We start from the raw sequence: 72089 nt of genomic DNA, 5'->3' as shown, positions 1-72089 counted from the left end.
TTTTATAGGCTAAATGAAAAGGGGTGTCATGACGTGCATGTGAAAAGTTGGCTAGTTTGTCTGTTTGTGTATTTTATGTTTAAAGAAGCATTGGGAGAGATAGCAAGAATAGGCTGTGTTGAATAGAGGTAAAAAGATATTATCTATCTTGGGTCATTATCGGCGCCGACCGCAGGGTAGTTTGAAAGCATTGAGAAGTAAAGGTTTTGAGCGGCAAGTGTGGAGCACGCTCATATTTGATTATTTTTCTGAGACCTATTTTGTGTAAGCACTGATAAGTATAGACAGTCGATTGAGACTTGTCAAAATGGGAGAAGTCACACCATTGGTGCATATGTTTAAAACCTTGCCCCAAGATCAAACAGTACAGTGCAGAATGGGTAAAAGGCACTGCAGATAAGATGTTCATGCTGTGGCCACAAGGGGGATCACTGTCAAAAGCAGTATTACAGCACATGACCACATATTTGCACGCAGCATTCACAGGAAAGAAATTAGAGAAAAGGTTAGCTATTTTCGAGCTTTGGAAGATGTATCAGGAGGAGTGAAAGAATCCGCCCAGCGAGGAATGGATGCTTAACCAGAGCAAGGAGAAGGGTGTTGAGCCTTCTGCTCCCTCTACTCCATTGGAAATAAATGACAATAGTACGGAAGATGTAGAACTATCCGTTGAGAGAACTGAAAGCGGCAACAGGGTACAGTAATCCGAAATATGAGCCACCTGCGTATGGCAGTGGTGACAGTTCAGAAGAGAGTAAAAGAAAGGAAGATATCTTTAAGGCATTGCAGAACAAGGAGGAGAAAAGTGAACGACCAAACCTATCTTTAGATATAGAACGAGAGATTAAGAGATGGAAAGGAGAAAAGGATAAGGTTGATGAGATAACGCTTGTGCAGAACGAATGGATGGGTGGACAGATATTGCTTAAACTAGATGGGAAAAGCATTGATGAAGTTAGGCAAGGGGAAGACCAAGCCGAACAAGATAAAAAAGACATAGAACAAGAAAAAAGGCTGAGGGAAGATGAGAATAAAAGAAAGAATAGAGAGCAACAAGAACAAATGTATCAGGAGGAACAACAAAGAAAGGAAGAAAGGGCAGAGGAGCAAAGAAAGTATGACAACAGGCAGAGAGCGCTTGAAGAACAGGATACACTAGAAAGAAAGAGATAAAAGAATGCAAAGACGAAGAGATGAGGAAGTACATGGAGCAAATGAGAGAAGGTAAGAGAAAAGAAAGAAGGAGGAAAGGGTTAGATGAGAAGTGAAAAAACAAAGGGAATTAGAAGAAGAAATGGAAGGAAAAAGGAGACAAAGGTAATGAAACATTGATCGGGTGAAATTGAATAAACAAGGGGTACTGTCAAAGGAGATCCTGGTAAAGCGAAGCGTCAAACAAGGATGCCCCTTAGCTCCGGCCTTGTTTATTGCTTTTCTAGGGGATTACCAAACTGATGAGGAACAAATCAGAGCCTTTCCCCCAAAAATTGGAAAAGCACAAATATCGCGACTCCTGTATGCTGACGATGCAATTATCATCGATCAAACTCAAATCGGACTCCAACGCAAATTAACAAACTTGGCGAAATACACGTAAACGAATCATTTGGAAATTAATACAGCAAAAACAAAAATGCTAGTTTTCGAAAAAACAACAAAGAAATAGGCGCGACCACCAAAATGCTATTTGAACAAAACAAAAATTGAGGTTGTGAATGAGTTCAAATAGCTGGGGGTGATCATCGACGGATCGGCCAGAGACAAAGCAATGCAAGAGCACCTATGGAGCAAGGTGAGAACGTTAACAGCACAGACGAGAGCGGTGGACAGAAAATTTGGTAAATTCTCCATGCTACCGGCCATCAATTTCTATAAAGGGAAGGTGGTCCCATCAATCATTTATGGCATGGAAGTGTCATTAAACATCCCAAGAACTGTGTGGCAGAAGCTGGAAGGTCACGTCTGGAAGTCGGTACTGGACCTACCAAAGTCAACTTCCATGCCTGCGATTAGGCGAGAACTGGGCCTCGTTTCCCTAGCCTCATTGGTAGAACAAAGTAAAATGAGATTATGGAGAAAAATCTTGTTGACAGATACATTACCAATCTACAATATCATCGCAGAAGAACTCAAGAGTGGTTCATGTAAGGCTTTCAAGAACTGGGCGGCAAGCCTGCAACTTATTTTGCCCGAAATAGCCTGTACAGAAGAAGACCTGATATGCAACCCAGACCGGGTAAAACTGAAAATGGAATGGATGGACTGGATCAAAACAACTGAAAAAGCCAGTGCCAACAAACTATTGGCCCACCTTCCACCAACATTTAACAAAGTGAACAAAACGCAAAATTATTGCCTGAAATTTCCAAACAAAGGTATGCGAGGCACGATTTTGAAGGCTAGACTAAATTTACTGAGGACACATGAAATTCTAGCAATTCGCAACCGGGCAATGGACAACAGCTGTCGTCTATGTAAGAATACTGACCAAGTGGAAACCTTGAAACATTTGACGCTTCAGTGCCCGAAGACTAAACAAAGCAGAGACACATATCTTCAACCTTGTCTGCAAGGGGCAACAATGCTAGACGAAGAGGTGCTGTGGTACAGGCTAATCTCAGGAGAGACAACACGTTGGGCCTTTCGTATGATAAACCAGCTAGGCTCCACCGAGAGGGCTACTTAAAACCAGAGAAAAGCCTGATCTGAATCCGACTACCGAAGAGGGAGACGTCTGTAGCATGTAAAACCAAACAAGAAAATAGACTGGGATGAAAGGACTCCGGACTCAAAAGCACACGCCCTCACTTCGGGAATCCTTAAATCGTGAAAAACCCTTGTAAAAATTGAAAAATTTATTTTGTAATTAAAATTCAAGTAAATAAAAAAAAATTGATCACATTCAGAAAGAGTTAATGGAACCATGTCCAGTAATATCATGGAGCCATATAGCAAGTTTCTCTTGCCACAGGGAGCAATGGCAGAACCACTTGGAACAAACCAAGAGGAGTTTTCTCCATTAAAGGAGGTAACGCCAGGACCATCTAGGGTAAACCTGGATGAGAGTTTTGAGATAGGAAGCATCAGTGACAGAATCGATAAGGTTTATCAGGAGATGAGGACAAAAGGTGAATCTGAAAACAAAGGAAAGAAAGATCGATCCATAATTGTTCAGTCGTGAGGTAAAGAAGGAAGCCTTTTTAGTCTCGAGCATAGAGCCTTGTCGTTAGACAGGCTGACTTTGAACAGAGATGAGAGGGAAGAGACCCATACTAGTTGCGGACTAGATATGTCAGATGAAGACAGGGAAACCTTCCATGAGGAGGAGGGAGAAGACGCATGTGGTCCTGAGGGATGCACGCTGATAGACAAGGAAGTGAGATGTCAGATTTAGAACAACCGAAGGATTGGACACCTGATCCTGTAGCATATCGCAAGCCCCCTAAAGGACGAGTGCATAGTGAGAGAGGAGAATCGCCACCATATGTGAGCAGATTAAGGTCATTACCAGGAAGAAGGTGATGCAGAACCATTGTCCCTACTATGGATAAGCAGACAATGGGAGTTGAGGGTGGAATGGAGTTTACGCAGTTCCCCCTATCGGAGAAAGAAGGGGCTAGACCACAGTATATCCCTTGGCCCCAAATGGACAAGGATAATTTAAGATGTTAACTTCCCAGTTTAACGATGGGTGCAGGAAAATGGAATTATGAACTAGAAAAAAATGACAGGAGGAAATACTCTAGCCAAAGGGGACATTAAGGGTGTCAAGTATCGGCAGAAATCATCAGTGTTAGGACGCCGTAATTATCCGGCTTCCACGGCTTCCACGAGACCTAATACTTGTGGTTCTCGTATTTGCCGACGAACGGTGGTTACGGTCCCTTTAAGACCTCGTCTGCCGGGAGCTTGGAAGTTGGCATGGAGACGATGGCGTCCTCTCACGTCTTTCACTTTTCCCCGTACAAGTTGAAAGACGTATAGTGATCATGTGACTATTATTTAAGCCACGCCTGTGCGTTTTGCCGGCGCTTCTGAATCTTGTATTCTAGCGGCTTGCTTTCTCTCGTATCCAGGTTCTTGTCCCTTGTGCCTTGTTTTCCTGTTTCTCGACCTCGGACTGCCTCCGGACCCGACTTGCTTACTCCTTTGTACTTTTGCTGCCAGTCCTGCTCATCGACCTCGGATCGTCCACGGACCTGCATTGCTTACTCCTTTGTACTTTTGCTGCCAGTCCTGCTCATCGACCTCGGATCGTCCACGGACCTGCATTGCTTACTCCTTTGTACTTTTGCTGCCAGCCCTGCTCATCGACCTCGGATCGTCCACGGACCTGCATTGCTTACTCCTTTGTACTTTTGCTGCCAGCCCTGCTCTTCGACCTCGGACCCTCCACGGACCTGCCCTGCTACTCATTTGTACTGTCTCCTGCTTACCGTTTTTTCTCCTGCATTGGAACTCTGCACCATTGGTACACGGACTAGAGACTGCCTTTAATGTACCTTTAGGCGTCCTCGTGCCGTCGGGTTAGATTTTGCTCTTTGGACATTCAGCTTGGATCTTCACCCTGCTTCTTGCTTTGCCTTCTTTTCTGGATTGATTTCCTGGTCCTTTCGTTTTGGGTTTGCCACTACCTTACTTCTTATTCCTTCCTGGGGATATTCGGAGATTCGGAGATTCTGAAGACCCGCACAGGTTAGTGGTTGGTTTCTGATTTGATGTCTGCATTTTTGGCATAGAGTCGCATCAGTGTGATTATTGCTCTTATTGCAGCTGTCTGGGGGTCTTGCCTGTACACCTTGAGAAGACATCCCGTTCCAGTATCCTGTTCCATGCGGTTCTGGATTCTTCATTGGCATTCCATCTTTCCGCCAATCAATTGTTCTGGTTGTTCATTGTACTGACTAGTTCGGTAGATTGGCGAGAAGAATTCCTCGGCTACACTACGAGGGCAAGAGCGCTACTGACATATTCAGAAGCCTTCTATATAAATGGATGCCAATGAGTCTTTGACAGCCATCATGCAATTGGTGGCGGATCTACGCAGTGAAATGGCTAATGCCCATGCTGCCACCAAAAGACGCATTGATGAGCTGCAGACTGGTTTTCAGCCCACCGGTGCTGGGGCGCCTTCGCCCGCTGTGGCATCGGGTTCTGGGCTATCTCCTGCCCGTTCTGACACTGGGCCAGTGTACATGACTGCTCAGTTTCCCTTGGCTCCACCAGAGCGGTTTCTAGGTGACCCTAAGGCCTATCGAACCTTCCTTAACCAGTGTAAGTTACACTTTCTATGTAGGCCAGCCTCGTTTCCAGATTCAACCACTAAAGCGCCTTCTTATTGTCACACTTGGGTGGTACGGCGGTGGCATGGGCCAATCCACTATTGGAAGAGGGCAGTCACCTCTTGTACAATTGTGACGCGTTGATTGAGGCTATGAGTCGGGTTTTTGATACGCGGTATGCTACGCAAGCCACCGACTTACAGTTATTGGCCTTACAGCAGGGAACTTTTACCTTGTTGGCTTACTTAGCCAAGTTTAATCAATTGGTTGCCGAAACTAATTGACCAGAGGAGAAGAAGGCATCCTTATTTTACAAAGGTTTGTCTGATTCCCTTAAAGATACTCTATCCACGGTACCGGTAATCCCTACAGCATTCTCTGAATTGGTTGACTTGGTACTCCAAATTGACTCTAGACAAGCAGAGAGAAGGGGGGAACGGAGACCGCTTCCTCCTCTTACGACCGCCACGTCAAATCCTGCCACCGGGTCCTCAGAACCAATGCAAATCGGAGCATTGCGGGGACCGTTGTCAGCAGAAACAAGGGAACACAGGAAAAAGAACGGCCTTTGTTTCTATTCTGGGTCATCAGATCATTTACTACGATCATGTACTAAGAAACCTGTTAAGAAACAGGGAAACGCGAAAGCCCGGCAATAGAAGGGGTTCAGTTGCCGGGTGGTTCTTGCAGCAACCCCCTCATGTCTACACCTTACTGTTTATCCGTCACTCTTAATTCCACCTCCCTCGGTAGGCAGGTGATTCCAGTTGTTTTGGATTCAGGTGCCACGGGGAACTATATTGACGGTGATTATGCTCGAGAGCTGGGTATACAGATTGTTTCCAAAGACTGCCCCGAGGTCGTGAATGCGGTCGATGGCTCAACCCTGGTTTCTGGTCTAGTGACTGAGCGTACTGCTACTTTGGTCATGAGGACGGAATGTGGGCATACTGAAGAGATCTCCTTTGACCTGATTGCCGCCCCACAGCTTAAAGTTATCCTGGGGCTTCCTTGGTTGAAACTACACAACCCCGTGGTGGATTGGCAGTCGGGGGAAGTGAACTTCCTTTCAGAACATTGTGACCAGTTCTGTTTGACATCAGTTCAGAAAACCTCTAGCCCAAGCCATGCTCTCATGGATTCCGCCTCCACGATAGGGGCTGTTCTTAACACTCAATTACCCTCAGAGTATCGAGAATATCGAGATGTCTTTGACGCAAGTGGGGCAGAAATCCTTCCACCCCACAGGCCTTTTGATTTTCCTATAGAATTGGTTCCTGGGGCCAAGATACCATCTGGTAGGATTTATTCGTTAACACCCAAGGAGGATGTCATCCTTAAGGAATACATCGACAAATCTTTAAAATCCGGCTTCATTCGGCCTTCGCGTTCTCCGGCAGCTTCCCCTCTGTTTTTTGTTCCAAAGAAGGAAGGAGACCTTCGCCCTTGTATCGACTATCGGGCCTTGAATGCTGTTACGGTCAGGAACCAATACCCGATTCCTCTGATATCAGTCTTGCTTGATCAGCTCGGCTCGGCCAAGGTCTTTTCCAAGTTAGACTTACGTGGGGCGTACAAACTTGTACGCATACGTGAAGGGGACGAATGGAAGACCGCCTTTAAAACTAAATACGGTCTATACGAATACACTGTAGTGCCCTTTGGTCTAAGTAACGCCCCCGCCACTTTCCAGTTCTTCATAAATGAAGTCTTTCATGACATGTTGGATCAATATCTGATTATCTAGATGACATTCTGATTTACTCCCCCAACCATGAAACCCATGTTGTTCATGTCAGTAGAGTCTTACAACGTCTGCAGGACAATCATTTATATGCTAAACTGGAAAAGTGTCTCTTCAACGTACAAGAGGTCGAGTTCCTTGGCTTTAACATCACCAACAAAGGAGTCAAGATGAGCAGATCTAAGGTCTCTGCTATTCTGGATTGGCCGGTTCCCAACAATCTGAAGGCGTTGCAATCCTTTTTAGGTTTTGCGAACTTTTATCGACGTTTTGTTCAAGACTTTTCAGCCATTGTCTGTCCCCTTACTGCTCTGACTAGCTCTAAGAGATCTTTCCATTGGAATGGGGAGGCTCAACAGGCGTTTGATTCTCTGAAGTCCGCCTTCACCTCAGCACCGGTGCTCCAGCATCCGGACCCAACCCAACCGTTCATAGTCGAGGCTGATGCTTCGGATGTTGCTTTGGGTGCTATCCTGTCCCAACATTGCCCAGATGATGCAGGTTTACATCCAGTAGCCTTTCATTCCAGAAAGTTAACGCCTTCTGAAAGCAATTATACTATCACGGAGCGCGAATTGTTGGCTATCAGGGATGCCTTCTTGGTTTGGAGGCATCATTTGTTGGGTTCTCAAGTGCCTGTTCAGGTGTTCACGGATCATAGGAATCTCTTGGCTCTCACTCAGTGAAATGCACCACTGCAAGGCATGCTCGTTGGCATGAATTCTTTTCAATGTTTGATTTCACTATTTCCTATCGTCCTGGTTCTCAGAATTCTAAAGCGGATGCTCTCTCTCGTCTACATGGACCCGCCAAATCCTCTCACGCCACTGGTGTACCTTTGTTACCCACTCAGGTGGTGTGTGGTTGCTCTTTACGTCCGTCACTTAAGTCCTTTATACAGGAATGGCTTCGAAACGATCCGCCAGAAGTAGCCAAATACAGACTGGAGATCATAAATTCATTACCCTATAACCAGGGTAAAATATTCCTGCCTAGTCTAGGGACGCGACGTACTGCTATACAATGGTGTCACGATTCATCTCTGGCTGCTCGTCCAGGTATTAGGAAGACGGTTGATCTACTAAAAAGATGGTGTTGGTGGCCATCTTTATTGCAGGATGTTACTGATTACATAAATACATGTTCGGTTTGTGCTCAGTGTAAGACATCACATGGCAAACCCGTGGGTTTGCTACAACCTATGCCTCTTCCAGATCGCCCTTGGTCCTCCATTTCCATGGATTTCGTTGTGGAACTACCTGTGGTGGAAGGTTTTGATACTATATGGGTGGTCATCGACTATTTTACCAAAATGGCACTATTTGTACCTTGTCAAGGGATCCCTACTGCTCCTAAACTGGCGGATCTCTTTCTGCGGAACGTGTTTAGGTTGTTCGGTCTTCCTTCTATAATCATCTCCGACCGCGGTCCTCAGTTTACTTCACGCTTTTGGAGAGCCTTGTCGGCTGCTTTAGGTATTGAAGCTCGGTTTTCAAGTGCTTATCATCCTCAGACGGATGGGCAGACCCAACGTCTGAATGCTACTATGGAACAGTATATAAGATGTCTCATCTTTCAGCGTCAGGACGATTGGCTTTCGGTACTGTCTATGGCCGAATTTGCCTATAATAATTCGCTCCACACTGCTACACAGGTTTCTCCTTTCTTTGCCCTTTATGGACAACATCCACGTTCCTTGCCTCTTGCCCCTGAACTGCCGGCTCACAACCCTGCTGCCCTTGTATGTGTTAGGGACATTTCCGGCACCCATGTCCAGGTTAAAAGACAGTTGTTGGAGGCTCAGAACAGGGCCAAGTTTTATGCAGACCGGCATCGTACCCCCGCTCCGGTGTATCTCCCAGGCATGAACGTGTGGTTATCTACACGCAACTTACGCCTGCCTGGTCAGAGGAAGTTGCTTCCACGTTTTGTCGGGCCATATGCTATATCGCATGTCATTAACCCGGCAGTGGTGCGTTTGGTTCTCCCACGTTCGTGGAAACTTCACCCAGTATTCCACGTGTCTTTGATTAAACCATGCCGTCTTGATACCCGTCTTCCCTCCCATCCTCCGCCTGTCAGGGTTCGGGGTGCTGTGGAGTATGAGGTTTCAGCGATCTTGGACACCAAGGTTCGGAACGGTAAAAGACTCTACTATGTTGACTGGAAGGGTTATGGTCCGGAGGATCGCACCTGGGAACCATATGAGAACATACATGCCCCGCTTTTGTTGTCCCGTTTTTGGAAATCTCGGAATGCGGGGGCCTCTTTGGGGAAGGAAACTGTCAAGTATCGGCAGAAATCATCAGTGTTAGGACGCCGTAATTATCCGGCTTCCACGGCTTCCACGAGACCTAATACTTGTGGTTCTCGTATTTGCCGACAAATGGTGGTTACGGTCTCTTTAAGACCTCGTCTGCCGGGAGCTTGGAAGTTGGCATGGAGACGATGGCGTCCTCTCACGTCTTTCACTTTTCCCCGTACACGTTGAAAGACGTATAGTGATCATGTGACTATTATTTAAGCCACGCCTGTGCGTTTTGCCGGCGCTTCTGAATCTTGTATTCTAGCGGCTTGCTTTCTCTCGTATCCAGGTTCTTGTCCCTTGTGCCTTGTTTTCCTGTTTCTCGACCTCGGACTGCCTCCGGACCCGACTTGCTTACTCCTTTGTACTTTTGCTGCCAGTCCTGCTCATCGACCTCGGATCGTCCACGGACCTGCATTGCTTACTCCTTTGTACTTTTGCTGCCAGTCCTGCTCATCGACCTTGGATCGTCCACGGACCTGCATTGCTTACTCCTTTGTACTTTTGCTGCCAGCCCTGCTCATCGACCTCGGATCGTCCACGGACCTGCATTGCTTACTCCTTTGTACTTTTGCTGCCAGCCCTGCTCTTCGACCTCGGACCGTCCACGGACCTGCCCTGCTACTCATTTGTACTGTCTCCTGCTTACCGTTTTTTCTCCTGCATTGGAACTCTGCACCATTGGTACACGGACTAGAGACTTCCTTTAATGTACCTTTAGCCGTCCTCGTGCCGTCGGGTTAGATTTTGCTCTTTGGACATTCAGCTTGGATCTTCACCCTGCTTCTTGCTTTGCCTTCTTTTCTGGATTGATTTCCTGGTCCTTTCGTTTTGGGTTTGCCACTACCTTACTTCTTATTCCTTCCTGGGGATATTCGGAGATTCGGAGATTCTGAAGACCCGCACAGGTTAGTGGTTGGTTTCTGATTTGATGTTTGCATTTTTGGCATAGAGTCGCATCAGTGTGATTATTGCTCTTATTGCAGCTGTCTGGGGGTCTTGCCTGTACACCTTGAGAAGACATCCCGTTCCAGTATCCTGTTCCATGCGGTTCTGGATTCTTCATTGGCATTCCATCTTTCTGCCAATCAATTGTTCTGGTTGTTCATTGTACTGACTAGTTCGGTAGATTGGCGAGAAGAATTCCTCGGCTACACTACGAGGGCAAGAGCGCTACTGACAAAGGGTCTCCAAGCAGCCATCCTTGTGGAAAGGACTGATGACATTTGGTGAGCAGGCTATTCTAGTGTCATGGTACAGAATACAGCTCATGATGGAGTGCCATTTAATAATTGTAGGGCAGATGTATGGAGAGCACTGAGGGTACAGTATCCTGACACCTCATATATGGGTGCAATTATGGCACGTAAGATGCAAGACGGGGAAGATCTGCTTGCTTATTTTGAAAGTATTCAGGAACGGTGGACCTTGGAAACTTGCGATTCTTGGGGAAATCAATAGCAGTATTTTATCACATTTTATGTCAAGGACTGCCGGAGCAAGTGCAGAGGCAGCTCAAGAAATTAGTGGGTATGGAAGCAAAACCGTGGGCAGAAATACATCATTGTCGAACAACTGCAAGAGAAGAAAAAGAAACAAGAAGAAGTTAGGAAACTTGGAGAAGCCAAGCTAGTGCAGAAGAACTTGTCTAAATACTCTTTAGAAGGGTTGGTTTTGACTAGTGGAGAAGGGCTGGCAATTCAGCAACCTATGGGTGTATCCCAGGTAAATAATCAGCGACAGACAGATCCAGGAGGAAGTGTGTTCATGCAGAGAGGCAGAGGAATGGGTTTTAGATGAAGGGGTGGTTTTCAAAATAATCAAAATAGCTTTCAGAATGTGCAGAATGACAACCAGAATATGCAAGGAGGGCAAATTAGATGGGCGTCTCTTGTATGTTGGACGTGTGACATGACAGGCCACATTGCTTCGTATGTGTGGGAGTCTGGTATGAACAGAATGAGAAATTCTCAAGAGGCAGGCAGTTTACCCTCTGGCATATAGCCCACAAGTTAGAAATGGGTTTGCACAAGGTCAGACTGTGTATCAGCAGCAAGCGCCGCAAATGCAACTAGCTCAGCAAGCACCATTGAATCCACCGCAAGGACAGTCACAACACACAGCCATGCAAATACAGCAGAACATGAACACGGGACAGCTATTGACACCCAGAGTGGGAGGTGTCACTGTGATGAGAGGGAGTCCCTTCACGGGTACTGGGATGAGTTTATATCAGTAATAGGACAGCTCACAGGGCAACTTGATGTGTTCAGTACTATCAGTAACACCAGGCCCCCAAGAGGAACTGAGGGTTGATATAGCAATAGGAGGCAAATCTTTTTCTTTTTTGGTAGACACGGGTGTAACTCAGTCATGTATACAGGAGGGAAAATTTCTGTTATCGAGAAATGCCACGAATGCTCAAGGCTTCTCTGGAGCTACAAGTAGAGTTCCTTTTTACTGATAAATTGCCCATTTCTGTGGGAAAATGTAACATGTCTGCACCTTTATTGTATTCACAGCAGACACCAGTCAATATTCTGGTGCGAGATTTAATGACAAAGCTTAACATAACGATTTCGTTTACTGATGATGGCTTAGTGTGTTCCACTCCTGGGATACACTATTTAAACGTGAGCAAATTTATAATGGCATTTACAGGGCATATGGCTCTGCGAGGAGTGCCACTCGAACCTGAGGTTTTTCCGTATGGGATACACATTTTGTTAACATGGTTGCCTGGGTTAGTGGGAAAGTCTATGAGAATACCTAGTGAGTTTCTGTTTAGACCACAGATACCTATGGACGCAGAGCGGGGATGAGTCATTCCTCTACAATTAGTTGCAGCTTTTGTACGAGGGGAATTGGCCATGCTCGAAGGATGGGATGAGGGCAGGACGTGGAGAACAGTGATTGCTATTGGGGAAGGGTATAGATTGACTGAGATCACAGATGAGGAGTTGTTTAAAGATGATCGAGCAGACGATGAGTTGATATTTTAGATGATTATTACTTATTGGATTAGAGTAGAGAAAATAGATGACCCGCAGCGAATGATGATAGTACGACAGCGTCCAGAATATTTTGACAAGGACTTAGAAAAAGTGCCAACCTCGTTGTGGACCACAGGCCCCTATGACGTAGGCCTATTGAAGGGGGTTGGAAAAGTTCAGATTAAACTGAAGCCAGGAGCAATGTTACCTCAAGCAAGACAGTACCCCATGTCTCAAGAGGCAGTTGAAGGTATTTTTAAGACCATTTCCGCATTAATGGAACAGGGTATCTTAGTGATGTCAGAGCCACCATGCAATACCACTGTGTATCCTGACAAAAAACAGAAGGGAGGGTCGTGGCGTTTAATTCAGGACATGAGGCCGATTAACCAATTTGTCAAGGCAGAGTTTCCTCTAATTCCAAATCCTGCAATGATACTATCTAGTATCCTTGTCGAGGCACGATATTTCACGATGATTGACTTGAAAAATGAGTTTTTCTCAATCCTGTTGTGTAAGGACTCTCAAGATCTGACATATACGTTCTGTCAGACTAAGGTGAAAAGCACAAGATTACATCAAGGGTATTGTGAGTCTCCATCGATGTTCGATAGGGTCCTCCACATGGGCCTAGGCAATATTGAAATAAAAGGGAAAAGTGTTGTGCTACAGTATGTACAAGACATTTTAGTTTGCAGCACAATAAGAAGATGAGTGCAGGGAGGACATGATTCAGTTAATGGTCATCCTAGTAGACAAAGGATATAAAGTGGACAAAGAGAAATGACAGTATTGTCAAGAAGAGGTGTTGTACGTAGGCCAGTTGATCTCGCATGAGAGAAAAAAGGTTACACCTGAAAGAGCAGAGGCAATTATGAAAACAGCAAAACAGAGCATGATAAAGAAGATGCAACAGTTTTTGGGACTGTGTAACTATGTTAGAGCATGGGTATTTGATTATAGTTCGTACGCAAAACCACTTTTGAAGGCATTAAAAAAGGCACAAGCGAGTAATGAGAAAACAGAATGGACTGAGGAAATGGAGGAAGGGTTTAATGAATTAAAGAAAGCAATTTGTACAGCTCCAGTTTTAAGGATTCCTTGTTATTCTGAGGAGTTCTACCTATTTTTGCATACAAATGGTACAGTAATGACAGCAGTGCTTACACGGAGGACTACTCTGAGATATAAACCTCTGGGGTATTACAGTGGGATTCTAGATCCAGTTATGAGAGGACACTTTCTGTGTGAAAAATCACTGGCAACAGCCGCGTTCGCTATTGAGAAGGCTGCAAGCATAGTAATGGGGTGTTCTATGACATTATTTGTTAAGCATGATTTGTTTGCTATTTTGGAAAAACCCAAGGCTACGTTAACCTATCAGAGAGCATCTGCGTATGAAGTTGTTATGATATGATATGATAGGTTATTTATAATGCGCTTAATACCCAGAGGTTTCTAAGCACGGACCCGGGGTTCGAACCTGGGTTGGTCTGTGTCGTCTTTGTTCCAAGGCGAGCACGTTGTTGCTGAGCTATCCTCCCAAGAAGGGAGTTATATCAAATCCTGCAATTAAGATAATCTGGTGCAGGATAGTGAACCCTGCCTCATTTGTAGCTGAGCCTGTGGAAGAGGGTGAACATGTGCATGATTGCGCTAGCAATGAAGAGACGTATGATAACATACTGCATGTAAATGAAAACGCGTTGTCGGAAGGGGAGATTCTCTTTATTGATAGGTCATCGAAGATCGATCAAAATAATGGTCAAAGGCGAACTGGTTCAGTTGTAGTGAGATACAGAGCAAATGGGGAATTTGAAACGGTGGCAAGCATAAGGCTGCTATCTCATTTTTTGGCACAGGTACAGAATTGGTGGTGCTTATTATCCTGCTTGAGAAATACGAAGGGTAGGAAGTGACGGTGTACAGTGACTCTGCCTATGTGACGTCATGTTGGAAAAGGAGGGACTACCTCCGATTGGACAGCACTCCACTGCAGCACACAGTATTATTTGACAGGTTTATTAAGGCACTACAGCTCCCAGCAGCCATCACAATAGTTAAATGCGTAGCACATACTAAGAGAACTGATTTTATTTTGCACAGAAACAAAGCCACGGACGAAGAAGCCAAAAGAGTTACAGATTCTTCAGATATTTAAAGTTTTGATACTCCTAGTGTAAAGAGGGGGCTGACTATGGCTCTGATAATGGAAGAGGGTTTTAATCATTTACCGAAAGCACAATTGATGGAAATTCAAGGCAATGCTTCACAAGATGAGAAGGAGTTATGGTAAATGAGGGGATGTTCTTTATCCCCTACTGAAGCCTTATGGCTGCAAGACAGCACTGGAAAGCCAGTGATGCCAGTAGCATTACTGAAGGTAGCGCTTGAACAGCTGCACTACCCTGCGCATGTAACAAGGAAAAGCCTTGCAGCTGCTATAGCGGAGGACTGGTTTGTACCACACCTGTTAGAACACGTTGCATTTTATGTAGTATGTCAAAGATTTACTGCTGGGTACACACTGCGAACAATCAGGGGAGTGATCCCTAGACTGAATGGTCCTTTTCAGCATTTACATATTGACTATTTTGACATGCTGCAGGTATGTAGTGGATATAGGTATATGATAGTGGTTGTGTGTCCTTTCTCGAGATGGATTGAAGCCAGTCCATGTATACACCCAGATGTCACTTGCACAGCAAGGTTTTTAGTATGAGAAGTATTTCCTAGATGTGGAATATGTGAGGTGCTGAGGTCCGACAATGGTCCACATTTTGTAAATGAATTATTTGAGCAGATAAATTTGTTATTGAATATTAAGCATACACTTCCTTCGGCTTATAACCCGCAATTGAAAGGGATATGTGAGAGACTTGGCCGTCTTCTCAAGGAGAGAATTGCAGAATTGCAAAATTGAAATTGACACTGAAGAAGGGATGGCTCTATTGCCTACCCTTAGCATTATATGCTTTAAGGAATCAGCCTGGGTCGGACCACCACCTCACACCCCATGAACTAGTAACAGGGAGGCAGATGAGAACGCCTTTGACTCCTCCATCTAGGAATAGAAGTGATGTGCGAAGACTTGTGAGAGAGTGGTTCATGAATCAACCAGTGGGGGTAGTGTAGAGGAGGAGCCAAACAAGAGCCACTACTGGAAGTCCCGCCTCCCCAAACTACCTATGTGTTGGGAAAAGGAAATAGTGACAAGCAATACACTGATGGCAATAACACGAGCAGCCTTTGGAGCAAAGTATCCATTGAGAAAACCTTTCTTTATGTATCCACGAAGAGCTGACAGTCTCTTAGGAAAGATCCCTGAAGAACGAGAGAAGATGAACGAAAGAGCAGACTGGTGATGTCACACGACGTAAAGTGACACACCGAGTACAGATGACAGAAGAGAAAGTAAAGAAAACATATAGAATCATGTGACGAAGCAAAGGATGAATTACCTTTTACGTGTGAAGTGCACGGAAGAAAATGCAAACCATTTTATAATTGTACAGATGCTGGAAACATAAGTAGACTAAGTAATCATAAAGGGTGGCTATACGTAGTCAATAGTTTGCGACGATGCGCCAAGGTATATATATGCATAGGAAATCTGGATGTTCCATGTTGTGTTTTAGCAAACTGAGACCCCATGAACATGGAAGCCGAAATCGTGGCGCAGTTTAATAAAAGTAGCTGACGAGCAAAGAAGAATTCAAGAGGGCTTGTCTGGCCCAGTGTCAAAAGGCCAGTGCAGCCGAGAACTGGTTGTCTAGCTTCAAAAGAACCAATGAATGCAAGAGGCGGGACAAGCCCTGTCAAGGTACAGCAAAAGAACAATGAGTGCCAAGTTTGATTCGTTTTAAAACCATTAAAGACAACAAAGAAGCTCGAAACGTGGCCTCGAGTCACGTGACCTAGGGGAAATCTATTCTATTCCCTCTGGATCGGATAGGAGAGGAAGGTGTGCAGAGGTTGGCTTCTTTGGGGATGCAGATGAAGAAAGACCAGTTGTTGCATTTAGGGATGCTTTATGAAGGAAGCGTTCCACTGCTTTTGGCTTCATTGTTTGAGGACTTGGTGAAATGGGGATAATTGATGATATCTTGGGTGGGGGTGGCTGAATGCTATTAAGATGAACTTTCTCCCTAGAATTCTTTGCTTATTCCTTATGCTCCCGATCCAAATCCCAGACGCCATGCTTCAGGAGGTTAAGGAACGCCTCTTGAAGTTTCTGTGGCAGGGGAAGAAAGCCACCAGGGTGGCATATGAGGTCATGGTGCTTCCGAAGGAAAGAGGAGGGATGGGCTTATGTATTTATACCATAAGGAGGAACATTTGAGGGTACTGGTCTCACATCTGCGGGAACAGAGGGACTGTTAATGGGAGGTCCCGAATAACTTCCATCTTATGCCGGTGACGGTGGGGGAGTGGATATGGATGCTGAGAGACCGGATCCCGAGAAGGATTAGGTGGGGAGTGAAGAGGAATATACAAGCCTGGCACACTTATCGCATTTTCTGTTACTGGCGGGTAGAGCGTGCCTGGCAATGCAGTGGAGGAGAGTGTTACTCCCAGGGTAACAGGTATGGATCAACACAGGGACACATGTAGACATGATGGAGAGAATAATGGCAGCTATACACAACAGAGGTGTGAATATTGAGGCAGAATGGGAGGAATTGCGGCTCAGGTATATGTCAGTGGAAGCAGAGGAGGAGGGTTAATGACTCTCTAAGGGGATGAGAATAGAGATTAAAGATGTCAACAAGGGATTGCAACATGGAATGTGTAACAGGTAGGTGGATGAAGGGTCCATGGGAGCAAATATTTAACATGTGGAAATACAGGACAGACCTGGGAAGACCTTCATATTGATGGTATTATTTGGGTCATGTGGAAGTGTGAGCATTAGTTGGAGGGTGGCGGGAGAGGGTTTGAAGGACATATGTGGGTTCTGTCATGGCAGACCATTGATAAGCATATTTTTGTTTGACTATGTTGTATATAAGGCCGTGTCTTATGTTACAAGGTTTGTATGTTATCAAAAATACTAATAAAGTTTAAATTTAAAAAAATAATATACTTCAGCTTATCAGGGCCTGTGCTGACCATTTCAAAACCACAAGTTTGGTACTAAATTCAGCACAATATTTAGATGGTTTCATAATACTGTTTTACAAATATCTGTTCTTTGTGAATTAAAGTGATCCTGACATTAGCAACCCTTTCTTAAATCCACACATGCCAGCATGTCTCATGTCATATAGGAAATGCTCACCAGGCATGAATTTTACTTTTTATTGTTATGTTACGTAAAATGATATTTATACTGCACACTGTCACCACTGGAGTGGTCCCCTGGCACTGTGGTGGATCTGGAAAGTAAGAGGACAGGGTAAGTTAGAAGGGCTGAGCAAGAGAGCTTTGATGTGTTTTTCGGTTGGTAGCCTTAATGTGCTGTTGTGCGGGGCTATGTGTGGTTTGTTTTGTTGCGCTTTAGAGGTATAGTTGTGTTAGTTCAGAGTTTGAGAGGTAGGGTTGGTTAGTGGCATCTTTATCTAGATGGGACGCATGATTATATTCACAAATCCGTCGAAATGTGACACAGGCTAATCTTCAGAATTCTGTTTCGATGTGACGCAAGCTAATATTCACAATTCTATCTAGATGTGATCCAAACCAATATTCACAAATCTGTTTAGGTTTGACGCAGGCCAATCTTGACGATTCTGGCTAGATTTGACACAGGCTAATCTTCACAGTTCTGTCTAGATGTGACGCAAGCCAATATTCACAAATCTGTCTAGGTGTGACGCAGGCCAATCTTGACAATTCTGTCTGGATGTGACGCAAGCTAATATTCACAGTTATGTCCCGATGTTACACGGTCTAATCTTCACAATTCTGGCTAGATGTGACACAGGCTAATCTTCACAATTCTGTCTGGATGTGACGCAAGCTAATATTCACAGTTATGTCCCGATGTTACACGGTCTAATCTTCACAATTCTGGCTAGATGTGACACAGGCTAATCTTCACAATTCTGTCTGGATGTGACGCAAGCTAATATTCACAGTTCTGTCTTCATGTGACACAAGCTGATATGCACAATTATGTCCTGATGTGACGCAAGCCAATATTCACAACTCTGTCTGGATGCGACATAGGCCAACCTCCACAGTTCTGTCCAGATGTGACTCAGGCAAATCCTCACAGTTCTGTCTAGATGTGACACTGGCCAATCTTCACAGTTCTGTCCAGATGTGACACAGGCTAATCTTCACAATTCTAGCCCATCCATAACTGCCCAAAATGTAAACTGTGGCCAACTAACTCAATTGGCTTGATGCAACATATGATCACCTTACATATTGAGGCTCAAATCTGAAAGGCTACCTTATGCAGCTTATGGCTAACTAACACAATTCGCTTAAGCGTGCGATATGGCAGACTAACACAATTCGGGTAGGTGTGAGATTTGGCTAACACAATACGCCTAAGTGTGAGATATGGCTAGCTCACACAATTGCCTAAGTGTGAGATAAGGCTACCTAACACAATTTGCTTAAAAGTGAGATATGGCTAACTAACACAATTCGCCTAAGTGTGAGATAAGGCTAATTAGCACAATTTTCTTAAAAGTGAGATATGGCTAACACATTTGCATGAGTGTGAGATATGGCAGACTAACACAATTCGCCTAAGTGTGAGATATTGCTAACTAACACAATTAACTTAAAAGTGAGATATGGCTAACTAACACAATTTGCCTAAGTGTGAGATATGGCTAACTAAAATATTGTGGGACCTGTAGTACACTGTGTTTGTAACGTCAAAGCAAAACAATAAGTGACCAGAATGCCGATAAAACCCCAGGGCTGTACGTAAATCTGCACCACGTGCCACTGGCGGCACACCCACATAATTGCAGGGTGAACCTTTGGTGCTTTGTGGATTTAGCCAGCTGGGAGGCAGACATACAAACAAATAAGGAGGAACTAAGCATGACATTCGAATGAAAGATAGAAACATGATAATGGAGTCTGGGCCGGTCCATGGCAACGAATCAGTTTAAAATAGAAGATGAGAAAAGCAAACAGGATGGGGTGGCCTGTGAAATGCACTTCTGATCTCCCATTGGTTAATATCCTGAGTGATTGAAGTATAGACTTGACACATAGTACTGCCATGTGTGAGAAACCTGATGGTATTCTCCCACCTACTCCCTTGGGAAATTTCATTCCGGCCGTCCAAGGAAGGGCCATCACTTTTGGCTCCCGACCCAGGGGTGGACAAGTGAGGGAGGATCACCTGAGTGGAAGGTCACAAGGGATTCGGAGGAGAATACCCAAGGGTGAGATATGGTATTCCCCATTCCCAATAATACCCCAACCCACTCCCCCTCAGCCTTCATGGGGCATTTTCAATCACACCCCATCTCCTCCTCCCCATTTCCAACAAACACTGAGACAAGGAGGATGCAACTAATATCAATGAGGATTACCCATAGGAAAAGCATTGGGAAAAAGGCTGGGCCTACTACATCCTACCACTAGGCTATCCCACTAATAGAGTCAGGAAAGGCCAGGCATTTTATTCCAACTGTGCACACCTGACTCATCTTGACTCCTCACTACACTATAAAAGACGGAGTTCTGCCAGAAGCAGTGAGTGAGCTGGGGAGGCTATCCGGACCAGAGAAGCCAAGGAGCAGAAAACAGCAGGAGCTGAAGACTGCAGGACAGTGGCCTACCAAAGAACTGGCCCGTTGTTGATGAGGGGCTGCAGCGTGGGTAGGGAGCCTTGCCTCCAAGGAGCCAGAATGAGGCAGCCTGCCTCCTGCTGGCAACAGTCAGTGAAGTTCTTCTTCCTTTGGGACTTGTGCCGGTTCCAAGGGTATCTGAGGGGCAGGTGGCAAGACCCTGACCTCAACCCTGCGCCTGTCAACGCAACAATGACCAGTGATTTTTGTGAAAGTCAGAGAGAGAAACTCGGGAGAGTGTGTTTGGCTGGAGCGGAGCGGGAGAAAGGCACAGTTTGAAAACCGGCACGGAACAGAAAGAGAGAGAAAGCATAAGAAGTACCGAAAGTGTGACAAAATAACATAAAGAGGGAAAAACACAAAGAAAGAAAACGCGCTAGCAGCGCTAAAAGAAATTAAAGCAAAGTAAAGGCAAGTGAAGTGTACAAGAGGCACGAGAAACAAGCAGACCGGTGCAAGTGTGCACGATAAAGAAAGGAACTGTGCGAGGTGCGCGATATAAAGACAAGAAACCAAAAGGAGGTGCAAGTGTGCACAGTGAAGAAAAGGGTGCAGGTGTGCACAGTGAAATAAAGGAAACAAAGGAAAGCAAGAAGGGGTGCAGGAAGCACCTGAAAGGGAAAGGTTGGAAAGAAACAGATGGGTGCAAGAGTGCATGCTGTAAAGAAGTACCCATGCCAGAGGCAAGATGCAGAGAAACTAAAGCAAAGGAAGGTGCAAGTGTGCACGATAGAGCAAAGGAAACAAAGGAGAGCAAGAAGGGCTGCAGGAAGCACCTCAAGGTGAAAGGTTAAAAGGAAGAGCAAGGAATAAGGAGATGGGTTAAAGGTCAGAGTGATTGTGCTTCAGACTAAAGGGGCCTAAGTGTGGGGAAGGGAACCCTGAGAGGCATAAAAAGAATTGTGTAAGAAACAAGAGGGATCTACGTGAACAAATCGAGTCTCAAATGAACGCGGTAGAAAAGTGCGAAGTGAAATAGTTTGAGTCACCGAAAATGATGAGAGAAGCATCTTTAAATGGGAACACTTTATAGTGATCAAATAGCTTACATTGAATAGGTTAAAGAGGGTTTAGTAAATAAAAATTGTAAATACTCACATGTTATATGGTGTTGCTTGAAATGGTTTAGTTTTCTGAAATCTCACAACCGATCGCACAAGAACATGTGATCAGGATGTAGGATTCAACGAAATACAAAAAGACAATTGAACATTCCTTCAAAGCAGATGTATAAAAGAATGTGAGTATTAATGCCAGAGTGTGAGCTTTGTTTATTGCAGAAGACTTTGACAGGCCGATTCATGGAATCAACGTGCGCCGAAAAAACGGCGCACGCGTGCGAAAATGTGCGATTCGCAGTGAAATAGCGAAAATCGCTGTGCAAGTGCGATTATCGCACAGAAAACATCGCACATCTATTCATGGAAGTCAGTGCATGCGCAAAATGTGGGATGTGCGCTGAAAAAGTGCGCGGTGCATGCTGGCGCATGCTGGCGCATGCTGGCGCATGCTGGCGCACAGGTCATCGAACGCCGTGCAATAAGGCCACAGCGAATTCGCACATAGCGCAGCGCACATAACAAAAGTAGGCGTAACACGGGCGTCACGCGCAGAATGGGGAACAACTCGTGAAAATATGGGCGTCACGGGGGAAGTACAGGAGGCAAGTGCGCAGAACGCCCACACGCTCGCCTACAACACGTACTCATGGAATCGAATAGGGAAAAACAGCGCATGTCCAAAGATGCGCACAGGCCCATACATGTCCGCCACACGAAAGCAGGCGGTAGCGTCCCTGCGCAGGAAAAAAATGTGCGCCAAAGTCCTACACGAGCGAGAAGGCCCACACGCGATTGGGCCTGTGGGAGCGTGTGCGAGTATTCCAGAGGTGCGCGAGAACTTCCACACGCGATTGGCCTGGGCGCGTGTATTCCAGAGGTGCGCGAGAAGGTTCACACACGATTGGCCTGTGCGTGTGTATTTCAGGGGTGTGCGAGAAGTTCCACACGCGATTGGCCTGGGCGCGTGTATTCCAGAGGTGCGCGAGAAGTTTCACACGCGATTGGCCTGTGCGCGTGTATTTCAGGGGTGTGCGAGAAGTTCCACATGCGTTTGGCCTGGGCGCGTGTATTCCAGAGGTGCGCGAGAAGGTTCACACACGATTGGCCTGTGCGCGTGTATTTCAGGGGTGTGCGAGAAGTTCCACACGCGATTGGCCTGGGCGCGTGTATTTCGGAGGTGCGCCAGAAGTTACACACCTGATTGGCCTGGGCGTGTGTATTTCAGAGGTGCGCGAGAAGTTCCACACGCGATTGGCCTGGGCGCGTGTATTTCAGAGGTGCGTGAGAAGTTCCACACGCGATCTGGCCTGGGGGAGCGTGTGCGTGTATATCAGAGGTGCACTGGAAGTTTCACACGCGATTGGCCCGTGCGCGTGTATTTCAGAGGTGCGCGAGAAGTTCCACACACGATTGGCTTGGGTGCGTGTATTTCAGAGGTGCGTGAGAAGTTCCACACGCGATCTGGCCTGGGGGAGCGTGTGCGTGTATATCAGAGGTGCGCGGGAAGTTTCGCACGCGATTGGCCCGTGCGTGTGTATTTCAGAGGTGCGCGAGAAGTTCCACACACGATTGGCCTGGGCGCGTGTATTTCAGAGGTGCGCGAGAAGTTCCACACGTGATCTGGCCTGGGGGAGCGTGTGCGTGTATATCAGAGGTGCGTGGGAAGTTTCACACGCGATTGGGCTGCGTGCGGGTATTTCCGGGGTGCGCAGGAAGTTTCACACGCGATTGGGCTGCGTGCGGGTATTCCAGGGGTGCGTGCAAAGTTTTACACGCAATCTGGCCTGGGGGAGCGCGTGCGTGTATTTCAGGGGTGCGCGTGAAGTTCCACACGCGATTGGCCTGGGCGCGTGTATTTCAGAGGTGCGTGAGAAGTTCCACACGCGATCTGGCCTGGGGGAGCGTGTGCGTGTATATCAGAGGTGCACTGGAAGTTTCACACGCGATTGGCCCGTGCGCGTGTATTTCAGAGGTGCGCGAGAAGTTCCACACACGATTGGCTTGGGCGCGTGTATTTCAGAGGTGCGTGAGAAGTTCCACACGCGATCTGGCCTGGGGGAGCGTGTGCGTGTATATCAGAGGTGCGCGGGAAGTTTCGCACGCGATTGGCCCGTGCGCGTGTATTTCAGAGGTGCGCGAGAAGTTCCACACACGATTGGCCTGGGCGCGTGTATTTCAGAGGTGCGCGAGAAGTTCCACACGTGATCTGGCCTGGGGGAGCGTGTGCGTGTATATCAGAGGTGCGCGGGAAGTTTCACACGCGATTGGGCTGCGTGCGGGTATTTCCGGGGTGCGCAGGAAGTTTCACACGCGATTGGGCTGCGTGCGGGTATTCCAGGGGTGCGTGCAAAGTTTTACACGCAATCTGGCCTGGGGGAGCGTGTGCGTGTATTTCAGGGGTGCGCGTGAAGTTCCACACGCGATTGGCCTGGGCGCGTGTATTCCAGAGGTGCGCAAGAAGTTTCACAAGTGATTGGCCTGTGCGCGTGTATTTCAGGGGTGCGCGAGAAGATCCACACGCGATTGGCCTGGGCGCGTGTATTCCAGAGGTGCGCGAGAAGTTTCACACGCGATTGGCCTGTGCGCGTGTATTTCAGGGGTGCGCGAGAAGTTCCAAACGCGATCGGGCCTGGGGGAGCGTGTGCGTGTATTTCAGAGGTGCGCCAGAAGTTCCACACGCGATTGGCCTGGGCGTGTGTATTTCAGAGGTGCGCGAGATGTTCCACACGCGATTGGCCTGGGCGCGTGTATTTCAGAGGTGCGCGAGAAGTTCCACAAGCGATCTGGCCTGGGGGAGCGTGTGCGTGTATAACAGAGGTGCGCGGGAAGTTTCACACGCGATTGGCCCGTGCGCGTGTATTTCAGAGGTGCGCGAGAAGTTCCACACACGATTGGCCTGGGCGCGTGTATTTCAGAGGTGCGTGAGAAGTTCCACACGTGATCTGGCCTGGGGGAGCGTGTGCGTGTATATCAGAGGTGCGTGAGAAGTTTCACACGCGATTGGCCCGTGCGTGTGTATTTCAGAGGTGCGCGAGAAGTTCCACACACGATTGGCCTGGGCGCGTGTATTTCAGAGGTGCGCGAGAAGTTCCACACGTGATCTGGCCTGGGGGAGCGTGTGCGTGTAAATCAGAGGTGCGCGGGAAGTTTCACACGCGATTGGGCTGCGTGCGGGTATTTCCGGGGTGCGCAGGAAGTTTCACACGCGATTGGGCTACGTGCGGGTATTCCAGGGGTGCGCACAAAGTTTTACACGCGATCTGGCCTGGGGGAGCGTGTGCGTGTAATTCAGGGGTGCGCGTGAAGTTCCACACGCGATTGGCCTAGGCGCGTGTATTCCAGAGGTGCGCAAGAAGTTTCACACGCGATTGGCCTGTGCGCGTGTATTTCAGGGGTGCGCGAGAAGTTCCACACGCGATTGGCCTGGGCGCGTGTATTCCAGAAGTGCGCGATAAGTTTCACACGCGGTTGGCCTGTGCGCGTGTATTTCAGGGGTGCGCGAGAAGTTCCACACGCGATCGGGCCTGGGGGAGCGTGTGCGTGTATTTCAGAGGTGCGCCAGAAGTTCCACACGCGATTGGCCTGGGCGTGTGTATTTCAGAGGTGCGCGAGAAGTTCCACACGCGATTGGCCTGGGCGCGTGTATTTCAGAGGTGCGCGAGAAGTTCCACACGCGATCTGGCCTGGGGGAGCGTGTGCGGGTATATCAGAGGTGCGCGGGAAGTTTCACACGCGATTGGCCCGTGCGCGTGTATTTCAGAGGTGCGCGAGAAGTTCCACACACGATTCGCCTGGGCGCGTGTATTTCAGAGGTGCGTGAGAAGTTCCACACACGATCTGGCCTGGGGGAGCGTGTGCGTGTATATCAGAGGTGCGCGGGAAGTTTCACACGCGATTGGCCCGTGCGCGTGTATTTCAGAGGTGCGCGAGAAGTTCCACACACGATTCGCCTGGGCGCGTGTATTTCAGAGGTGCGTGAGAAGTTCCACACGCGATCTGGCCTGGGGGAGCGTGTGCGTGTATATCAGAGGTGCGCGGGATGTTTCACACGCGATTGGGCTGCGTGCGGGTATTTCCGGGGTGCGCAGGAAGTTTCACACGCGATTGGGCTGCGTGCGGGTATTCCAGGGGTGCGCGCAAAGTTTTACACGCGATCTGGCCTGGGGGAGCGTGTGCGTGTATTTCAGGGGTGCGCGTGAAGTTCCACACGCGATTGGCCTAGGCGCGTGTATTCCAGAGGTGCGCAAGAAGTTTCACACGCGATTGGCCTGTGCGCGTGTATTTCAGGGGTGCGCGAGAAGTTCCACAACTGGGTCCTGGGGCTGGGCTGTGGAGCGATGGTATCCCAGTCGGGAGTGTTTTGTTCCAGCAGGGGTGGACACAGCAACTGGACCCCTGCAGATGGCTGATGTGCAGGCACCAAATGGCCAGGCACGGTGGCAGCAGGCAGGCAGGCAGCAGCAGATGGCTCGTGGGCGGCTGCTCGGGGATCTGGGGGCAGTAATTCGGCCTTTTGGGCAGGACCGTGGTCTTCCGGGTGCTTACGCGTGGCCAGCTTGATACGGAGTGATTTGGCACGTGAAAATTCTGCACGTCAGCGTGTGAATCGAGGAAAGGCCCTTAGCGCGTAAGCGCGTCAGCACGCATACGCGATTCCATTGGACCAAAGGCCCTTAGCGCGTATGCGTGTCTGTGACGTATCGCGCACGGGCATTGCTTTTCGTGGGGTGCATTGCGTGTGTCTTGCAGGCGTTGGGGTTCACACGCTATTACTTCACAGCGGGTGGGTGTTGGCTACGCGTTCTTCTACACGCAAGGCAGACGGTGAGTGGTACCCTGCTCCCCCAGGCCCGATCGCGTGTAAAACCACCCACGAGCCCCTGAAATACACGTACCCCGCTCTCCCAGGCCCAATCGCGTGTGAAAACACCCGTGAGCCCCTGAAATACACGTACCCCGCTCCCCCAGGCCCGATCGCGTGTGTAAACACCCGCGAGCCCCTGAAATACACGTACCCTGCTCCCCCAGGCCCGATCGCGTGTGAAAACACCCGCGAGCCCCTGAAATACACGCGCCCAGGCCAATCGCGTGTGGAAATTCTCGCGCACCTCTAAAATACACGCACACGCTCCCCCAGGCCCGATCACGTGTGGAACTTCTCGCGCACCCCTGAAATACACGCGCACAGGCCAATCGCATGTGGAACTTCTCGCGCACCTCTGAAATACACGCACACGCTCCCCCAGGCCCGATCGCGTGCCCACCCACGCCTGCCTCGGGGGTCGCCATGTCAGGGCAAACATCATCCGAGACCACTGGCGACCCCCAGCCAGAGGGGCAGAGGGCCACCAGCTTCAGTCAGAAGGAAGTTGGTGTCCTGGTGGAGCTTGTCCTGGGGCATTATGATGCCCTCTTCGGATCACCACGCGCCGACAAGGAAGGACGGGACAGGATCTGGGACGACTTTGTGGTTGCCATCAACGCGGAGGGGGTGGCAACCCGCAACATCAAGCAAGTCAAGAAGCGCTGGGAGGACTTCAGGTCCAGGACCCTCATAAAGGCCCGGCGCCTCGTCGAGGGGGGCCGGGGCAGCATGAGTTCCATCCAGCTGAGGGTCCTGGAACGCGTACGCCCAGCGCTTCATGCCCAGATCCTTGAGAGGCAGACCCGTCTGGAGTCGAGCGGTAAGTGGCCAAGCATTGCTGTGTGAGACAGGGCATGTTGCAGCGTGCTGGTTGTCTGATACTTGCCTGTATGTGTGACATAGGCCATGTACGCGTGTGTGTGTGCAGGGACATCATGGTCATGCATGTGAGACCAGTAATGTGTGAAGCACACGGTTGGTGTATGTGTTGAAATGTAACATGGGGAGCCCTATGCGGAATGGACATATGAGAGCATGCCAGTCTCTGTTCCTAGACATGGGTGTGGGTGAGGGATGGGTGCTGATGCCATGTACATGTATGGTGTCCATGTCTGTGTTTCTGACCTGCGTGTCTGTGACTTGTGCATGCCATGGATGCATGAAACATGTCTGTGACAATGTTCAGATTCACTGATGCAGCCTAGTTATTCTTGCATCCACTGTGTCTGGGGTGTACGAGTCCAGATGGATGAAAGTACGTTGAAGTGTGTGCATGTGATAGGCATGACCCATGATGCATGGGAGTCCAGAAACAACATTGTATGCTTCAAGAGTCCCTTGGACATGTTTGCTTATGTCCATAGCATGCGCCATGCCTGTTACTGCATGTGTTTTGCCTGCACTGACCCATGTGTTGTGGAGGGACATGATGGAAGTGATCTTTGACAGTGCCACTCATCTGCTATTGCTTCCTGTCGAGGGGACCATTGTACAGTACCCTGATGCTTGTGTTCTATGTCTCCCTCTACACAGCGCAAAGTGAAGAAGAGGGCGGAGACGGTGCTGTGGAGCTAAGCGGCGGGGATGCCCCCACGGCTGCAGCGGAAGGGGTGGGTGAGCCCCCACAGGGGCTTGCAACGGCGGAAGACGGTGTGGAGCCAACCAGGTTGGTGGTTTCCACAGAGGAGGATCAGGCCGCTACTGAGCCGCACATGGGGCCTGGTGGGGGCATCCCTGCTGGTAAAAGTGGTGCAGTCCAGGGGCAGGGGCAGGAGGCAGCACAGTTCGCCATGGAGGTGCCTGTGAATGTCACTGTCCCTGACACTGTGACTGCACCACCATGCACCAGCAGGGATGGCACGTCCGCAGGTAGGGGGGATGACCATGTCATCTGACTCCCCTCCACCTGCGGACGAGGGGACCCCTGGTCGTATGGAGAAGGTCCTGATTGGTGTCGCGTTGCGCACGCTGTCATTCGTGATGAGGTGCGTGCTTCCCGGGGGGAGCACGCACGTCATCACGAAGAGCACCGTGCCAACGTGGCCCAGTTGGGAGCGGTCATGGTCGGGGGTCTCGTACATGTGTCGGGCACTCTGGCGACCCTCTCCTCCTCTGTGGAGGCTATGCGCCAGTCATACTCCATGCCGTCTTCCGGCCCAGATGCCACCAGGGCCCCCTGTGGACCTGCCCCGACCAATGCAGCCACCTCGGTGGGGATCCCATCCCTGCCACAGTTGGGAGTCGGAGGTCCAGCAGGGGTGGACACACCAGCAACTGGACCCCAGCAGATGGAGGATGTGACGGCATCATCGGGCAGGGCACGTGCACGACGGCATCGGTGGTTTCCATCAGCCTGGATGCCGTCGTGCTGGCACAGGAAGTTGCGTCAGAGGCAGCGGCAGGCTCGACGTGGGAGGCATCATGGCTCGGGGCCATCAACATCAGGGGTGCAGGCATCGGCCGGAGGGCAGGAGAACCCTGGAATGGGAGTGGCTTCCATGTGGGAGCGGTTGGGCCAGCAGATAGGTGCGGAGCGGCAGCGGGCAGAGAAGGAACGGCTCACAATGGTCAGGGCGGAGAACTCCATGCAAAGGGGGCCCTGAGGCGGGCCGAGTGCCTCGAGGCAATCTGCAGGGGGTTGGAGGTGGACACGTCGACGGCCCTGCGGACCCTCGGGGCCATGGAGGAGGACCGCCTCTGGGACATTGAGCAGGAGTTCGATGATGCCCTGGCCCGGGACATCCAAAAGTGAGCCGTCAGACTAGCCCGCTGCCCTTGTACATAGTTATGTAGGTAGTGTTCGGTTTCCTTTTTTTAAAATTTATTTTGGACCTTTTGAACATTGGCCACATTTTTGTATATAGTTTATTTTATTAGTTAGTGTTGTTAGATAGGTTTCATTTCTTTTGTTGGGATAATGGACCCTGGCTTGTTCGTCTGTACATAGTTCACTGTTGGATTTAATTTTTCTTTCACAATTTACCCATGCAGCAATGGCTTTCAATTATTATTTCCCATTGGATTTACTTTTGTGGACAGTGACTTTGGACACCGTTACTTTGGATTATGATTTTTGGTTTTGCTTTTTTTCACGGACATGCTTCTTTTCATTTTTATACATTCCCATTTCAGTTTATTTATTTTTGAATCTATTTATGTTTCCTTTAATACATATTTTCTTATCGAACTTCAATGTGTAGTATCATCTCATTGGTTTCATGCATATCATGATATGGGTTTTGAGATTCACTGACACCCATTGGGTGTATGTGAGGGACATGTGTTTGTTTCGAAACTTGCAATTGGTGTTCTGTCATGTAATTGCCATTTCTGAGTGGGTGGATGCAATACTCGGGTGGGTGTTTTGCATTTGGAGGCTGACCATAGGGACCAGGGATCTAGATTGTGATGACATGTTGGCTGGGGAACATGAGTTGGACATGGGTGGGGGCCTGCTGGCAGGTGCCCCACAGTGCTGGGGGGTAGGGGTGGTGGGAGACATGGGTGGGGGCCTGGTGGAGGGTGCCCCATAGTGCTGGGAGGTGGGGGTGGTGGGGACATGAGTGGGACATGAGTGGGGGCCTGCTGGCAGGTGCCCCGCAATGCTGGGGGTGGGGGTGCAAGGGGACATGAGTGGGACATGAGTGGGGGCCTGCTGGTAGGTGCCCCGCAATTCTGGGGGTGGGGGTGCAAGGGGACATGAGTTGGTGATCATTAGTGCAAGGAGACATGTGCCTTTGCTGGGGGGCATGCCCATGTTGGGTGGGCTGCCTGCGGGACATGACCAGGGATGCAGGGTAGTCCCCTGTGGAGTGGGCTGCCTGCAGGGGCCGTGGAGGGTGTACAGGGAACACCTGGGAGGACCCACACTGCCAAATCACATGTAGGACTCCCCGGCACCCCTGAAATACACGTACCCTGCTGAAATTGCGTGTAAAACTTTCCGCGCACCCCTGGAATACACGCACACGCTCCCCCAGGCCAGATCACGTGTGGAACTTCTTGGGCACCTCTGAAATACATGTGCCCAGGGCAATCGCGTGTGGGACTTCTCGCGCACCTCTGAAATACACGCACCCAGGCCAATCGCGTGTGGAACTTCTCGCGCACCCCTGAAACACACGCGCCCAGGCCAATCGCGTGTGGAACTTCTCGCGCACCCCTGAAATACACGCGCCCAGGCCAATCGCGTGTGGAACTTCTTGCGCCCCTCTGAAATACACGCGGCCAGGCCAATTGCGTGTGGAACTTCTCGCGCCCCTCTGAAATACACGCGCCCAGGCCAATCGCATGTGGAACTTCTCGCGCACCCCTGAAATACACGCGCCCAGGGCAATCGCGTGTGGGACTTCTCGAGCACCTCTGAAATACACGCGCCCAAGCCAATCGCGTGTGGAACTTCTCGCGCACCCCTGAAATACACGCGCCCAGGCCAATCGCTTGTGGATCTTCTCGCGCACCCCTGAAATACACGCGCCCAGGCCAATCGCGTGTGGACCTTCTCGCTCACCCCTGAAATACACGCGCCCAGGGCAATCGCGTGTGGAACTTCTCACGCACCTCTGAAATACATGCGCCCACGCCAATCGCGTGTGGAACTTCTCGCGCACCCCTGAAATACACGCGCCCAGGCCAATCGCGTGTGGAACTTCTCGCGCACCTCTGAAATACACGCGCCCAGGCCAATCGCGTCTGGAACTTCTCGCGCACCCCTGAAATACACGCGCCCAGGCCAATCGCATGTGGAACTTCTCGCGCACCCCTGAAATACACGCGCCCAGGCCAATCGCGTGTGGAACTTCGTGCGCAGCCCTGAAATACATGCGCCCAGGCCAATCACGTGTGGTACTTCACGCGCACCCCTGAAATACACGCACACGCTCCCCCAGGCCAATCGCGTGTGGAACTTTGCGCGCACCCCTGAAATACACGCGCCCAGGCCATTCGCGTGTCATACTTCTCGCGCACCCCTGAAATACACGCACATGCTCCCCCAGGCCAGATCGCGTGTGAAACTTCTCGCGCACGCGTGTTCCCGACACCCGTAATACGCGTTCCCCGCTTTGCGTTTGCTGTTTGCCAGTCCGGTAAACTGGTACAGGGTTGGCACAGCCCTTTGCGATAGTTTTGCGATCTTGATGGCTTTTCCTTGCGCAAGGGCGTTCTTGGGGGCATAACTGGCGCTGCTGCAGGGTTGCTGCGCCACTCTGCGCCATGTCTGCTTTTGGAGGTGAGAATCCATGAATACGCTGTGCGCGGAAATTGATTTTATCGCACGCGGCTGACATTCGTGCGTGCGACACTTTTGAGAGGAATTACTTGAATCGGCCTGTAAATGCATTAGGATTCAAACGCACTCGAAAGGCTGACAATCGCCCGAAACGATCATAAAACATTAGGAATCATACACTAGGAATGTGAGAGCGAACGCTCAGAATTGAATTTAAAAAAACAGTTTCCATGACTGCACAAGATCATAAAAACATTAGGAATCATACACAGTGAATGGGCGAGTGAACGCTCGGAAATGAATAAAAAAGCAGTTTCCACGACCGCACACGATTAAAAATACATTAGAAATCAAATGCCCGAAATGTAAAACGCAGTAAAAATACAGATTGCGAGGCGATTTGACATTATGAGCAATGCATGATTTTGGTGGGGCAAATGTTGTAAAAACAGTCCATACGACATTTCGAATTTGACAGTTTTGGATATTTCAAAACAAGAGGTACATTCTGACCACAAGAACTTTGTTTGTTAAAAGACAGAAGGGCCCTAAGCTTGGGGAGGGGAACGCTTTGAGGCCTGACCAGAACTGGGTATTATTTTTGTTTGGAACTAGAAGAGTCCAGGCTTGGGGAAGGGAACCCGAAGAGACCCAAGGATATTGTGAACTTTGTTGATTTGCTGAAAGGTTCCCCTTTTGAATTGAACTATTTTGCACTGGCAGAACTGCACCCAAGACCTCCTAACACATTTTTGTAAAGAGTGAGGGCAAGCATAGGTTTAAGCACAGACAGATCAATGTTTTGGACTTCCAGACATCGACAGCCCTTAGAAACATCAGTTAAGGGAACCATACCTTTAGAGTTAGGGCCAGTTAGGCATTACACCAACCCAGGAACTTTAGCAAATAAAGGTTTTGAAACTAACATCTCTGAGTCTGTGTCTCTCTTGATACCATCCCTGTCTCACACATGGTAGTGACACGGGGTGACATTTATAGAGCATACTTCTTTAACACACAGCCACACCTGCAGAACTGTAGAGCACAGGCAGAAGTGGACTCCCTGTGTCGATGTTGTCGACTACCTACACAGAAGGCATGCAATTTGACTTCACATAGAGAATATGCAGTGCTCTAAATTTGCAGATTTGCTTTTCCTGTTTTAAAATCTGGTCTACAAGCACCACAATGCAAAGGAAAACCAGGACTAATTGGCTTACTCACATAGCATGGGTTTTCTACTTGAGAGCTTCAGGTATGTACAGCGTGCGTAATGCAAGATGCTTTTACACACACTAGTCACAGAGAAGTTTCCTGTGCACAAAAAAACTGCAAAAAAAGCAATCACTGATGCCAGAAGCAGCAACTGTACTCAAAAAGCTACAGCAGAGTCAAAAGCAGACAGCAAGCACAGCAGAACCGGGTTCTTCAAGGGAGATTAAAATAGCCAGGAAATCGAAGTTTAAAGGCTTTTTATTTAAAGAAAGATATCATTTTTAACTTTAGGCATTAACTGGTCCCTGCCCCTGAGCCCTGCCTTCCATTCTCCTCTGCCATTGACACATCATCAAACTTTCCAAAGGGAGACTAACCTCAAGATAGGAATGCCTAGAATGGGGATACAATGATTTAATTCTCCGAAACAACCAAACTATGCCCGGGATGGGCATAAGATTATGATGTTCTTAGTATCAACCAAACTCTGCCTAGGATGGGCATAAAATGATTTTATTCCCTAAAACAACCAAACTATGCCCAGGATGGGCTGTGAGAAACCAGAAGGTTTCCCACCCACTAGTCCCCAGGGATCTGTCATCCCGGAGGCTAGTACATGGCCATTGCTTTTGGATGCAGTTCCTGGGGGCGGCCAGTGCGGTAGGATCACCTGGGTGAGGTGTCTTTGGGGAGTGAGAGTAGGACACCGGATGGTGAGATGCAGTAGCCCCATCCTTGTCACAGCTTTACCCCATCCTACTAGGAAGGATATTTAGGAACTCTACCCCGCCCACTTTAACAATACAAACACTTTCTTATCGACAGCTCGCTATGAGAGAAAACGGACTAACACCCGACCTGTATACCTGACGTGTCCCAACACAATGGTCAGGCGAGGTCAGGCAATTACTGACCATCACACATACTTGACTTCCATTACACTTCCCCACATGGATAAAAGCCAGAGCGCGAGAGCACACTCTGAGCGATGCAAAGCACATGAGGAAAAAAGCAGTTTTGGGACGGCAACTGAGCAAGAGAGGAAATACAGCAAAAATGAAGGAAATCGCAAGGAGAGAAATTCCCTTGACCTTTTTGACAACGAACAGCTACTTTCCTGATACCTCGAGAATAGAAAGCGTAAGACTAGGAAACCAGGCTGAAGAATACTGCATTGTGTGTCAGAGATACCCGGGTCCCTCCGGCGTCAGTAATCTAGGCAGGGAGAATCACCAGCCACCGTATTTATTTATTTATTTATTTATTTATTTGTTTATTTATTTATTTATTTATTTATTTATTCACATTTGTTGAGCGCACAGGCAGCCCAGAGGGCATCATGGTGCTTGTTACAGATATGAAAATGACTTGTTGTGCATACAGTGAAGTCATTACTTAGTTGCAAGAGAAGAGTAGTAGCTACAGTAGAGGAGGACAAAAGAGTAAACGACACAGAGGAAAAGGAATTAGTTTAACAAGGTGGTTTTCACTTTTTTTTGGAAGGCAGTGAGAGAGGTTTCTGCTCTGAGCGTGCTAGGTAGTGCGTTCCATAGCTTAGGGGCAATGTAGGGGAAACTTATTCCACCTGCTCTAGCTCGTTTTATGCGTGGGACCCTAAGTTGGTTAGTGTGGCATTGCCTAGTTGGTCTGGTGGAGTGAGATCTGGCTAACGTATCAGACAGGTATGAAGGTGCAGACAGGTTGATACATTTGTGTGCGGTGGTAAGTATTTGAAGAATGTAATGCGCTCTTTGACGGGTAGCCAGTGTGCTGCCTTTCTGGCTTGCGCGATGTGGTCCCTTTTTGGTATATTGAGAGCTGCTCTTAGTGCATTATTCTGTGTTGTTTGGAGTTTATTGAGATTGGAGTTGGAGGTGCCAGCCAATAGCGCATTACAATAATCTGGTTTGGCTCCAATGGTGACTCTGACAATAGAAAGGCAGTTATCTTTGGTTAGTAAAGGTTTGATGGCATTAATGAAGTAGTGCTAAGGGCGGAGGCAGAAACAATGGAGTTGACTTGCTTGTCCATGGAGAGTGAGGCGTCAATGTGGACTCCTAGTGTTTTAACAGATGGTAGAACTGGGATGACACAATTGTCTATGCAGAAGTTGGTGTAGAGTGGGTTGAGGTTCGTGAGAGTGGATTTTTGACCAAGGATGAGAAATTCAGTTTTATCTCCGTTAAGACATAGGCCGTTCGTGGCCATCCATGCTTGGATGGTGGCGTATATATTCTGGAGGGTGGCTGGGTCTTGATGGTAGAGTCCTGTGAGCGGGAGGAGCACTTGGGTATCGTCAGCGTAGTTGGTGTATGTGATCCCAAGTGCGTCCAATTTATCGAAGAGAGGTTTGGTAAAAAGATTATAGAGGGTCGGAGCCGTACATGAGCCCTGAGGGACTCCATACCTGATGGTGGTTGGCTCTGCGTTAGCTATATTGGAAAACACTTTCATTACTCTTCCTTCGAGAAGGAGGTGATCCAGTTAGTGGCTTGTTCGGAAAAATGTGCGGCCTGAGTGAGATGGTTCGTGAGGATGGCATGATCGACTAAGTCAAATGCCGCTGAGAGGTCTAGGAGGAGCAGAAGGGCCGGCTTGCCTTTATCTAGAATTAGGGTAATTTGGTTCTTCACATCTAGTAAAGCGGTTTCAGTGCCATGACCTTTGCGGAATCCGGACTGCCTTTTGCCTAAGACAGAGTTGTTTTCCAGGTGGGACTGTATCTGCATGTGTGCAGCTTTATCTAAGATTTGTAGAAGAAAAGGAACCGTTGTAATGGGCCGGTAGTTGTTAGGTTGGGCAGGGTCCAGGGTTGGTTTCTTTAAGAGCGGGCGTACCCACGCCTCTTTAAAGCTGTCAGGGTCTTTGCCCGTCTTGAATGAGGCGTTAATGAATGCTGTGATGATCGGTGTGAGGGTTGCCGCACACTCTTTAATGATGTTGGGGGGGCATATATCGCCTTTACATTGAGATGGTTTGAGCTGTTTGAGGATGTGGAGAGCATCTGATTCGGTGATTGGAGAGAAATTAAATTTGGAAGAGTGCTTATCTTTAGAGGTATTGACAGAGAGGGTCTGTTGGGGGTGCAGACCCTTGAAGTGTTCTGCTATTTTGTTTTGAAGAAGGTCTATTTTATTTAACATCGCTGTTTGGATGCTATTGCACCAGGCTTCATCCTTAACAATCTCATCTGTACAGATTGAGTGGGAGTTGGCTTCCATGATGCTTTTATTGTAGGTTTCTGACTTTGCCTTATATATGGCACTTTTGTATTTTTTAGAAATACAAAGAAAGTCTACTTTGGTGGCATCACATGGATGTACCGTAGTACCGTCTTTGGCTCCAAGAACAAAGCAGCATCAGTGTCAGCAGAGCGGGTGAGTTGGGGAGACCGATACAAGACTGGTCTGTGTTGAAGCCAAGGTTGCAAGCAGCAACATTGTATGGCGAGTGCTGGAATGAACATTGTTAAAACACTTGTGATAACAGACGCAAGTGAAGTAAAACTGCTGATGAGTGATCAAACTTTAAAGCAAACTACAATACCTTTGATGGAGTGGTCCGGCACTGTGGGGTGCTCATTCGAAGGTCTCTGTAAGGTATACAGCTGAGAAGTGATAACAGTAGATAAATTTGGTCCGAGCAAGGCAGAGGGAGACCAATTGAAAGAGAACGAATACATTTAAACCGACATCATACTGCGATGGGTCAAGCAAAATTCCTGCGCACAGTCGGAAGTCTTTGATTTTGATGAAATAGAGAACGTTTGAAAAGCACATGAATCTGGTCTGAGCCCGGCAGAGGGAGACCAGTTGAAGGTTTTGTGTTAATGTGGGTCTGAGCCCAGCAGAGGGGGACCTGGGGTAAACAATAAATCACCTGGGAAGTTGTATAAGTGAAAATCCTGAGAAGAAAGGAACTTTACTGTTTTGTCGTGTTGCATCAGGCACTCTGAAATAAGAGACTTTAAATGACAAAGAAACTTTGGCACAGAAGGCCATGATATTGAAGTGTTGAACAGCATCCTCGTGCTAAAAAAGCCAGAGAGTGTGCTAAGCTCGAGTGTGCCGTCTTGTCCCGTGCTGAAAACATGGGGAAGGGAAGCCAACGGCTTGAATATCCTGACATATCATTTCTTGAACACTTTTCTTTGCATAGCATTGTTTCCCACACTATTTATATTTAGAAGTAAGGATTGGCAATAGGTTTATTAGTATAGGCCCTTTTATTTTGACAAGACGCCACTAGGACTGCGTTAATATTATTTAATGGTCTAGCTTGCTCCCATCTTTAGATTTAGGATTAAATAGGCATTGTTCAAACCCAATTGAAGTCAATAAGCACCCTTGAACTGTGATCACCTGTGTGTGTGTCTTACTGTTTGATATCATGCCTGGATGGGGATAAGATGTTATTCTCTGTATCAACCAAACTATGCCCGCGATGGCCATGAGATGATGCTATTCTCTGTCTTAACCAAACTGTGCCTAGGATGGTCATAACATTATGTTATTCTCCAAAATGACTATGTTATAACTAGGTTGAGCACAAGATCATGTTATTCTCCATAACAACAATACTATGCCTAGGACGGGAATAGGATTATGTTATTTTCCAGAGCAATCATGTTATGCCTAGGATGGGCATAAGATGATTTAATTATCCGTAACAGCCATACTATGCCTAGCATGGGCACAAGATGATGGCATTCTCTGTATCAATCATACTATGCGCAGCACAGGCATAACATGATTGTGTTCTCTGTACTAACCAAACGATGCCTAGGATACTTATTACATGATGTTATTCTCCGTAACAACCATACTATGCGCAGGACTGGCATGACATTATTTTATTCTCTGTAATGACCAAACTATGCCTAGGATGCATATAAAATGATGTTATTCTCCTAGGCTGTTCCTTTCATACGAGTCTTCGCCTGGCGTCAGATGGCAGTACTTGGGCATTTGAGGTTGCACTTGGCCATGTGAGGCTGTTCCTTTCATACAAGGTTTCGCCTGGAGTGAGATGCATTACATAGACATTTGAGGGTGCACCTGGCCATGTGAGGGTGTTCCTTTCATACAAGGCTTTGCCTGGAGTCAAATGGCAGTACTTGGGCATTTGAGGTTGCACTTGGCCATGTGACGCTGTTCCTTTCATATGAGGCTTCGTCTGGAGTCAGATGGCAGTACTTGGGCATTTGAGGTTGCACTTGGGCATGTGGGGCTGTTCCTTCTCACATAGACAAGTGCAACCTCAAATAACCAAGTACTGCAATCTGACTGCAGGCAAAGCCTCGCATGAAAGGAACAGCCTCACATGCCCAAGTGCTGCCATCTGACTCAAGGTGAAGCATTGTATGAAAGGAACAGCCTCACATGCCCAAGTGCAACTTCAAATGACCAAGTACTGCAATCTGACTGTAGGGAAGCCTCGCATGAAAGGAACAGCCTCACATGCCCAAGTGCAACCTCAAATGCCCAAGTACTGCCATCTGACTCCAGACAAAGCCTCATATGAAAGGAACAGCCTCACATGCCCAAGTGCAACCTCCAATGCCCAAGTACTGCCATCTGACTCCAGACGAAGCCTCATATGAAAGGAACAGCCTCACATGGACAAGTGCAACCTCAAATGCCCAAGTACTGCCATTTGACTCCAGGCCAAGCCTCGCATGAAAGGAACAGCCTCACATAGCCAAGTGCAACCTCAAACGCCCAAGTATTGCCATCTGACTCCAGGCAAGCCTCGGAGGAAAGGAACAGCCTCACATTGCCAAGTGCAACCTCAAATGACCAAGTACTGCCATCTGACTCCAGGCGAAGCCTCGGAGGAAAGGAACAGCCTCACATTGCCAAGTGCAACCTCAAATGACCAAGTATTGCCATCTGACTCCAGGCGAAGCCTCGGAGGAAAGGAACAGCCTCACATTGCCAAGTGCAACCTCAAATGCCCAAGTACTGCCATCTGACTCCAGGCAAAGCCTTGCATGAAAGGAACAGCCTCACATAGCCAAGTTCAACCTCAAACACCCAAGTATTGCCATCTGACTGCAGGCGAAGCCTCGGAGGAAAGGAACAGCCTCACATTGCCAAGTGCAACCTCAAATGACCAAGTACTGCCATCTGACTCCAGGCGAAGCCTCGTATGAAAGGACCAGCCTCACAAGGCCAAGTGGAACCTCAAATGACCAAGTACTGCCATCTGACTCCAGGCGAAGCCTCGTATGAAAGGACCAGCCTCACATGGCCAAGTGCAACCCCAAATGCCCAAGCACTGCCATCTGACTCAAGGCAAAGCCTTGTATGAAAGCAACAACCTCACATAGACAAGTGCAACCTCAAATGCCCAGGTACTACCAAATGAAAGGAACAGCCTCACATGCCCAAGTGCAACCTCAAATGACCAAGTACTGCAATCTGACTGTAGGTGAAGCCTCGCATCAAAGGAACAGCCTCACATGCCCAAGTGCAACCTCAAATGCCCAAGTACTGCCATCTGACTCCAGACGAAGCCTCATATGAAAGGAACAGCCTCACATGGCCAAGTGCAACCTCAAATGCCCAAGTACTGCCATTTGACTCCAGGCCAAGCCTTGCATGAAAGGAACAGCCTCACATAGCCAAGTGCAACCTCAAACGCCCAAGTATTGCCATCTGACTCCAGGCGAGTCTCGGAGGAAAGGAACAGCCTCACATTGCCAAGTGCAACCTCAAATGACCAGGTACTGCCATCTGACTCCAGGCGAAACCTCAGAGGAAAGGAACAGCCTCACATTGCCAAGTGCAACCTCAAATGACTTGGGCGTTTGAGGTTGCACTTGGCTATGTGAGGCTGTTCCTTTCATGCGAGGCTTGGCCTGGAGTCAGATGGCAGTACTTTGGCATTTGTGGGTGCACTTGGACATGTGAGGCTGGTCCTTTCATACGAGGCTTCGCCTGGAGTCAGATGGCAGTACTTGGTCATTTGAGGTTGCACTTGGCCATGCGAGGCTGTACCTTTCCTCTGAGGCTTGCCTGGAGTCAGATGGCAGTATTTGGGCATTTGAGGTTTGCACTTGGCCATGTGAGACTATTCCTTTCATACAAGGCTTTGCCTTGAGTCAGATGGCAGTACTTGGCATTTGAGGTTGCACTTGGCCAGATGAGGATGTTCCTTTCATATGAGGCTTCGCTTGGAGCAAGATGGTAGTGCTTGGGCATTTGAGGTTGCACTTGGCCATGTGAGGTTGGTCCTCTCATACGAGGCTTTGCCTGGAGTCAGATTGCAGTACTTGGGCATTTGAGGTTGCACTTGGCCATGCGAGAAGTTCCTTTCATGCGAGGCTTAGCCTGGAGTCAGATGGCATTACTTGGGCATTTGAGGTTGCATTTGGCCATACGAGGCTGCTCCTTTCATTCGAGGCTCCACCTGAAGTCAGATGGCATTACTTGGGCATTTGAGGGTGCACTTGGCCATGCGAGGCTGCTCCTTTCATTCAACGCTCCACCTGAAGTCAGATGGCATTACTTGGGCATTTGAGGGTGCACTTGGCCATGCAAGGCTGTTCCTTTCATGTGAAGCTTCGCCTGGAGTCAGATGGCAGTACTTGGGCATTTGAGGGTGCACTTGGCCATGCAAGGCTGTTCCTTTCATGTGAGGCTTCGCCTGGAGTCAGATGGAAGTACTTGGGCATTTGAGGGTGCACTTGGCATGTGGGGCTGTTCCTTTCATACAATGCTTCGCCTTGAGTCATATGGCAGTACTTAGACATTTGTGGGTGCACTTGGCATGTGCTAATATGCTTTGTCAACCAGGAGTGCATTCGGCACGTGAGGCTAAAGATTGCAGAGAATGGAAGACCCTGGTTAGATGAGTCTGGCTTTGTTATGCAAATCACCCCTTGCCGTGGGTGCTTGAGGCTGAACTGTGCATGCCATGACTGTGCTTGGCATGTGAGGCTTTAACGTGCATAAACTGACAACACCTGCCAGTTAATGATGCAACGGGGTAGAATGACTCGGAACATCAGGACTGCAGCGATTGGACATCAATTCAGCATCATAGGATGCTAATAATTAAAACTGCATGTTATCTGATTAAGAAACTTTTCAATCTATTAACCTTTCACTTATTGCAGTTTGTTTAACATCAGCATTGACACTTCATGAGAAGTCATCAGGTTCAAAGGTCGTATATTATCGCATCAATTACATCATTCAGGTTCAGAGATCAAGCACTGTCACTTGCTGTAGTGTCATATCACTTCCACTAAACCTGGCTTTTTGGTGAATTCAAATCTCTGGCATATTGTGAAAACAAGCATTGGCAATGCCAACCCTTTTGGCGTTTGAGTAGGCAAGGGCTATGCATTTGCCAGGCAGTGCTGCAATGGTACCCCCTGTCCACAGGATGGTGTGATTACCTGTCTATGTGATAGTAGTGTCTGGCAAATCCCTTTCTAATACCTATCCTCAAGCCAGAACTGTTGCTTTTGTCACTGCTTGTTTTCAACAAGACATCATTTCAAGGAAAATATTATTAATCGAGTGGCTAAAGGCACACTTGGTTCAGACATTTTTATTACACCAGTGGCCCGTTTACAGATGTAGTTTATCCATTAACCTTCAGGAGACTGCTTGGAAATACACTGACACACTGGCAGGTTACAGCTTAATGTTGTTGCTTCGTAGAGCTTGTTTAAAGAGATCCCAGGAGCATGTGATTTGGGCAGAGCCGGAATGTTATTGAGTGGCAATGGCCGTATGGTTTAGCGTGGTGATATAACCAAATATACTTGAGCCAGGTAAGGTTATATTGTGGGTTTATTGGTACTGTAGTTACAGAGTAGTAAGAAGCAGAAATACTGGGACATCCACATTCATCCCAGAGCAACAACCAACTGTCACTCCTAGAACCCCGGAACCCAAACCCTGCCAAACTTCCACAAAGCTAGAAGGTTCCACATGACCTCCCAGCCTAGGTAAGTAGGTAAGATCAACACAGATACCATCTGATGTCCCAACCCACAAAGCGCACTAAGCCTCATAATCAAGCTGCCAAGAAACCGCCTGCAAGATTATGACACATCTTCCTCCCTACACCAGCTAACAACAACATAAGCTGGAGAACAACGTCCTGAATTCAATATTATGCACCAACGCAAAGATGGAAGAACACACACCTAGTCATAAGAAACACTGTGGTTCACACTAGCTCAGAGATAAACAACCACTGTAGCAAACCCACAGAAAATCCCACAAAGATCTTAAACTGAAACCAAAAATAAAGACAACCACTAGAACAACAGTTCACAAACCCTTCCTAAAGCCTATACACCCACAACCATCAACAACTTACTACAATGACACTTGTTACAGAAACTTGTTGCTGCTGCCACCCCTAGACACATATGAAGTACAAAACTTCCATCACAGGCCCTTCCAAATCATAGCAGCACCTTTTCGCATTCCTCGAGCCAACCTCACCATTTCCCTCATGTCGGTCCTCGCCACACTCCACGAGTTCATCACAACGATGCCGCCTCTTCAGACCACCACACTCATTGGGCCAAAAGCCAAAGTTACTCAGATCCGCGACTCCTGCCACGGACTCCGCTGCGACCAGGGACGGCCCTGAGTCTTCCAGCAACGCTCCACCAGTCTGCTGGCCCACGCCGACAGCACCCATGCCGCGGTCAAAATGCGCCTCCCATCAAACGCAAAATCACGTACGTCGCGTTCCAAGCCAACATGTCAGAATGTACGCTGAATGTCACCTTCAGCCACGACATTGCGTTTCCAGCCACTCCTGTCGATCCGTCAGCTCTCCGCCCACTGATGTCATCATTCCCTCCTCAGGCACTACAGAGCAAAGACTGCCATCCGCTTCCAGCCCAAACGCAGCACTCCAGCCCTCAATATACTGTTGCCGCCCAGTCCCTGTATTACCATCAAAACAGGTCACCACAGAGACATCCACCACTGGGCCTGGCAGACCTCCAGGCCATGACCCTACCTCGGGTCTTCCAATATCGATTCCCTCACTGCCGTCACAGCAATCACGGCAGCACGAAACACCAGGTTGCCTCCACCGCGGACCCGCTGACAGCAGGCACCTCAGCTTGCTGCCAGCCCGTGGCCCAGCTACTGTCCCTCCAGGCCACCTCAGCCTCCTGACAGCCCGACTGGTACACCTGTGGATCACACGGCATCGTGAGCAACTCTCTCCACCCAGGCCCCCTTCCAGAGCCCTCATGGCACCTCTGTTGCTCCTGCAACCACCCGAATGACAGGATCCTTGAAGCCAATTCCTTCTGGCCATCCGGACCTGGAACAGATGCAGAATGTCACCTCAGGAGGGCGGTACTCCTGTCCAGCTCCACCTTCCTAGCAGCACAAATTCTTGTCGCCAGTGATATAACCAAAGATACCTGAGCCAGGTCAGGTTATATTGTGGGTTTATTGGTACTGTAGTTACAGAGTAGTAAGAAGCAGAAATACCGGTACATAGACACTCATCCCAGAGCAACAACCAACTGTCACTCCTAGAACCCTGGAACCCAAACCCTGCCTACCTTCTACAAAGCTAGAAGGTTCCACATGACCTCCCAGCCTAGGTAAGTAGGTAAGATCAACACAGATCCCATCTGATATCCCAACCCACAAAGCGCACTAAGCCTCATAATCAAGCTGCCAAGAAACCGCCAGCAAGATTATGACACGTGGCCAGGGGCAGACTATGGGTAGGTAAATAACCAAACAACACTCACAAGTTGTATGTCCCTACTCATATCTCCTCTCCCTCCTAGCTGTGCAATAGATTCGGCAATACATTTGGCTTTCAGGTGGTGCTTAAGCACCACCTAATAACCAAAACTGAAAAGGGAAATGAAGGGCTGCAAAACAACGGCCATTTTAGGTGCGTGCCTTTATCATGTAGAAAATCCAGAGTGAAAGCCTCGGCTTCTGCCTTCGTGATTTAATCGCCAGCCTGGAGCTCAGCAGTCACTGAAAGATTTAACCCAGGAAGCGGAAGTCTGCTGGAACAGCGGGTGTGACAGGTGCCAGCGCATGGTATTGGTATGCTGCTATCGGAGAGACGATCAACGCCTGTTATCTGCCACGTTAACAGCCCATGAAACGCATGCCAGCCCCAAGACAGCAGCACTTACAAAGCGTCCCATGTGATGTGTGAGTTGCTCACCCAGTCCTTGGTTTTCCTGTGCCTTCTGACCATTGTGCTTTTGCGTTTTCGCCATTTGGAAATGCAAGCTCACAAGTATTTGTCATCAGCTTCTCTAAATATTCTGCACAACCAATATCAGATGTAGTACCAACTCGATTATGTTACTGCACAAACCCCCTATCCACCTACTACAGTGGGCATTTCATAGCACACCAGTTCTTGGCCACCATTGCACCCAAAAACAATACTGTCTGGTGCATCTATTTACAGCTCCAGTGCACCATTCACGGATCTTCACCTCTCCATGGTGATAAACTGATGCACTGGTACAGAAAGCCATCCCGCATTCTCAGGTCTCCTTTGGCTCCCCTTGACAACATAGTCACATGATGTTTATGCTTCAAACCACCTGATGCTTGCCCCAGTCTCCTAGAATAAGGGTGGCCCAAGGATATCTCTCTTGTGTGATTTTTTCATCATTCTGGCAGCATTTAATTGGTGCTCTGAAGGTCTTCCCCACCAGCCAGCAAGATTCCTGCTTACAAAGGATAGACCAACAGCAGGTGTTGCGCTACTGGCCCCCCTATCCTTTCTGGCACATCCTTATACGCCTCCACCACGTTCTCACACTCCTGAGACCCTACAAATCATCCACATAATGCAGGGTTGGCCAACTCCATGCCTTGAGGGACAGATCCATGCCGGATTTTCAGGATACCCCTCATTAATATACATGAGATAAATATGCATACAATTGTTCTAAATGTATTCACATTTGTCTCGTGAATATTAATGAGGGATGTCCTGAAAACACGTCAGGATTCCAGCCCTCGAGGCCAGTGTTGGACAGCCCTGACATAATGTATAATGTCTGCCAAGCAGGATTCCTGCTTGAACTGCAACTAGAGGAAGGCACCAAAGGCCTCTAAAAAGGTGCACATTGTCGCACAGCCCATAAGTAACCACCTGTCAAATGAATACTGTTCCTCAAAGGCAAATCCCAGCAAGTTATGGCTGTCTGGATGCACACACAGGCAGTGGTCTAAAGGCAGGCTCTATGGCTACTTTAGGCAGCCAGGCTCCTCAACGTCTCTCCCTAATTATCCTCACAGCAGATTCAATGTGCATGAGACTGAGCAGTCAGTTGCACCCAAAACGTGGCTTACAGGGATCCCTTCTGGGTCGAACAGATGACGAATCGTCCTGGGCGGACTCTCTAACTTCCTTTTTAGGCTCCAGCCTCAGTGGGGATATTCCAAAGGCTATAAAGGATCGATTGGAAAAGTGGAGCATACCCCTATCCTTCTCAGTTCTCTTCTACCACCTCCGGTCTGCCCGTTGCTGATATCAAGTTCCTAGCCAAAGCCCCCTCCTTTGCAGCTTTAAAAGAAAACCTTCTCACCAAGATCTCAGCGTCCCCTCTAGTTGGGTAGCTAGTCATCACTTCCTGCAAGCATGCTGGTATCAGCCATGGGCCGTGCAAACTGCATCTGATAGCATCTTAGGATGTTCCTGCATGGCTTTCCCAGATTCCTTCTTGGGACCTGGGATGATGATGGCCCCTTCTGGGGGCGGGCCCCACTTTGTGTCTGCTGTGCAGCTTCTGAATCTCACCTGCATAATGTTGCAACCCCCCAGTTAGGTATGGCATCTCCTCAATATAAAATAGTAGTCATTCTACCCACACATTTACACCAATTCTCAAAAGATCTAGTCCCAGTCCACCTGGGTGGATTCCGATCGGGATCTGCCAATGCTTTCTCAAACTGGATACACTTCCTCTTAACCATTCTCTGGTATCAACACAAATGCCGACAAATATTTCCAACCCAGCACCTTGTGTTTAAGGCCCCTAGAGACATGGGCTGCAAGGTTGGCCAGGGTGCCACCATTTCTGATATAGCTGAGTGAAGTCCCAGAGCGCATCTTTTCTTAACTCCCCTGGTTCCAGAAGCTTGTCTCCAAAGTTCTCCCCATCTGTTCTTCTTTTTTCCCCTTACTTTTCTCCCTGCTTCTAGAATCTCTGTTTCTCCTGCTCTCAACACTCTTGAGCATTCCCACTCGGCACTTGATCACGTGCTCCTTTTTTCCAGCATCCCCCTTTTCCATTCCTTGTCAGATTCCCTCTCTTTTTTAAATGTTTCTTCCTTTCTCTGGACCCACTTTTTGTTGTATGTTCTCGCTCCTCTGAACTAGTTCTTCCAATTCTATCCTCTTTGCCTATCCCACTCTTGATCCATCTCCAGCTAACTGCCTCCCATTTAAAGAATTCCCAAAACAACTTTGCATACCAAATGTGTTCCCCTTTCCACCTTCTTCTGCCTCTAGACCCTCCCCCGCCACTGTCATTCTGGTCCTGCTGTGATTTCTGAAAGCCCCCCACTCTTCTTGGGCATCTTTATGGATGCTTGCTAGTGTCCTTCCTTGCCCTTTCCTGTCCAGTCGGCTGCTTATCATGCTGTTCTCAGCACCTCGTCGCCCAACTCACCTTCCGCCATAGGTTCTGACTAGCCTTCCGTCCCACCTTTTTGCCCTCATGCATCAACTCCTTCACCCTCTTTCCCAATCTTTCTGTTCTGGTTTATGCCCTCTCTTCAAAATAAAAGGAGTAAGGTGTGGAACGTTTTGAAGCATTCATAACCACTGGCATTGCTCTGGGCAACCCATCGGGCGATTATTCTTCACTTGCCAAGCCATTTCAAAAGTGGAAATATTACATGCAATCAAGCTTGGTCCCACCCCAAAACGGCAAGTCCACATGAATTGCTTCGTCACATCCCTTCTGCACGAGACCACACGCAACCTGTCACAATTTATTAGGCAGTCACTTGAGAGAGGTGGCGTGCAACAAAGCGCTTTGCAGATTCAACTTTGGTGAGGCCTCCAACCTATCTCACACCCTGCAACCAACAATACCCTCCTTAGCACCAATGAGCTCGGAGCTAGGAACCAGGTCGGTGTATGATAGAATATATATATTTATATATTTATATATATATATATATATATTTTTATTTTAATTTTTTAATTTTTTTATTCGAAGTAGGACAAAGAATAATAGAACAACCAAAACATCTGCCACCAACACCGTGGCACTACACAATATCACAATTTCAAATTACTTGCACCATTTGGCTTACATATTTCTAATGGATTTACAGATACTAAAACACTGGGGTTGAATTTTAAGACTTTACATCAAAACACACAGGGTATTTCTTGCACAATAACAATAAGGAAACAACCCCCCGTTATTGCTTGGGTTATCACAATGCTCTTCTCTCCCAGCAAACCCCAGCCTCAGGCATCAGTTATATATGACCCCTTAATTTGAAGGCACAGTACAGGGTAGTAGCAAAATCGTTTTGGGAAATATACACAATGAAAAAAAACAGTTTTGGGCTTTTTAGTTTGCATAAAATGCAGAGCCTTGGAATTCTGATTTGGGATGCCAGTGAATAAAAGGGAAAATTCATTTTGCACACTCAAAATACACATGAATGGCAGAGTTTTATTTTTGGATTATGTACACCCCCTTCTGTACAGAAGTCAGGTGTTTCAGGAAAATAGTCACCCAAGTTCTTATTGTCTATACCGGTTCTAAGACACTGGACATGCACTTTGTTGGTTTCGAACTCTAACAAGACTCATCCCGTGATTTTCTTTATGGAATTAATTGATTTAACTTTGATTCAATGTGCTAAGGATCTACACAGTTTCATCACCATCTCACTATTTAATGGAAAGGATTGAGGCAGGCAGTTCCTAACAAAATTCAATTCAATTTAAATGGCTAGGGTAATTTTCAATAGCAGAATTAATTTTAGTTAGATATAATAAAATGTTCCAAGGGTCTCCCCGGTTCAACGCCCCACACACTATGCGAAATGGAGATTAAGGCTGGCAGATTCCCCTCCCACACGTTTGTTTACATTTGGATTAATCGATTTATAATCTACTTACATGGGAGGCCTTGATTATGAGGCATCCAGGGAAACAGCAGGGCTCCTCTGAGGATAGCACAGAGCTGGTCAAAGGCTTCAGTCAAAGGTAGTCCCCAGCATCCAGTCTTCCTCTGGCTCCTCAATTGGCAGGCCCAGCTAGCTTCTAGATTTCCCAGTCTCTTGGCCTCATTAACAGGGTAATTCATAGAATCCAGCGCACAAGTAGCGCACGCGGCTGGCGCACAGCGTGCGCCTGCGATAGTCTGCGCCAGGCACGTGCGCTAAAACAGATTTCCGCGCACAGCGTATTCATGGATTTCAAGCTCCCAAAACAGCCGTGGCGCAGAGAATCGCAGCGAGCCTGCAGCAGCGCCAGTAACGCCCCCAAGAACGCCCTCGCGCACGGAAAAGCCATCAAAAGCGCTAAATCATCGCTAAGGGCTGCGCTAACCCCGGACCACTTCACAGGGCAGGCAAACAAGGAAAGCAAAGCGGGCAATCTCCAAATCAGGAGTACGCGGGAAGTACTACACGCGACTAGGCAGGGAACGTGAATCACAGGGGTACGCGGGAATCATCACACGCGAACAGCCAGGGTGCGTGTATTACAGGGGTAGCGGGAAGTCCAACACGCGATGGGCCAGGGAACGTGTATTACAGGGGGACGCGTGAAGTAGAACACGCGATAGGCCAGGGAACGTGCATCACAGGGGTACGCGGGAATCATCACACGCGAACAGCCAGGGTGCGTGTATTACAGGGGTAGCGGGAAGTTCAACACGCGATGGGCCAGGGAACGTGTATTACAGGGGGACGCGTGAAGTAGAACACGCGATAGGCCAGGGAACGTGTATTACAGGGGTACGCGGGAATCATCACACGCGAACAGCCAGGGTGCGTGTATTACAGGGGTAGCGGGAAGTTCAACACGCGAAGGGCCAGGGAACGTGTATTACAGGGGGACGCGTGAAGTAGAACAAGCGATAGGCCAGGGAACGTGCATCACAGGGGTACGCGGGAATCATCACACGCGAACAGCCAGGGTGCGTGTATTACAGGGGTAGCGGGAAGTTCAACACGCGATGGGCCAGGGAACGTGTATCACAGGGGGACGCGTGAAGTAGAACACGCGATAGGCCAGGGAACGTGTATTACAGGGGTACGCGGGAATCATCACACGCGAACAGGCAGGGTGCGTGTATTACAGGGGTAGCGGGAAGTTCAACACGCGATTGGCCAGGGTACGTGTATCACAGGGGTGCGTGGGAATTATCACATGCGAATAGGCTGGGTGGGCCCCCACAGGTGTACCCTGTACACCCTCCCCGGCCCCTGCAGGCAGCCCACAAAACAGTGGACTACCCTGCACACCTGATCATGTCCCCCTGCACCCCCATCCACCAGGGGCACCCTCCACCAGGCCCCCACCCATGTCTCCCACCACCCCCACCCCCCAGCAGTGCAGGGGCACCTGCCATCAGGCCCCCATCCATGTCTCCCACCACCCGCAACCCCCATCCACCAGGGGCACCCTCCACCAGGCCCCCACCCATGTCTCCCACCACCCCCACCCACCAGCACTGTGGGGCACGTGGCCAGCAGGCAGTCAGGCAGCAGCCGATGGCAGGTGGGAGCGTGCTCAGGGTTCTTGGGGACTTAAATTCGGCCTCCTGGCCAGGAGCGTGGTCTTTCGTGTTAGAACGCGTGGACAGCCTGATAGGGAGTGATTTTGCACCTGAAAACCCCACACTCATCGCGCGAAAACCCGCATCGCGCGAAAACCCGTCACCAGCATATGTGCGTCAATAGTTACCTGCACGTGCAGTGTCAAAGCGTGTGATTGGTGAAAAGTGAGCGACACGCAGGAGTGTCGAAGCGCGTGATTGGTGAAAAAGGATCCACATGCAGGAGTGACAAAGCGTGTGATTGGTGAAAAGTGAGCTACACGCAGGAGTGTCGAAGCGCGTGATTGGTGAAAATGGATCCACATGCAGGAGTGACAAAGCGTGTGATTGGTGAAAAGATACCTACACGCAGGAGTGCCAAAGCGTGTGATTGGTGAAAATGGGCCAAGCACGTACACGCCGTAAGTGACGATGTACGTGTGGGCCTGTATAAAAGGTAGTGTTGAACACAATTTCCTTGTACGTGCTTTTCGTGGAGAGCGAGTGGGTGAATTCGGTACTTCTTGTCGTTTCACACGCGATTTACTTCACGGCGTTTCCAGGTCGTACTCCCTGTTACCTCTGACAGCTCTTTTCTCTTTTTCCTCTTGTACTGGTTTTCCTGGGCCTGTTCCCTCAAACAGTGTCCCCTTCTACAGTTGTCCTGTCTCCTCAGACAGCGTACACCTCTTCTTTTGGCGGGGGTGTTGCCAACCAAAAGTGCTATTTTTTCACGCTCTTTTACCTGGCAGACGGTGAGTCACGCATGTATCTAACATCTGTGCTTGCCCCGTGTGTAGCCTACCCCTTCAGAGGTCAATCTAGGCCGCGTGTGACACGCATACGTTCATTGTGTTACTGGATGCCACAGCGTAGTGCAGGGTTTTCCATCAGCACACGTGGTCTAGGAGGGGTATTGTGCACGTTCCTTAACTTTTTTGGGGTGCCTGTGCGTTGCGTGACCCGTCATCTTTCCCCAGGGGTGTCATATAGCCTTGCCACTGCACTAGGGTACGAATACCATCTGGTACCCAACCCCTTTGACACCCAATTGCCCAGGACAATTGTGCACACCCACTCCCATACGCACAATACCATCAGTGCCATGGTTGGGAGGCGTGCAAGCCGTAAGGGTGGCAAAGGTGGCCGAGCCACACGTGGTGGCCGTGGAGGATCCAACAGGGGACGTGGTTGTGACTTGCAGGGCGCCCCTGTTCCCCCCAGTCTGGAGGAACAGTCAGGGACACCCATGCCCCCCCCCCCCCCAGTTGAGAGTCATGTGGCTGATACCAACCCTGATCAGCCCATGTCGGACCAGGCCATTGTGGCACCAGACCTGTCCGAGGGTGATTCCATCGCTGACATCCAGGTCAGCAGGTCCACTGCACGTGCACCGGTGCACATTGGTGTCATCAGGGCACGCGCATCTATGCCAGATAGGTCATCTGCTGGCCCCCGTAGCCAGGGTGTGGCTCAATCCACCCCACCTCTCATACACCCTGCCAAGACTGTGTCGGTCCTAGTTCATGCACCTCAGATCAGGCCTGACCCCATCCCACTACCCCCAATGCCTGCACCTACTCCCATGCTGAGTGGGCAATCACACACACCCAGTACAGAGTCCACCACGGCTCCTGCCCCTAGTGTCCACAGCGGCGTAGGACACTCTGGATCCCCACCCCCTTCCAAGCGCAAGAGGAAGAGTGCACGTCCGGCACAGGCTGATGCCCCAGACACGGCTGCACAGTCCGGCCCATCAAGGAAGCCAAGCTTCACAGACGCCGAACTTAATGCACTTGTTCAGTATGTGTCAGATCATGATAGGGAAATGGTCATCGTTGCAGGGTCCAAGACCACACATGCCAGACGCCAGGCACACTGGCAGACCATTGCTGACAGAATAAGTGCCCTTGGAGTAGTGAGGCGCACAGCTAGTGATTGCCAGAAGCGCTGGAATGACCTTAAGCGCAGGGCAAAGGATAAGCTGGCCTCAAGTCATGCCGCAACCTTGGTGACTGGAGGTGGGTCCCCAGCACAGGAAATAGAACTCACACCACACGAGTCCGTAGCTGGATCCTACGTCACCGAGGGACAACTCCAAGGTGTGGGAGACCTCCCTGATTACGAGGCATCATCCGGTGAGTGCACATGCATGTGTGTATCATCCATGTGCATGGTGTGTGTGTGAAGCATTCATGTTGGGTGCCTGTCAAGGGGGTGTGTGGCAGAGTTGATAGTGGCACCCATGTGCCTCATCCAGTATGTTCAGTGCAACACCATCTGGCCACAGCACTATCCCTACTGGCAACAGTGCACATATGGGCCAACACCATGGAAGTTGCCCTTGATTAGTAATTTTGTCACTACATTGTTGCTCATACTCCCCTGTCTATTCATCTGATGTCTTACATACCATTCCTCTCCTTTCCCCCAGCCATTAAAGTTTCATCTTCACATGCCTGACATGCAATGATACCACATGCTAATGCGTCCTCTGTATATAAATGCCTACCAACATGCAGTCATAATGTGGATGTAGCCTTGACATCCACCTCCTTCCTGGGTCCTTTGGTACCGTCTGGTTTCGAGCCCCATTCCCTCACACTCCATGCTGCTCTTCATGGTCTATCTTCCATGACTTCTACAGTTCAGACCATCGTGCCCTACGCACGACACCTGCTTGCCAAAAGTCAAATGAGGGCAGCCTGCCCTCCAATGCGACCCACCCTATTGCTGACCAGTGCATCTGAGCCTACTCTAAGCTAACTCTCACTGACATCTGCTCATACATGCCTTTGCCTGTCCCATAGACCCTTCACATGGTCCCTGTCCTCTCTCCTTGCTCCTCTTCCACCATCATAGGTGGGACCCGTTGGGGTGTACTCCTGGCCTCCTTCCAATCCTCAGATACCACTAATGATGTGCATGGTAATGGGAGCGTCTCAGTCCAAGGCCCTTAGGCCAACCTCAATCTCCTTGAGAAATGCTACCCACATCTCATCAACTTCCTTACCTCTCCTGCTGTCCCCCCTCCTCTCTCCTCATCAATCCTGCACTGCCTCCCTGCACCCTCCCATGAACCTTCTCCGCCTCCCACTCCAACTCCTACACATGCGGCACCTCTGATCTCTAGCACTCCCCGTAAGTCCTACAAGGCTGTCAACCTCCTCCACAATTACACTCCTTTCACTGCGGCTGCATCAGGCATTCCTCCGATAACTGTCACTTACATGAGGTTATGCACCTTGACATCCTTGGTCTCATGGAAACATGTCTGACGGCCAGCTCTGTCTGCATCCTTGACCCTCTCCTTGGCCCGCCACTACTGTGCAGGGGGGGTGTGCCCTTGGCTTCCCTGAGGGTATTCCTGCCACTGTCACACCTACTTAGACCTACTCCACTCTGGAATGGCTTGTGTGAGGTTTCTGTCCACCACACCTTGACATTCCAAACAGTGCGTACTGTGTCTGGGAAAACTGGTCAAATGTACTACTTCCTTTCTGAGTGTCCTCACCTCTCCTCCTCACTCATGTCCCCAGACACAGAAATCCTCATCCTTGGTGCGGTACGCATCCACCTGCATGCCTGTTGACGCCCCCACGTGACCTTTCTGTGACCTCAGCAACTCCCTCTCACCCTCTAGACTCCCGTCTGTCCCTACTCATTCTGCAGGGCACACTCTTGATGCTCTGATCTCATCAGACTTTCCCCTCTCCGTCCATCTCTGCACTCCTCTCTCCTGGAGTGATCACATTCTCCTCTCCTCCCAGCTCACCCTCAACACCCCACAGGCAAAGCCACCCTCACCACTGTCACACACCTTCTTGGTATTCCGACCCATGAAGTGTGTGTCAGTCGAGGCTCATGCTGCCAAAATGTCCCCCCCATCCAGCTCCCCCTTAGGCTCACTCCCATCCTGACAGGGCCCACTCCATGCTCCACTCCATGTCAGGTACACTGGATGTCTTAGCCACGGTCATGACCACCTGTCTGAAGCCCCATGCCAATGCAGAGTCCTGGCATGACTCGGATCTTGGGAACCCAAACCACAGGTGCCGGGTGGCAGAGAGGGAATGTCCTGCATCATGGCCATCCTCTGGCAAACTGGCCTGCCACATGCTCCAAAGGCAATAGCGCCTCACCCTTCTCACCAAGATGAGATCCCCAATCCAAGGGCACATATCTGCGGCATGTGACAACTCTGCAGGACACATAGAAATCTGAAAGGACCTTGCCGAGCCAGAGGCAGTGTGTACCTCCCCTGTCCCCTCCGAGCCCACAGCACAGCATGATTGTCTCTGTACCCCTATAGGCCACCCCCCCAGCACTTGTCTGCGCCTAACACCATCTGCCCTTGACGTCAAGTCCTACTTACCTTGTACAGCACTTCCAGCCGCCACTCCCCCTTGCACTTCATTGTGCCACCCACCCCTGCACTTGCGTGACATGAATGACACCAGCACCAGTAGTATTGTTGACTGGCATCCCCTTCTGCCCCACCACCCTTCAGTGCTCCGCTGCACCTACAAACATTACTTGACCGGTGCTTCACGAATGCAAAATTATTCCGTTACAGGTGTTGGGGAGGTGGAATCACAATGTTTACTGCATTATGTTGATCTAGACAAGGCACTGTGCATCGTTGCCAATTTGGACTAGCAGATCCATGTACAACATGTATACTAATTGATGTGACGATGCAATGTCAGGACCAGAGTGGTTGAAATCCAAAAAAGTAGCCCTCCTCTCCCTCTTCACTTGGTGGCTATGTCACATGCCATGTGTGTGATGGCATGTGCCTTTGACATGGCAATCACCGCCCAATGTGTGATGGCAGTGCTAGGCATCAAGGTGAGCAGGCGTTGCTCTCCAATCAGTACATAGTATGCCCTGAGCCTCCCCTACAGACCCAGTGATGGTGAATGCATAGGAGGACTCCCAGTCATGTAGGACATGTGTCGTAGGACTACTGCCTATGTTGTTCATCAGCCCTTGTTGCATGCCATGGTGCTAATGCCTGTTTCCATTTTTCTCTTTCATGTCTTTGCAGGGGACGAAGCACTTGTTGATGCTGGGGATGTGGTGGTGGAGCCGTCCCAGGAGGGCAACCCGGGCCGACCTACCACAAGTGAGGGACGTGGTGTGTTTGTGGGTGAAAACCCACAAGTGCTGCAGGCCGTGCTGTCGAGGGGTGTCTCTGGGGGTTCCTCCCCCGAGCAGTATTCAGGTGTAGACTCGGAGGATGACACCTATGTGCAGTCGCAGGTGAGTGTTCTTGGGAGAGAATCTCCTCTGTCCGACCCACCTGCAGCCAGGCCATTGGCCTCAATGGGGATGTCAGTGTCGGCAGATCAGCCTCCGGTGGTTACGGATGCAGGGCCACACCACCCAATCTCTGATCCTGTTCCTGGGGCTGCAGATCAGAGAGGGAATGCAGTCCTGCAGCCTGAGGCCTTGCCGGCACAGCAAGGCGCAGTCCGCCTTGCCCCGGGCAGGTGTGGTGCCCGTCAACGTGGTGGCCGTATGCCACCTGGCAATACCGTATGGGAGCAATCCATCTACGGTATGGCCACCCAACAGGCAGCATCATCCGAGATGATTGCACAGGCCATGGATAGGGTGGCCACTTCCATTGTCCCCCCAGAAAGGCTGATGGAGCGACTGGAGCAGGCTACAGAGTCCATCTGCCAGGCACACAGGGAGGATATGTTGGCGTCCAACATGGACAGGCGGGCGGCACTGGCGACTCTGGGGGAATCACTTTCCATGGAGTCCCAGCGCCACAGGGAAGCCCTGAGGGAAGAACTCCGTCACCTCAGGTCGACCCTGTTAGAGCTTGAGGCTTCATCCCATAGAAGGACAGAGGAGCAGCTGGAGCGTCTGACACGGACGCTCTCGGCCGAGATGCAGGCAACTCGTGCGGAGGTCAGGTCATCCCGGGAGTTACTGCATGGGGACCTCCGCATGATTATAACCCAGAACCAGAACTACCAGACCCGCCTGCTTGCAGCCATGGAGGAGCAAACTCGTGCTTTGCGTGGGCTGCCTCCCATTGTCACACCATCTTCTGAGGCAGCTCCCCTACCTCCAGAGTCAGCTGCAGGGTCTGGGCAGAGCCATAGCGACTCATCTCCCACAACAGAGTAGCCGTGTGGGCCACGAGCCTATGGGGTGTTTTCCTTTCCCATGATCCACACAGGTGGATTGTGGCGTGCATCCTGTCCTCGGACCTCATAGGTGGCCCCCCCCCCCCCCGCCGGCCCTTTCATGGCCATTTTTTCTCTTTTTCATTTTTATTTTGCAAGAGTGTTGCCTTGTGTGGGTACCTGGGCATACACTGTATTGTGGCTGGGCACATGCAGGCTTGTCCTGAGTTTGGTTTCGATGCTTGGGTAGCAGACATCCACACCCCTCCTGCTTCCCTTTCCATGGGCTTGCAAAGGGTGTGCCCAAGTGACAGCAAATTACACGGTGACATTGGACTCCCATGAGCTGTTGGCCAGTCCATAGTCAATACTGTGTAGACATTCATAGTGTTCATTGTTGTTGCACCTAACTATGCATGATGGTATGATATGTGCCTCTACTTACATATGTTGCTCATGTTTTGCAGGTATTTCACACAGATCTTCACAAGGGCATACTCTCTGGAGTCACACTACATGTCGGTAGATGTGCACTGACACTTTTGCATGGCGCCATCACTGTACATCTGGACGGTGAGGACATACCAGCTGAATCAGGTAATGAGACTACCATTGATTACATGCAATGTGTCTTGTTTGGGTGGGCTTCAGGGTGGGTTGGTGTGTAATTTGATAGAAATTACTCTTACACAGGTGTGTAGTAGTGGCTCCAGGGCGGTTAGCTGCTCAAGTGCGGCTATGTTCCATTTGGGGCACTGCTATTTGTGACACTGGTGTCATGTTGTGATGGCCAGTTTGTTTGCTGTCACATACCATGACATGGTGTCCTCAGTGGCGGGACTGTGAAGGGAGTGGGTGACATGGCAATGTTGTCATGTAGTGAATCGCCTGTGGCAATGCATTTTAGATTGATGGAGTTGTGTCTTTGCGTTGTGATGCATAGCTGGTGTATGTGTAGCTAGGGGTGCACACATATTGACACTTCCATGTTAACAATCTCAGGCTGATGTGTATCTGACAGTTCATTGTCAAGTAATTTTCAGACATTGTCAGGTAGAGTCATCATTGATTGTCAGATGGTATGTGCCAGAGCAGTGTGCACTAGCCAGCACTGTGATTCCTAGGTGAAGAAGTTGGCCACCAGTTGCGTACGGGCTGCCTCCCCCCGTGCCCTTTCCCCTCCCATGCGCAGCGGGCGTGCATGTGGTTGTGGATGTGGGGGCACCACCATGTCCACGGGCAGGCCCCGGCGTGTTGCAACGTTGTGCAGGACACATGCTGCCACTATGATCCTGCACACTATTCGGGGAGCATATAACAGCTGCCCGCCAGAACGGTCAAGGGAGCGAAAGCGTGACTTGAGCACTCCGAATGTGCGCTCCACTATGCCCCGTGTAGCAATGTGGGCTGTGTTGTACCTTACCTGGGGTGGCGTGGTGGGGTTCCGGATTGGGGTCATCATGTGGGGGCTGATAGGGTAGGCACTGTCCCCTGCGGAGGTGGTGATGGGTATCATTAGTGGTGTTGTGTCATGACCCAGTATCTGACATGCATGCATGTGGAGTGGCATTCATGCTCACCAAGCAGCCATGTATCTCCATGCTGGCCAGCCTCTAGGTCCCGGCATAGGGTAGACATTCTGTAGATGAAGCTGTCGTGGGTGGACCCTGGATAGTTGGCATATACTGATGTGATGATTCCCTTGGCATTGCATACAACTTGGACGTTGATGGAATGCCAGTGCTTGCGGTTTCTATAGATGTGCTCTGTTGCCCTGGGTGGACGTAGAGCCACATGTGTGCAGTCAATTGCACCAAGCACTTTGGGGAATTGAGCCACACCATAGAATTCCTGGATGCACGTCCGCCTTTCTGCATGAGTCCTGGGGAGATATATGTGCCTGCGGACTGATGGCCGTGCAGTGATGATGTTCAAGACCTGGTGTAGGCAGCGTGACTGCGTGGCCTGTGACACACCACCCACTATGGCACTTGTCCGCTGAAAGGATCCAGTGGCCAAGAAGTGCAGTACATTCAGGACCTTCTGCAGGGGGCTGAGTGCTTGGGAGCACAGGGTGGGTGATGTGAGGTCATCCTCCCACTCACTGACCAGGTCCAGTATGATGTGTGCTGGAAACCTGTACCTCCCATACACCTGGTCATCAGGCATCCCGAATAGGCTGGTTCTGGGTGTGAATATTCTGGCCCTGACTCTCCTCCTCATCCTCCTTTGGTAGCCCACTGCCACTGCTGCTAGGAACGGTATGTTCATCCTGGCATCTGGCTTGTTTATTGAAAAGTGCGCAAATTAATGCCTTGCGCGTGTAGTAGGCAGCGTGTGAGCCTCGCACCCCTGGAATCGGGTTCCCACTCCAATCGCGTGTGGAAATTCCCACGCTGCAGGCATACAGGTGCGCTGACGTACTTGCCTGTGTAAGTGGCCGCGCGCCCCTGAAATACACGTACATAGGCCAATGGCGTGTACGCGCACTTTTGGGCAATTACACGCGATGAAATACACGTACATAGGCCAATGGCGTGTACGCGCACTTTTGGGCAATTACACGCGATGAAATACACGTACATAGGCCAATGGCGTGTACGCGCACTTTTGGCCAATTACACGCGATGACACTCTGACGTGCAGGATTTCCACGTGTGCTCCGTCTTCACGTACTGAGTGGGGAACGCCCGTGCGGATCACGTCAGACGCGCTTACGCGATGAGGGACTCTGGTCCAATAGAATCGCGTATGCGTGCTGACGCACTTACGCGCTAAGGGCCTTTCCTCGGATTTCACGCTGACGTGCAGGAATTTCACGTGCCAAATCACTCCGTATCAAGCTGGCCACCCGAAAACACACGGAACACCACGCTCCTGCCCCGAAGGCCGAGTTACTGCCCCCCAAGTGCCCTGAGCAGCCTCCCACGTGCTATCTGCTGCTGCCTGCCTGCCTGCCTGCCTGCTGCCACCGTGCCCTGCCATTTGGTGCCTGCACATCAGCCATCTGCAGGGGTCCAGTTGCTGTGTCCACCCCTGCTGGAACTGAAGACTCCCAACTGGGATTACATAGCTCCACAGCCCAGCCCCAGGACCCAGTTGCCCACCCACACCTGCCTCTGGGGTTGCCATGTCGGGCACTTCTACATCTGGCACCAGTGGCAACCCCAGGCCAGAGGGGCAGAGGGGCACCAGCTTCACTGCCACCGAAGTTGGTGTCCTGGTGGAGCATGTCCTGGGGCAGTATGATGCCCTCTTTGGATCGTCCCGCGCCAGCAAGGAAGGACGGGAGAGGATCTGGGCCGACTGTGTGGTTGCCATCAACGCGGAGGGGGTGGCAACCCGCAACGTCTTGAAGATCAAGAAGCGCTGGGAGGACTTGAGGTCCAGGACCCTTGTGAAGGCCCGGCGCCTCGTGGAGGGGGGCCGGGGCCACATGAGTTCCATCCAGAAGAGGGTCCTGGAACGCGTACGCCCAGCGCTCCACGCCCAGATCCTTGAGAGGGAGACCCGTCTGGAGTTGAGCGGTAAGTGTCCAAGCATCACTGTGTGAGACAGGGCATGTTGCGGTGTGCTGGTTCTATGATACTTGCCTGTATGTGTGCCATGTGCCATGTATGCATGTATGTGTGCTGGGACATCATGGTAATGCATGTGCGACCAGTGATGTGTGACCCACATGGTTGTTGCATGTGTAGAAATGCGGCATGGGGAGCACTATGCAGATTTGGGACATGAGAGCATGCCAGTCTCTGTACCTGGACATGGATGGGGGTGAGGATGGGTGCTGATGCCAGGTACATATATGGTAGCCATGTCTGTGTGCCTGACCTGCATGTCTGTGACTTGTGCATGCCATGGATGCATGACTCATGTGTGTGACAATGCACAGATTCAGTGACGCACCCACCTTACCCTTGTTTTGCCTGTGTTTGGTGTGATTGTGGCCAGATGGATGTGACTGAGGTGTAGTGTGTGCATGTGATATGCATGAGCCATGATGCATGTGAGTTACATTTCATTGAATGTTTCAAGAGTCAATTGGACATGCATGGAAATGTGCATGGCATGCACCATGCCTGTTACTGTGTGTGTTTTGCCTGGACTGACCCATGTGTTGTGGAGGGACATGATGGAAGTGTACTTTGACAGGGGTGCTCATCTGCTATTGCTTCCTGTCTAGGGGACCATTGTACAGTAGCCTGATGCTTGTGTTCTTTGTCTCCCTCTACGCAGCGGCTAGTGAAGAAGAGGGCGGAGACGGCGCTGTGGAGCAAGGCGGCGGGGATGCCCCCACGGCTGCAGCGGAAGGGGTGGGTGAGCCCCCACAGGGGCCTGCTACGGCGGGAGACGGTGAGGAGCCATCCAGGTTGGTGGTTTGCACAGAGGAGGAGGAGGCCGACACTGGTGCACACATGGGCCCTGGTGGGAGCATCCCTGCTGGTGCAAGTGGTGCAGTCCAGGGCCAGGGGCAGGAGGCAGCACAGGTCACCGTGGAGGGGCCTGTGCATGTCGCTGTCCCTGACCCTGTGAGTGCACCACCATGCACCAGCAGGGATGCCCCGTCCCAGGCCCGTCCGCAGGTAGAGGGGATGTCCATGTCAACTGACTCCCCTCCACCTGCGGCCGTGGGAACCCCTGGCCGCGTGGAGCAGGTCCTGATTGGGGTCGCGATGCGCACGGCTGTGATTCGTGATGCCGTGCGTGCTTCCCGGGAGGAGCACACACGTCATCACGAAGTGCACCGTGCCGACGTGGCCCAATTGGGATCGGCCATGTTCGGGGGGTTCCTGCATGTGTTGGCCAATCTGACGGCCCTCTCCTCCTCTGTGCAGGCTATCCACCAGTCGTTCTCCTTGCCGTCTTCCGGCCCAGATGCCACCATGGCCCCCTGTGGACCTGCCCCGACCAATGCAGCCAGCTCGGTGGGGATCCCATCCCTGCCACAGTTGGGAGTCGGAGGTCCAGCAGGGGTGGACGACACAGCAAGTGGACCCCAGCAGATGGAAGATGTGCCGGCATCATCGGGCAGGGCACGTGCACGACGGCGTCGGTGGTTACCATCAGCCTGGATGCCGTCGTGCTGGCAGAGGCAGTGGCGTCGCAGGCAGCAGCGGGCTCGACGTGGGTGGCATCATGGCTCAGGGCCATCAAGATCGGAGGGGCAGGCATCGGCCGGAGGGCAGGGCAACCCTGGCATGGCGGTGTGTTCCGTGTGGGAGGAGTTTGGCCAGCGGATAGGTGCGGAGCGGCAGCGGGCGGAAGAGGAGCGGCTCGCCATGGCCAGGGCGGAGATCTCCATGCATCAGGCATTGAGGCGGGCTGAGTGCCTCGAGGAGGCTCGCAGGGAATTTGGAGAGCACATGGGGTTGTCCCTGCGAGACCTCGGGGCCAGGACTGAGTCCCGCCTCCAGGACATTGACGTGGAGTTCGAGGATGCCCTGGCCAGCATCACCAAGTGAGCCGCAGGACTAGCCCGCTGCCTTTGTATATAGTTTTTTAGTTAGTTAGTGCTAGGTTTCCTTTATTTAATTTTTTTTTTTTGGACCGCTTGGACAATGGCCACTTCTTTGTACATATTTTTTTAAATAGTTAGTATTAGGTTTAATTTGTGGTGTTGGGCTCATGGACCCTTGAACAATCCTGTAAATATAGTTATTTTTTGTCAGATAAATTTTTTAACTTTCATATTGGTCACACCATGTCGTAATGGTTTATCTTTCATTTCATTCTACATGTGTTTACTTTGGTCAAAATCTATTCATTTTTCTATCCTTTGTTTTTTGGTTTCTCATTTTTGTTCCCGGACATGGACCTTTTATTTGCTTTACCAGATAGTTGTCAGAGTTTACTTTATTTTTATTTTTAATACATTTTGATATTATCTTACACTTGTGTCATTTTTTCTTTGGTTTCTTACATGCCATGATATGGGTTTTGACATTGACTTGCACCCATTGTGTATGTGTGTGTGGCGGACATGTGTTCTTTTGCTTACTTGCCTTTGGGGTTGTGTCATGTGATTGCATTCACTATGTGGGTGCATGCAATCCTTGGCTGGGTGTTTGTGCTGGGTATGCTGGTCATTACTGCCATTATTGTGTATCGTCAGGACCAGGGGCCAGGGGGACATGGGTGGGGGCCTGGTGGAGGGTGCCCCAGGTGGATGGGGGGTTGGGGGTGGTGGGAGACATGGGTTGGCCATGGGTGGGGGCCTGCTGGCAGGTTGCCCACATTGCTGGGGGTGGGGGTGGTGGGAGACATGGGTTGGCCATGGGTGGGGGCCTGCTGGCTGGTTGCCCACAGTGCTGGGGGTGGGGGTGGTGGGAGACATGGGTTGGCCATGGGTGGGGGCCTGCTGGCAGGTTGCCCACAGTGCTGGGGGTGGGGGTGGTGGGAGACATGGGTTGGCCATGGGTGGGGGCCTGCTGGCAGGTTGCCCACAGTGCTGGGGGTGGTGGGAGACATGGGTTGGCCATGGGTGGGGGCCTGCTGGCAGGTTGCCCACAGTGCTGGGGGTGGGGGTGGTGGGAGACATGGGTTGGCCATGGGTGGGGGCATGCTGGCTGGTTGCCCACAGTGCTGGGGGTGGGGGTGGTGGGAGACATGGGTTGGCCATGGGTGGGGGCCTGCTGGCAGGTTGCCCACAGTGCTGGGGGTGGGGGTGGTGGGAGACATGGGTTGGCCATGGGTGGGGGCCTGCTGGCAGGTTGCCCACAGTGCTGGGGGTGGGGGTGGTGGGAGACATGTGCAGGTGTGCAGGGTAGTTCCCTGTGGTGTGTGCTGCCTGCAGGGGCCGTGGAGGGTGTACAGGTAATGCCTGGGAGCTCACAGCCAAATCGCGTGTGCAACTTCCCGCTCACCCCTCAAATCCACGTTCCCTGCCATATCGCGTGTGGAACTTCCCGCGCGCCCCAGTAATCCACGTACCCGGCCATTTCGCGTGTGCAACTTCCAGCGCACTCCTGCAATCCACGTACCCGGCCATATCGCGTGTGGAACTTCCCGCGCGCCCCTGAAAACCACGTACCCGGCCATTTCGCGTGTGCAACTTCCAGCGCACTCCTGCAATCCACGTACCCGGCCATATCGCGTGTGCAACTTCCCGCGCACTCCTGCAATCCACGTACCCGGCCATTTCGCGTGTGCAACTTCCCGCGCACCCCTCGAATCCATGTTCCCTGCCATATCGCGTGTGGGACTTCCCGCGCGCCCCTGAAAGCCACGTACCCGGCCATTTCGCGTGTGCAACTTCCCGCGCACCCCTCGAATCCACGTTCCCTGCCATTTCGCGTGTGCAACTTCCCGCGCACCCCTCGAATCCACGTTCCCTGCCATATCGCGTGTGCAACTTCCCGCGCACCCCTCGAATCCACGTTCCCTGCCATATCGCGTGTGGAACTTCCCGCGCGCCCCAGTAATCCACGTACCCGGCCATTTCGCGTGTGCAACTTCCAGCGCACTCCTGCAATCCACGTACCCGGCCATATCGCGTGTGGAACTTCCCGCGCGCCCCTGAAAACCACGTACCCGGCCATTTCGCGTGTGCAACTTCCAGCGCACTCCTGCAATCCACGTACCCGGCCATATCGCGTGTGGAACTTCCCGCGCGCCCCTGATAACCACGTACCCGGCCATTTCGCGTGTGCAACTTCCCGCGCACCCCTCAAATCCACGTTCCCTGCCATATCGCGTGTGGAACTTCCCGCGCGCCCCAGTAATCCACGTACCCGGCCATTTCGCGTGTGCAACTTCCAGCGCACTCCTGCAATCCACGTACCCGGCCATATCGCGTGTGGAACTTCCCGCGCGCCCCAGTAATCCACGTACCCGGCCATTTCGCGTGTGCAACTTCCCGCGCACCCCTCAAATCCACGTTCCCTGCCATATCGCGTGTGGAACTTCCCGCGCGCCCCAGTAATCCACGTACCCGGCCATTTCGCGTGTGCAACTTCCAGCGCACTCCTGCAATCCACGTACCCGGCCATATCGCGTGTGGAACTTCCCGCGCGCCCCAGTAATCCACGTACCCGGCCATTTCGCGTGTGCAACTTCCAGCGCACTCCTGCAATCCACGTTCCCTGCCATATCGCGTGTGCAACTTCCCGCGCACCCCTCGAATCCACGTTCCCTGCCATATCGCGTGTGGGACTTCCCGCGCGCCCCTGAAATCCACGTACCCGCCCATTTCGCGTGTGCAACTTCCCGCGCACCCCTCGAATCCACGTTCCCTGCCATATCGCGTGTGGAACTTCCCGCGCACCCCTGCAATCCACGTACCCGCCCAGCCCATATCGCGTGTGGAACTTACCGCGCACCCCGGTATGCACGCACACGTTTATTTTTTCTCTCTGCGCGTGTCTGTGTTTGTGGGTACCCCTTTGTACGTCATTTGTCCAGGAGGGCAACAGTATTGTACATTGGTCATGTCTGTATATAGGTGCTATTTGTTGGCGCGCCTTTTAGCGCACATTTCTTGCAGGCGCAGACACGCTACCGCCTGCTTTCTTGTGGCGGTCGTGTTTGTGCCTGTTTGTGCCTGTGCGCTGCTTTGAGCGTGCGCTTTTTTGCCCTATTCTATTCCATGAATACGTGTTGTATGCGAGCGTGTGGGCGTTCCGCGCACTTGCCTCCTGAACTTTCCCCGTGCCGCCCACATTCTTCCCCATTCCGAGTGTTGTGCCCCATTTTATTCCCCATTCCGAGTGTCCCGCCCTGTGTTCCGCCTACTTTAGAGCTGTGCGCTGCGCTCGGAGTGATGGCGCAGTGGCCGTGGCGCACGACGTTGGTTGACCTGTGCGCCGGCCTGCGCCGCGCGCTTTTTCGGCGCACGTCCTCTGCTTTTCTTGCGCACGGACTTCCATGAATCGACGTGCGCTGGTTTCCCTGCGCTTTGCGCTGATTTTCGGCGCAGCGCACGTATTGGCCCCTCTGCGCCGGGATTTTCGGCGCACATTTATTCCATGAATCGGCCTGTAAGTGTTTGGAGGTAGCTATGCCCTTAATAAGGGCATGGCTGCCTCCAAACTCGGGTCCGGGTCCATGGTCCCTGAATGGGGAAATACCGGGCCATTCCGACTTTGGAGGGCCCGATATTTCCCCATTCAGGGAACCCGGACCCAGACCATCCCCATTCCCATTGAGCCCTTATAAGGCTCAATGGGAATGGGGAGCATGCTAACAACGGGCCCGTTAATGACGTGCCCGTTGTTAGCATGCTGGCCCCCTCGCGGGACCGGCTAAGGACGTCTGGTAAAACCAGACGTCCAGAGCGGGTCCCGCAAGGGGACCTCGCAATAGGAGCAGAATGGATTTAACAGCGCCGGCACCTTTACCAGCACTGTTAAACCTTTTCTGCCACTGTATAATGAGGCCCTCTGTCTCCCATGTAATGTTTAAGGCCTTGATAGCTCTCCCTGTCTCTCTGCTAATTGTTCCTAGCAAGAGTCCAGAATTAGACTACTTCCAGCAATAGAGTGGAAAACTCAAAGGAAAAATCAAAAGTCGAAAGAAGGTCCCAAGAGTCAAGAAGTCAAAGAAGGATCCCTCTCAGATTGAAAACTGATCTCTTATAGGACTGGTGATACTCCATTATTATCATAATTCCCATGCCATGGATTGGCCAGATCTCTCCCTCCCCAACCCTCAATGAGCCCACTGCCTGCTGATAGGACAAGGAGTTGAGAGGTGTGAATGATGAAGGAGAAAGATTCATCATCCCAAACAAAATGACAAGTGGGTTTAACTTTTTAGTGTCCTTTAAACTCAGATGTCAATTACCTTACCCGTTCGGATAACTGCAGGCAGATATATATATATATATATATATATATATGAGTAGCATTTTTATGGATTTACTTTTGAGCCGAAATAGTAAAAGATTTGACCCTTCGAGATTCAAGCTTTACTTCCATAACCTATCACCACACCAACTTCCATTCCCTCTGAATTATGAGAAGGCTGGATTCATAATTGTCTTCATAACTCAACATGAATACATCACACAGGATTCATATTTACATGGTACCAACGCACTTCTTGTCCCCTTTAATACGAGTCCAGGATGAGCTCACTGGGACACATGATTCTCTTTTAATTCAAGAAAAGGTGGCCCAATGTTAATCATATGGCAAGGCATTGCATGTGCCCCTCAGCTGCACAATAGCCCCAACCCTTTTTTAAGATTGGTTCCTTTTTTGTGACCTGACACGAACATCTGCTTATCAGCAGGGTCCGTTTCTTACATAATGTTTGAAGATCCATTAGTGGCTCTGAAGCCATTTTCTTGAGGTTGAGTCAGCCCTGAAAAGGTAATTTCTGTTGGCCACTAATGCACAGCTAATGGGGAGACCTGTCCTAAAAGGTTATTTTGTACAATAGCCTCAATAAGGACGCTAAATGTGAAGCATCCTAACCTGTATTCAGTGTCAAACCTGCGAAACAATTACCGCTAACATTCTTTTGCATAGCTCACAAGGTCTAAACTAAACATTGAACTCACGTTGTCTTCGCCATTCACAATCTGGAAACTTAAAGTACACATCACCATTAAACAAATCGATTTACTTTAAACAGACCCCAAATTCGTAGGTTTTCAAATGAATTCAATGCCTGACCCGGACTCATGTTCCTGATATAGCTATCAGTACTCTGTACTAGGTACTATAATGCACATTTTTAGGGCACATTGTTTTTTGAGAGAAACATTACCATGACTTTCACAATGACAGTCTGCAAGCAACATAGCACAGTATATACTAGTATATCCCTCCTTGTTGTAGGAGTTTATGGACACTCATGAAACTGTAACATACCCCGCCCTGAAGAAGGATTGTTTAATCAGAAACACGTCGGCACACATGATTGACAGGAGTGTGTTTATAAATCTCTGAGAGGAAAGAAGTGTACTGCTCAGAAGGACAATCATACCAATGTTACTCAGCAACATATGAATTCCTTATTTAATTGAAGATGTTACAATGCGTATAATTATCTGAGTACACCTCTGTACCTGTGGGGATGGTTTTTTAGCCCCATCTACTGTTAAAATTTCTATATGCTATACGTTTTTGTTGTTGACAATGTTTTGCCACACTATTAGGAAATAGTGTGTTGTTAATTTAATTTAAATGGTTCTTAGTGAAACTGATATAAACAAGACTTTTCCTGTTTAAATTCTATCTCGTCTCAGAGTGGTGGTGCCTTGCTGGAGATGAGCTAATAGACATAGATTCAAAACACCTTGACTTATAAATATATGATGTATTGAGTAAATGCTGGTTGCATCGTAAGAATACTTACATTTCTGACTCTCGTGACCTAAAACCTCTGCGATAGGGAGTGGGATGAGACTCACGAGACTCTACAAAATAACATTGGGGTCTCTGTCCCATCAAGAGTGCAGCATAGGGCTACCAGCTGGAAATGGCTGGTGTGTGTCCAGTGCTTCTTTTTTCTGAATCCCGAGTGGCCTCGAGATTCTCCCTGCTGCACCAGAAATTCAGGAAACACCTTTGAGAATTATGATCATACCTCAACTTAATGGCCTAAACACATATTATTGACACAGTTGTGCCTTCCACCTCTGCATTTTGTTTTCTTTAGATTACGTATTTGCCAGCATATATGCAGTTCTCTTTTTCCAAGCAGCTCTCATAGAGGTGAGCAATTGACTTTCTTTCGAATAGTCATTCAGTTGCCTACATAACCCTAGTGCGCTATTAGCATTCCTTACGCCTTTCTGTATCAGAAGCGGCTTCAGCCAACAAAACCTGAGGTTGGCACACAGGGGGCAAATAAAAAGAAAATGCAAAACAGTGTTGGCAACTGTTTTGCAATAATAGCAATACTTAGAAGTATTTTGCCCCCATTTGGAAGAAAAGTGCCCAACCGGCAGAATGACCAAATGTAGTTTTAATAGGAACAAATGGTTCTGGACATCCCAGCTGACAAGTTAAGGCTCAAAAGCAAAGGATTCTTTCTTGCATAAATAATGCTTGGCTGAACTACTCTTGCCGCTAAACAACTTGTTTCAGTGTCGACACAGAGATCAATTGCCGTCATCAAACATGTTATGGATTTGGAACCCACATTTTGCGGATGGGACCAAATGTCAGGGGTGCATAGCTTAAAGAACATGCCTTCGGGGTATTTTAATCACAGTAATGTGGTTGCACCTGGGAAATCTAAAAGGTTGAATAATCTTTGAGGTGATCATTTGTTCATAACTTCACCCAATGTAACAGTGGCTTTGGTTTAATTTTATAGGCAATACTCTCAAGCCTAATTCAGACAAAGGTGTAATTGTTGGGGTGCTATAAGGTAATGACAGTAACCTTATAACAATATTATTCTTCATAGTTTATGGGGGCTGAACGTCTCTTCCCCTTGTTCTTTCGCCAGCTCAAAATTGTAGTCTCAAGTCTGGTGCACTATCTGACGAGAATTGACTATAGATCTTGAAATTCTAGAAAATGCCTCTTCCTTTGGTAATGGGTCCTCAACCCCTTGTTTTAGCTTCTTGTACCTCTCTTTCTTTCTAACATGGGTCCCAGGTCCTCCTGGGTTGTCTTGGTGTCTCCCCGACTTGTTCTGTATCTTCTTTATCTTTTCTGTGGGTCCCAGACCCCTTTATATTATCTCAGGCTCCCCACGATTTGCTCTGGGCCGCAGCCCCCTGACTATGTATTTCTCTACTCTTGTATGGGGCCTTGACCGGTGTGTTTTGCTTTTGTGGGGCTCTCCTGACTTTCCTATGGGTCCCAGACCCTGGTGTGTTGGTTTTGTGGGTTTTCTACCCCTGATGCACTCAATGTCCAACTGAACAGACCTGGTGTACTCTGCTGTCAGGTACTGTTCCACATAGGATATTTTGTAAAGTTCGTTCCAGCTTTTACAGTTCGTATGTTATCCCTTTCTGTCTCTCTGGATATTGGTACATGCCTTTTTAGATTATTTGGTGTTCTTCATGTCCCACCAGCCGGCCAAACCCTTTCCTTACCTTCGGGAAATGTTGTTGCAGTCTCTGGTCTGTCCTGGGAGTAGAGCGGGGCTTCTGCACTGCTTCTGCATTTGGTTCCCTGCCCTTGGTGGCTCTGCAGTGGTTTGCTCTCTCTCTCGCATTCTCAGCTGTGCGTCTTCCCCTTGCTTTGGCCGGACAAGTTTCTGCTCCATGAACTACTACTGGGGACAGTTGTCCCTCCTCAACAGCGTTGTGTTCTCTTCTCCTTGGGTGTCTCGCCACGGAACTATTGTGATGCTGGAAATGCATTGGAGGGACAGGGCCTCCAGGTCCTTGTCCTGTATTCTTTTATTATGTGTGTTCTGTGTTGTTTTCTGCACAGGAGTCCACGTGGGACTCCTGGCAGTGCAGCTCTTCCTCTGTTTGGTCATGGTGAACAGACCCTTGGGATACCCTTATGGCACTCATGGATGGGGGTACAACCCTGTACCCTAGTGTATGTTTTTGGGAACCTGTGTGTGCCCCACAGAGCAGGGAATGGCCACGAGACAGCCCCATGATGAATTTGACAGGTGCTCTGAGTATCCTCCATTTTGGGATACCCAGACCCTGCCATTGGAATCAGTTGATTCCTGATAGGAGACAAGATGGCCCCTGTGGCCTCTTGCTTTCTATTTCCTGTTACCTTGTTTTCCCAAAGTCCTGGGAAGCCCTGACTCTGTCCCTTCCCCTGACTGGCTGTTGGGTGGAAGTTCCATATATGGTATTGTGGGGAAGTCCAGGCCAGACTGGATGGAGCCTTCTTAATGACTGTATGTTGTAAGTAGCCCCTTGGGGTGGGACCTGTGTGAATGGAGTGTGTGACCAATATACATTTCATGTTATGGGTATCTGGTTTCTGGTGTGTGACACAAAGAATGAGACAGCCCTGCCCGAAACTGGTATGTATGCAGTGTGGTGTGCTGAAAGGCTGGCTGCTTGCCCCAATCCACATTCCTTGTTATGGGTGTCTGGGTGGAGTGAATGGCCTGAATGCACTGTGAGTCTGATTGGCTGCCTGCCTGCATGAATGCCCTTCTGACTGATTGGCTGCCTGAGCCTGGCTCAGCAGTGTGAATGAGAGACAGAACATTATATCTGGAGCCCTCTCACTGACTGGAATAGTTCAGAAGCTGAAGTTGAAACGTGATGCTTAACCTTGAAGACTAGCTGGAAGAAGGCTTTGCTGCTGCTTTCCATCGATGCAATCCGAAAGCTGTTGTGTCTCCAAGAACAGATCCAAGAGAGGACCTTGCTAGGAGACCTCTTCCCGAGCTACAAGGGAACATCATGCATCAGCTCATCTTCACCAAGGCTCCCTGGAAGTCAGTCCTGAAAGACTGCCGACCAGAGATGGGAACTGCCGAGTAAACATTGAAGTAAGCACCATCACCATTGACCGAGGTTCGGCGGACCACTTTAACCTCGTCGACCGGAGCCGCAATGCTCCATTGCCTAAGACACTTTGAAATCAAGGACTCCCTTGCCATCACCGTTGACCGCTTTGTCCCGCCGGAGAAAGTCGAGGTCGCTGATGAACTGAGGAGAATCCGCCGGTGGGTTTCCCACCACCCAAAGTCCACAAAGATGCTGACGAAGATCCAAAAGCCAACCGTAGGCCTACGTTCTTCATCGATCTCCTTTGCGGCAACAACCTCTCGTCATTGAGGTGCCTTGCGCGCCTCATTTTTGTGGACATCCACGTCTGATCGTCAACAAGCACCGCAAAGGCCAAAGCTGCGGCCTCGATGACATTGTTCACCTTTTCTTTGAGTAATCTCGACGACCCCTGGCTCCTGCCTTAAAGGGAGTTCAATCAATAGGGATCCATCGACGAACCGTCAAAGAACTCTGCTAAAGCCGGTACTTTTGGGTAGTAGTACATTGTAGCAGGAAACATATATGGACTGGTCTTGTTGATACACTTTATTTACAGGGTGCCCAGGTGGGGGGATCCTCACACAGCACTGTGTCTGGGGTAGGGACAAAGTATTCTGCCATTTGTTTAACCCAACTTGTCTTCCTTCCCATGTCTATTGTTGATTCACTTTACTACTTGAGTTGTATGCCATTGAGACTGTCAGCAGTTGATGCATTAGTTAACTGTTGTACCACATAGACATTGTACATATTTACCATATTAGTATTGCCAAAGCACAAAGTGTGTTATTGATTGTGTATATATTCTGAACCTTATTTGTATAAAGAACTAAGTTATCACTAACATAGGGCCTCATTACGACCCAGGCGGTAAGGGGTTAACGGCAGCGTTAACAGCGCCGACCCTTACCGCCTGAGTACGAGGTCCCTTAGCGCCATGGCGCTTTTAACACCTGCTTTTTTAGCAGGTGTTAAAATCCATGGCGCTAAGGGACCATGGAGTTAATTACGCCACCGTAATTTACGGTGGCGTAATTAATGCCTTCCCCACTCCCATTATGCCCTATGGGGCAAAAATGGGAATGGGGAAGGGTAAATGGGGATTGGGGACTTACCGCCCCGCCAAGGTCGGAATGGGGCGGTAAGTCCGCCAACCACCATGGCGTAAACGTAGTTTACGCCATGGTGGTAAAGTCACGGCCCAGGCGGTAACTTACCGCCTGGGTCGTAATGAGGCCCATAGTGTGTGGATATTCCTTTGTGGGGGCTTGGGGACTACACTGTACTTAGGAACCAGCCTGCATCACCTCCTAAAAGCAGCCTTGATTACTCGTCCATTGCTACCAACAATAGAGAAACTTGGCTGGGGTGCTCTGTGCTTCTACTCTGCCATATAGAGGGCAAGAGTGCAGATAACCCCCTCCAGTCTTTACAACAGACGTCTGGCTTGACAAGGTACACATTCCTTCCTTGCTTTTTATCTCCGGAGCTGTTTTTAGTAGACTTCACCGTGTATGTTGCTTTCTGTGGTGAGCTTTTGCCTCCTTGTCTGATCTTCTTCGTGTCAGTGATTGTATGCCTCCACCTGGGTACGCCTCACTCTTCCTCGTCCCAGTATTATCTGTATGAATAAAATCATATACTCTACAGCGACACAGAGGTGTGGGGGACCACATGGAACTTGGTGGCGTGAATACCGCGTTCTCCCAAGGCGATCGCCACTGGTCCCATGTAGGGCTTCCCACCCCACGAGATCCACTCGCTGAATACTACCCCCACACGGGCTATCAGATAACAGCCTCGCCTCCATGGCCTCACGGGAAGGGTCTCCCCCCATACAAGCAGTGACAATACCCTGGGATTCGGTCTCTCCTCAAATTTCCTTGAAAACGTTTGCACAGCTTCGCCTCTATAGCCTAACGTGGAGCAACACTTCTTGACTAATAATTTCCAAGATAGGCAGGCGACCAAGTCTTATAACCAAGTAATTAAACATATTAAGTACTCTCATTTACCAATGTCCCACATTCTCATCTACCAATATGTATTCCAGGGACATTGGGATTCATTACAACATTGCTGGTATGCTGGTGGAAAATCCACCAGGATACCAGCACATTCTATTAACGTTTCCAGCACTCAGTTTGGCAGCATTACTGCCGGATTATGAGTGCCGGAGTGATGGTGTAAATCCCCCTTCATGGAGTTCCATAGGACTCCATGGGGGGATTTGCCTTCATTACGGCATCGCCAATACCGGTAATAACAGTGTTTTTTTCCGGTAAGGCGTCTGTCTGGAGGTAACTCAGGTGCCCCACCACCAAAC

The sequence above is a fragment of the Ambystoma mexicanum genome, chromosome 8 (assembly GCF_040938575.1).
Source record: "Ambystoma mexicanum isolate Mex_15411 chromosome 8, UKY_AmexF1_1, whole genome shotgun sequence".
Lineage (NCBI taxonomy): Eukaryota > Metazoa > Chordata > Amphibia > Caudata > Ambystomatidae > Ambystoma > Ambystoma mexicanum.
Note: the sequence above shows the minus strand (reverse complement) of the source record.